Raw genomic sequence first — 60,948 nt, 5'->3', positions numbered from 1 at the left:
ACAACCCTCAAATAGTGGAGAAGTCAGCTCTTGTAACTATAGAAGCTTATTACTCACCCTTCAAGTAAAACTTTTAAATTATACTTGTCCTGAATAATCAAGCACAAGAAAATAATTATGTATGTTGATCACATAACAGCACTAACTGTATTAGTGACAAACAAGTGTTGCAGCACTGCATATCAGTAAACATCCCCCTCTTTCCCTATGCTAGCACAGACAGCATATTTTACCTACTTGCAATCTCCCTTAACTCAAGATTAGTCTGTTGGAGACAAGAGATAAGATTGTCCTTGAAGGCTGATAAAAAACCTAGACAGAAACTGTTGCGTTTTTTTTTTTTATCCTCAGCAGTTAATGAATCAGTAAGGGAAGTTGTTATTTAAATAATCTCAGACTCAAAGCCATTGGTCAGAAGATGCTTACTGGTAGAGAAGTAGAAAAAGGAAGTCAGTTATGAGTTTGGCAAGTCTTGGACTACAGAAAATTTATTGCTAATTTTAGAAAGCTCTTTTAATTGCCACACAGCCATAGCAAAATGATACTGTGCTTAAGATGAGGATCAATAATGTGATAGCTTGGGGAGAACTACATAAACAGTTTTGTTTGGTTCGGTTTCTGTTCAGTAAAATACATTTTGCATTGGAATTATAGTTTTTGTGAAGTCTGCATGAGGACAAGATTGAGCATCAGTAGTTGAGGTATTTAGTAGCCATTCACTTCCTCTTGCATTTTTGTGTAGATGGAATTTTCTCCTAAGAATGAAATTAGCTAGCTAAGGGTCTCAGGAACTGGGGTGCTGGGTGGAAAAGAGCAGATATCAGACTTTGCCTGTTGCAGAACATTCTTGACTCTACTAGAAATAGATTTCTGTTTGCCCTCAAATCCCAGCACTAAAAAGAGGAGAGCAGGCTTTGCAAAATTCTGGCAGCTTCTCGGCTGTCCCTCACTAGACCTTGAGCTTTATGCTCTAGAGAGATAACAAGATCATTTTGAAAATCCGTCGTCACACAAATATCTGGATTTAAACCGCTGCTGGAATTTTTACAAGGTGCCATGGTTGCCGAGAAGCTCAGACAAGTCCAGGCAATTATCCACTGCTTGTTTGGACAAGTTAGTTGTCATGGAAAAGTAGCATTACACTCCCTCTGCTCTAGCCTATCTATAAACACTGTCTGCACCACTCATGTTATCTGAAAAAAGCTTTTCATTATTCAAAAATAATTTCAAAACGTCATGGGCAAAGAAAAAACCTGAGAATTAGAAAAGGCAGACTAAAAACTAACCAGTTCGAGTTGAAGTGTAACAACTAATAAGTACCTGTGAAAGTAACATACTTCCAAACGCCTTACATTTGAAAGATTCAGAAAACTGTAGAATGGGAGATGACAAGAGCATAGGACGACAACGTCCAACTATCTCTGGATGCAGAGTTTTCTCTTAGTTTCATTTCTTAACTACCTCTGGAAATGAAACCAACTTAGAAGGCATGGGCGGCGGCTGAAGCGGAGCTGGTGCCCAGAGACGCTGCTGGGCCTGAGGCGGCCGGCCCGGGCTGTGTCGCTGCCGGCGCGCGGCGGGCGGGGGCCGCCTTTCCCTGCCCGGGGCCGCTTCCCCGGCCGGCGGGCGCAGGGGGCGCTGCGGGCACCAACATGGCGGCGGGCGGCGTGCGCGGCGCGCCGGGGCCGCGCTAGAGGGTCCGGCCGGGGCCCGGCGCTCCCGGCGCTCCACCCGCCGCGGGCCGGGCAGCGGAGCGGGCGTGGCTGGCGGTGCGTGGGGATCGATCGCGGCACGCTCGGGGGCCGAGGGGGCGCCGGGGGTCTCGCCGGTGGCTCGTGCGGCCCTCGGTGCTGGGGGGAGGGGCTCCCGCCGGAGGAACGGGGCCAGGCCAGGCCAGGCCAGGCCAGGCCGCGCCGGGCGGGCGGGTGGGTGCGGGGCGCGGGATCGCCGCTGTTCCTCTACGGCGCCGTCTCCCCACGCCGGTGAGTCAGCGCGGGCCGGTGGCGCCCGCCCGCCCCCCTCGGTGAGTCGGCGGCGGCGCTGCGGGTCATGCTCAGGCATGTCGGGCCGGGCCGGGCCGCGGCGGAGCTAAGCCCTGACTTGCCTCCTCTGGGCAGCGCTATATAAGGCCCGGCCCGGCCCGGCCCGGCCCAGACACCGCCGCCGGAGCCCAGCGTGCGGGCTGGAGCAGGCACCGGGGTGAGTGGGCCCCGCCGGCCTGGCGGCTGCCGCCCGCCGCCCGCCCGGGCTGTGTCGCTGCGTGCCGCGATCTGAGCTTGTTCTCCCTTCACTGCAGGCAAATGTGCAATACCAAGATGTCCTCCCTTACGGATCCCTCTGCCGCCGCTTCGGAGCAAGAGGCGCTGGTCAGTAGCTGCTGGGCGCGTGGTTGTTTTGCGTGCTTTTTGCAGAGGTTTTTAGCGTCTAATTCAGAAGAATCCTGTGCTTACCGAGCGATGGCTGGAGAAAAGCCAGGAAGTCCAGCCAGAGAAGGTGGTTCTCTTTGTTTCTGTAGGAAGCAAATCTTCAGCGTAATTGGGAGTACAGAGTGATGGTATAGGTCTAGAATGTTTCCTGGAGACGTTTGATGTTTATTGCTTTCTTTTAATAGAAAGGATCCTATGATCAGATTTGATAGTTGTAAGTATTTCGGGTGGTAATTGTTAAAGATCCTATAGCTGAAGAGCTTTAGAAAATCTCCATCGTACAAAACATACTCTTGGTGAAATAATGGGAAGATTTTCCACTTGTGTTATGGCTTTGCATTTCTAGGTTTTCCATAATACAGTGATAGTTCTGCTGTTTTGTCCTTAGTTTTCCTGAGGATTGAAGCCTTTTACACCTGAAATGCATATGTACAATGATGGTTGAACTGAATTATCTTGTGTAGAAGGGTTAAGCTTAAAAGTGTGGATTTGACAGTAGAACTTCAAAAAAGTGAAATTGCAGAACAGTCCTGTTCAAAATTGATTTTTTTAATTTGTGTCTTCCTTTTTTTTGTATCATCATATTGTGATAGTACTGTCTGCTGTCAGACCTGCAAGGCTGCAGAACTTGGAGGAGACAGGAGGAGAGGGCTGGGGATTAAAAGTGGGCTTAGGTGTGGATTCAGTTTTGAAACTGTGCCTTGCTATGCTTAACTGTCAGTAGTGCTTGAATAAGTTTTTGTTTGCTTCTTTTATGAAACTAGTATATGTGACACAGGTTCTAAATAATTCAGTTCTTAGGAGGGGGTGAATGGACAGCTAATGTTGCCCAGGAGCTTAGGGTTTTTTTCGTAATGTGTAATTCTTGCAGCTAATATCTTGTTAACTCACTGAGACTTATGTTGGTTTTAGTCGATCTTTGGAATGGAATGAAGGGTAGTTCCCCTCCTCCACCCTTCCTCAAATATTAATTCCTTCTCCCATGATATTTTATTCACACTTCCCTATTTTGGTTGTTTTTTTTTTTTTTTTTTTTTTTTTTTTTTTTTTTTTTTTTACTTTCTGTGTGTTTATTTTTTATATTTTATTTTATGTAATATATCAGGATAGCTAAATATTAGCCCGGTTTTAGACTGGTTACACTATTGTTAAAGAGGTGACTGGAATATACTGCTGTGGGAGCATCAGTGGCTCCACAGACTTTGCTGCAGCTTGTTCTCATCTGCTGCACTGGTGCTGGCTCAGCTGTGTGGGACGGTGCAGTTTGTGTGAATGTATGTATGTGTGTATGGGAGAAGTGATTTTTCTTGTTGAACTTTTCCTTCCTCTGCCTTGGAAATTGTCATAGAGTGACTGCAGATTAAACTGCTGGCACGGTGACTGGGTGGGAGGACATTGGGTGGGAGGTGGGTGTGAGTGAGGTATGACAGAAGGGACAGGGTGTGCTGGTCCCAGCTAAGAGAGGTAAAGCAGCCCAGCTGGCAAATGCAAAACCAAAACCTCAGAAACTGTCACAGAAAGAGACTAAGAAAGAGATGGACCAGTGTTTTGTGACTTGCACTGTGGACCCAGCTGTCACAGAGGTCTGTTTCCATCCTCCCTCCCCTTTGGGAGTTGTGGTAATGGTTAAAGGAGTGAAGCTGAGTTCCCCAGGACCTAGCCCTGGACTTGGAACTAATAAACAAATTCTGTAGCTCCAGTTAAAGAATTTGTATTTACCAGTGTGTTGAGGTTTAACCCCCTGGCCAACTCCCATGTTCATAGCACTAGGCCTGGCATTCTGTGGTGTGGAATATCCCCTTGGCTAGTTCAGGTCAGCTGTGCTGGCCATGTTCCCTCAGGGCTTGTGCATGTCCTCACTGGCAGAGCATGGGACACTGAAAAGTCCTTGATTTAGTGTAGCTACTTAGCAACAACAAAAACTTCAGTGTGCTGGGAACATTATTGTCCCTCTAAATCAAAAACACAGCCCTGTAGCAGCTACTAGGAAGAAAATTAACTACCCCAGCTGAAACCAGGGGACAGTGCAAAACTGGGGTTTGAGCTAAGATGAACAGTGTATGAGAAGTTTAGTATGATTTGGTTCATATTATTTGCTTTTAAGTTTGAACTTTGCAAGGTGAAAAACTTGAATGAAGATAGGTTTTAATGCAGTTGTATGCTTGCATATCAGATTAATACAGAAGGAGGAAGACAGCTGGTATAAATAAATGGGTTTTTTTGGTGACTAATTAGTGTATTTTTTCTCCTTTCATACACAGGTTAAGCCAAAGCCACTGTTGTTAAAATTGTTAAAGTTAGCTGGTGCTGAAAAGGACACTTTTACTATGAAGGAGGTGAGAACTTTTAACCACTAAAGGTAGACTACAGTGAGTATAGATAGATTGTTTTGGGTTGGGTAAATGAGGGGGCAGTGTTTTTCATAGCTTGTCTAGAAATTGAGATAAGACAGTGTTTATTCTCCTGCTGACTTGTAGTTGGGTATTTAGCAAGTTTCTCAAAAATCTGAACAAAAGTTTCTGGTGGTCAGTAGAATAGTAGTGTTCTTCTGGAATGATGGATGAAAATCTGTCAGCTCAAAGAGAGTTTTAGGCAGAGTTTGAAGAGTAAATTGCAATGTATTTAATATGCTTTGTCTCTTACACTTTAAGAAACAACCTGGATATTTAACATCTGTGTTTAATTTATTTCACAGGTAATATTCTATATTGGACAATATATTATGTCTAAGCAATTATATGATGAAAAACAGCAGCATATTGTACACTGTGCAAATGATCTCCTGGGGGAGTTATTTGGAGTAACAAGCTTTTCAGTAAAAGAACACAGGTAAAAAATGGGATTCTTTTCTGAGAGTCTGGTTGGGAAATAATGAAGACCATCATGCATATATCCCTTTTTTAACTCTCCGCATCTTCAAAGATGGTAAGCTCTCTTTTATGGTTACGTGTAGCTAACTTGTATCATCTCTTTCTTTATCCCTATTTAAGGAGGCTATATTCAATGATTTCCAGAAATCTGATAGCAATCAATCAACAAGGTAAGCTAGCTTAGGAGGGTGATTTGTTTGGGAAGCAGCAGTAGGGAAAATAGAATTTTCATGATGAATCTTGCAGACAGTGATCTGACCACAGTGAGCTCTCCATTATTAGCTGTTTGGCTTTGCTCACTATAGTCCAGAGCAATCACAAATGGTGAACCAAAGCAAACACTTGTTTCCTCAGTAGAACAAAAAAAATGGGTAATTTTATTGGACTAGAATCAGAAAAAACACAGAGCTGAACAAAAAGGCTACTAAATTACAAACTTAAGTAATTTGCTTGTATTTGTTATTGATAAAACCCTCAACAACGTACAAGGTTTTAATATGAAAAATAAACTTCTTAAACTTATGCCAGCAATGAAATTAGGGCAAAGGCTTTTTTTCTTGTGGTAAAGTTCTGTTTTAATTTTCACAACTGAATGTGAAGTACATTTGGAACTGGTCATTCTGAGCTGTACTCAGCCCTGTTTTAAATGGGCTGTATACTTTTAAAAAGTATCTTTGTGGTGATGTTGCGGATAGCCACTCCTTGAATGCTGAGTTGTTACACACAGTCCTGCAGTATAAAAATGCTCAGTATAGCTGTAATTTTTGCCTAATATGGGATCTGAAACAGAAGTTAAACAATGGAAACCATTTTGTAAATTGGCCTCTAAATCTCTATAAAGACACCCTTTGTTTCTGATTTTTCCTAAAGGCAAGTGTTCAGCTGCTGAAGATGGGAAACTTGCTCTCTTTGTCATCCCCATTGTTAAGCTTGCAAACTTAAATTTATCTTCCAGTTATTTTTTCAGGAAAGACTCTTTATTAATTCAGGATCTGTTAGTTACTAAGCATTTATCTTTAACAACAGCTAATTTTTCTTCTATTGTATGTCTTTCTAACTCAGGGTTCCCATAAGTAGTAAAAAGCACTTTGGAGAGGAGCAAGTAGTTACATTTCCTGCTTATATTCTTTCATATCTGCAGAATCACAGTTTATGCACAGACTTCATTTGAAGCCATTTGTAACAGAATTCTGAGCTGCTTTCAGTTGACATTTCTTCTTTCTCCCCACATTTCCACTTCAGTAATGTTGCAGGGAAGGTGCTGCACACATCTGGAAAACAAAGGAGCAGTGTGTTTTTTCCATTGTTGCAAAATGTCTGGATTTTAAGTTTTACTTAGAATTTACTTTTTCAGCCTGAAATTGAGTTTTTCTGCTATATTGTATTATAAGTATTATTTCGGTTTGGTTTCAGACTCTACTCTTGGCGACACACCTGAGGATGATGCCACATCTCAGCTTGAAGAAGAAAATGTTGTTAAGGTGCCATTTTTATTTTATTTGAATAAATTATTCTGAGTTGTACATTCTATTCAGTTTTGCATGATCGTATCAATGGTTTAATTTAGTAAGTTGATTCTTGAATTTTACCTCATATTTATGCTCAGGCTTACTCAGTATTTCTGTTTTCAGGAATCTAGGCAAGAGTTAGAAGAGAACCAGACTTCATCAAGCCTGACTTCCCAACCAACTACATCTTCTAGGAGGAGGACACACAGTGAATCTGGTATCTGCAGATTTATGGTGCAGAGCTTTCCAGTAGCATGGCCACTTAGAGGGAAAAGCTACATTCTCTTGCCTTGCTGACTTGGAAGATGCTGCAAATACTACTCATGTTTCTCTGCTTACCTAAACCAAAATTTCAGTCTGAAAGAAAAACACAATTTCTTGCATTGCTCCAATGTCATGTTACAGTTTGGATGTCTAGAATTGTTAGTAAGATGATGGAGTAACTTACTCCACGGCTCTGTTAAACTTTCACATCAGCAGAACTTTTATCAGTTGTGTTATCTTCATTATGAGAACACTTTTGTTTGTAATCTACTGATACCATCAAATTAATTTCAATTCCCTCTGTAGACAGCCACAAAATTTGAAATTTTGTTTGTTCACTAATGCCAGTTTTCTTTGGATTTCAACTGGTGGGAGGCATCAAAGGTGTGGTAGTAACACAGGATGATTTTGGATATATTCAGGTACCTCCCCATTCATTAAGCACTTGTTAAAACATCTGGTGACCTAAGCCTCCCGTTTGTCTTTACTGTGGTTATTCAATAATCACTGGCAAATACATTTTCAAAACACAGAATGTTTCTTATAAGTAGCAATAACAATCTGGTCATTGTAAACCTGGTTTAGTTTCTCAATGGAAGTGTTCTCTACAGTTCTATGTAAATATTCTTCAGTGGAATTTCTTACATTAGTTTGTTCCATCACTTACTGTCTTGCCTCATGACTAGGTGATTTCACTTACCTGGGCAGTGATAACCTTCTGTCACTGCATAGAACTTCCTTTTCTTCACTTGCTCAGGAGCATTTTTCTGTTCCTCAGCTTTCAAGTAGTATTTTTTGTGTCCCTCGTAGGCCACTGTTACGTTAAGTCAGTCCCAAACCAGTGCTGCGTTGCTGAGCGGTTTGCACTAAATTAAAAGAACATTTTAATGTTGTAACTAAAACTGATGAAAGGATGGAAAGTCTTGGTTAAACATCACAACCTGTAATATTTAGGCATGGCACAGAGCACATAAGGTCCTGGGTTGTGCTTACTTATTATAGGTTTGATTATTAACTCTTGCCTTGCATCCATTTATTAGTTTGTTACAACCTTAAGAGTTCTTTTAATATAGTGTTTTTATATACACTTTTTTTCTAATTTATAGGAAATCTTCCTTTTAAACCACTATTCTTGTTAAATTGGGATAGTAGTGGCTCTTTTGGAGCCCCTTAAATAGAGTATAGAGACCTTGTGGTGATACAGTATCAGTACGGCATGGAGCCATGACAACTAAATGAGGACAACGATGGACAGGAGCAACCTTTGGGCCTTGGGGCACCAAGTTTGGTGGGGCTCTCTCAGGGCGGAAAAAAGAAAAGAAAAGAAAGGGGCTGAGCCAAGAAGCACCAAGGGAGAGTAAGAGAAGTCTCAAAGTATGTACAAGTGTTTTGTTCTCCTTTTTTTTTCCTTTTTGTTTTTTTAATAATGAAAGATTCAAGACTTGAAGACTTTTGGATTGTCACAGTGTGATTTGCAAGGCGAGGGAGAAGGTGGGCAACAGAGGGTGGGTGCAAAAGGCACCTGCAGGGGAGCCAGCAGGCTCGTACCAAGGCCTGTTGAACCAAAAGTTGTTGACATCTTGGGAGGTTTTCACTCCCCTGCGCTGACATGCTGAATTTGCCACACATTTTTATATAAAATTGTTTTTTACCAAATGCTCTAGAAGTCAATGGAGCTGAATTATGACTTGCCTACCCCTAAAATGGTGTGCCCTTAGTCCTCATGCTGCTGTAGGTGATTGTTCCAAAACACGATGTGTTTACAAAGCATTGCCTTTTTGCCCTCAAACCAAGCATGCTTAGTAAGCAGAGTTAAAGCAATGCTTTCAGAGTTCAGCTTTTGCATAGTATGTCTTGAAGGTTTTCCTGCTGGGATGCTATGAAAGTTCTAAGAGTTTGTTACAAAAATCTTGTTGGGTAAATACAATTACATATACTGCAGCTATTCACTGATAGATATGTTGAGTTGTCTGAAACTTGAACCTGAACTTCCCTTGCTTAGCACAAGGTGTTCTGGATGCCTGTGAACTGAGAGCTAATTGCACTATCTCCCCACAAATTCTGGGGTGGACTCAAAAGCCCTCTGAAAGTGCCTTTCTGTCTGTTGCCTGTAGAGGGAGTGAGGACAAGTAATATTTTAATTGTATTTCTTAAAAATTAGGAAGGGTTTAACATGTTGTGTGTGGAGTAAAAATTCTTTCAAATTTGCTCTTGTCTTCCATGTGGAGACTGCCATTTATAAGTGTACTGATGAGACAAGTGGGGAAAGCCAGCCCCTGAAATACTGGTTTCAGAAATGTTTCACACTGTATGGATGTAAGAGTTGTTGTGTCTTTTAAAATAAGTCTTAGTGCCTTTTTGCCCCATAAAAAAATATTGTAATATTTTACTTTACTAGATTTTTTTGTAGTAAAGTGTGTTTTAAGCTTCTGTTTAGAAAATTCAAAACTGCACATTGCATAGATGTTTTTGAGTAATAAAAAAAATTCTTGACTATGCTCAGAAAAAAGTTCTTCAGATGACCTGCACAGTGACAGAAGAAAGCGACACAAGTCAGAGAACATTTCGGTGACATTTGATGAAAGTCTGTCATGGTGTGTAGTCAGTGGTCTGTGCCGTGAAAGAAGCAATAGCAGTGATTCAACAGATTCTCTTTCCATTCCTGTAAGTCAAAATAGAAAAGTAAAGTATTTTTGTGGTACAAATTTTGCAGATGCCACAAGTGCAAACATGCATCTGAAAACAGTGTTCTTAATTAAAAGCAGCAGTGCCTTCAGTGGTGTGTGAGGAAAGAAAAGAGGTTGAAAGAAAAGTAGATGTGTGGGTGGAGTGGGGTTTTTCATAGGTCTGCTGGCAAAGCTGAAGTGAAATTTTAAAAAATATTAATGTTGAATATTCTTTAAAAACCAAGATTCTTGCTATTTGGCGCAGTATGGAAAAAAGTCAGACATATTTTGTGTTTTAAAATAAATATTTCTTAGAATGCTAAGCAAAAAGAGTCATAGATATTCCATAATTCAGAGTTAGGTGTTAGTTCTGGTACAGCTTTGGTAACTACCCAGTGGAATGGGTGCTGATGGTGCATTGTATTAATTTGCCATGCCATTATTCAGAAGTTTTGTATTGTTTTTAGCCAACACCAGGGCAAATTTGTGGTTCGATTAAGTCATGAAGAGTTGAACTAACAGTATTCCTGGTCACATACTGTGTTCTCAATTGAGAGCACTAATACTGTATTTTCAATCTTCATGTTTTGTAGTTGTTAAAAAATTATTTCAGATTAAACAAAGTTTATGAGAATAGGGAATTGAATGACACGCAGTCAAAAGATACCATCTTCTTTCATCTGTTCTTTCACTTTTTAGGAGGGACTTTCTGAAATAATGACTGCAGCCTTTCAGCTGCCTGTAGGCTGAGTGCAGTTTCTTACTAGAGCCAGCAAAAGGCTTCCAGGCCTAGCTTTCTTTTTACCCCCCTATAATTTGTTTATCTCATAAAAAGTACTGTGTCTCACAGCAGCTGGTCCTTTTTCTTCCATAGCTAATTATACTGAGTAGTACAGTTTTATCCTGAGAGTTGTTTTATCAGTAGTCTTGTGTATATGGACTGGTGAGGTTGAATGTGTGCTTTCTTTTTTTGCTTTCCTCAGGATCTTGATGCTAGTTCATTAAGCGAAAACTCAGATTGGTTTGACCATGGTTCTGTATCAGATCAGTTCAGTGTGGAGTTTGAAGTTGAGTCTGTTTATTCAGAAGATTACAGCCATAATGAAGAAGGGCAGGAGCTCACTGATGAAGATGATGAGGTACTATCTGCTTTCTTTGTTTGACCCTGGCGGGGAGGGGATGAGAAGGAAAAGGAATTTCAACATGAAAAATTCCTGCAAGTTTCCAAGGAGAACTCTTCAGGTATATTTGCAAACTGCATATACTGGTGTCACAGTCTGCAGCCAGTTGTTCATTAAATCAAAATACATGTTGGTGCAATTGGGTCACCTTTTTACAACTCACCAGCCAGCTACTGAAATGGTGCTGAGGCTTTCTGCAGGCTCTGAAAGGGGCTGGATAGAAAAGTCTGGGTGTTTAACTGCTCTTACCAGCTGTTGAAGTCAGTGGCCGCATGGGTACTATAGCCTTTCTGCATTTTTAATTCTAGAAGTACATGTTGAGCTTTGACAACCCTTGACACCAAAGGAAACCTTTTTGAGTAACTCTTTCCAAAGGGATATGTCCAAGTTTTTTGCCTCTATGAATGTAAATGTTTCATAGAGATGTTGAACCAAAGTTTTAGGAATCTTTATTAGTAGGCAGAAAGACAGAAAAATTGTGATTACTGCAATTTTCAAGAGATTTCTAGAATGACGGGAATGAAGTGAGAATGTGTGTAGGGTTTTCTTCCTGGGTTAGTGTTCTGTTACTTTAAAGAGGTTAATCAGCTCATGGCAAGATTAGGTGAGTACCAGAGGCAGAATTCCCCAGGGACATACATGATTGTGGTAGCTGAGAGGCTGAATGGGACTGACTGTACTGATGTACACCAAACTGTAGTGTAGAGCAGAGCTGCACCCTGAGAGAGGATGGTATCTTGGAGGAGGAAAGCCCCTGCTCCAGGCAGTAGTTTTGGGAATTGCAGGATGACTGGTGTTCCAAGGGGCCTCTGGAGGTTGTCTTACCCACCTGCCCTGGCTCAGGCAGAGCTGATTGCCCAGGTCCATGTCCAGGTGTCTTGAATATCTCCAGGGATGGAGGCTTCATAGGTGCCAGTGCTCCTTCATCCTCACAGTGAAAGGTGATACTCAGGGGAACCTCCTGTGTTTAACTTGTGCTAGTTGCCATTGTCCTGCCACTGGACAGCACTGAAAACAGCGTGGCTCTGTGTTCTTGATGCCGTCCTTTACCTCCTGCCCTGAGCCTTCTCCAGGCTGAACATTCCCAGCTCTTTCAGCTTTCCTCACATGAGAGCTCCTCTAATCCATTAATAATCTTAATAGTCCATCCCTGGAGACTCTCCAGTAGCTTGCTATCTGAAAATATTAGCAGGTTAAAAATATTTGCATTTTTAATTAAATGCCAAAAGCCAGTTCTATATACATATATATATATTTTTTTTTATTTAAACCAGGTTTATCAGCTGACTATTTACCAGGATGAAGATAGTGATGCTGATTCATTTGATGAAGATCCAGAGATTTCTCTAGCTGTGAGTAAAAGCTTGTCTGGTGAAGCATCGTAAATTGGGTAAACTGACATAGAATAGATGAAGAAGTATAGATGAGTTCTGTTGCTACCAGTGATTTTTTTAATAATTAAATTGACTTTGTCTGTGTGAAGGTTCCAATACAATATTTTAATTACTATTTAATTACTGTCTATTAAGGAACATGTGATTATTAAGGAATCTTGGGTTTTTTTTTTTTTAATGGGTAATAAACTTCCTAATCCATTAAAAAAAACCCAATCCCCCACTAATTTACCATTTCATTGACTTAATGGAAGAAAATTATTTGGAGCCTAAATCTGACTTTCTGAACAAAATGGAAAAAAATTAAAATCTTAGTCATGTACATTTAAAAAACTCTTTATAGAAGTCAGAATACCTAGTTTTACTGTCCAGCTTGAAAGAAGGTGTCTGTAACATAGAGATGTGAAGGCAAGCCTTTTATCAGAACAGTACTGTAAAAGAGGCCTTTACTACATTCTGTGAGACCCTTCTTGAGGTGTGGGAAGAAATTGACAGTCTTGAGGCAAAATATGGAGATGTTTGTGAAAAAACACTGCATTTTAATTCTAGTGTGTCCTATCACCTTATTTATATATTTCACATTTGATACTTGAATTAAAGCTGTTTTGTGGAACTGTGAAGTGTTCCAGTCCCATGATAGTCTGTAGGACTTAGGGACTTGGTGTGTTAAAGACAGGGCTGGCCACCTTCTGAAAAGATAGTGGTGCTTATGTGTAGGAAAAGAGACCTGTACGTTACTTTTAGGATTTAAAATTTGTTTTATAAGCTTTTGATGTTACTGATTTTTTTTTTTCAGGACTTGCCTAAGTAAGTTTTGGTTTGGGTTTTTTTTTGTTTTGATTTTCTATACAGCTTGCATTGTTTCTAAGAAGGGTCTCTGTACTTAAAAGCAAAATTTATTTTTAACGAAGCAGTGGTTTGTTTTCACTGTAGTCCGTGGAGTAACCTGTGAGAGGCTGATGCATGGCTTGGTTTTTGCCCTTTTATGTTTTCCCTTTCCCCCTTCCCGGCCGTGTTTGCCCTGGCCGCTGTGTCTGTGCTGCCGCGGTGTCGGAGCGCCCTCTCCCGGCCGCGCTGTGCACCAGCACGCCGCCGGGCAAGGGTCCCGTCCTTCCGCCTGGAGTAGCTCCCGTCGCAGGAGTCCATAGCCGAAAAAAAGGGAAATTATGGCCTTTTTAACGAGGTTTTCATGAGGGCCTCTGAAGAATTTTGTGGTCTGGTTTCTGCAGTTTTGCGTAGGAAATAATGAATTGTTCTTTTCATAAACCTATTGCAAAACAAAGGAAAGCCAGAGTCCTTTTAAAATAAGAACCATTTTAATATAGAATTGTAAAATGGGGCCAAAACCACTCAATGGAATTTTAAAATTCTAAACAAGTTGATAGCTCAACATAATTATTTTGGCAGTAATAAGTTGTTTATAATGTCTGAATACTTCAGTTGTAAGTGTTCCAAGTAGCTTAAGCTGTTCCAACCTTTGATTCTCTAAAGGATTATTGGAAGTGTCCCGAATGCAATGAAATGAATCCTCCGCTTCCACGACATTGCCACAGATGCTGGGCCCTTCGTGAGGATTGGCTTCCAGATCAAAAGAGTGAGAAATTGGAAAAGAGCAAATTAGAAACCTCCTTTCCTGCAGAGTCTGGAGAAGGTTTTGATGTTCCTGATTGCAAGAAAACAAAAATGACTGAAGATAAAGAACCGGCTGTGGATGAGAATGAGGATAAATCAGTACAGCTTTCTGAGTCCCAGGAAAGTGAAGGTTATTCCCAGCCATCAACATCAAGCAGCATGTTCTGTAGCAGTCAGGAGGACTTCAAGGAACCTGAGAAGAGAGAAATGCAAGACAAAGAGGAAAGCATGGAATCCAGTCTGCCTGTTACCAGCATAGAGCCATGTGTCATATGTCAGAGCAGACCTAAAAATGGCTGCATAGTACATGGCAAAACGGGACACCTCATGTCATGTTTTACCTGTGCAAAAAAGCTCAAGAAGAGGAACAAACCCTGCCCAGTGTGCAGGCAGCCCATACAAATGATTGTGCTAACTTATTTTAGTTAGACATGTGTTGACTGGAAAGCAGCAAAAGAAACTTCAGAAACTGGTTAAGAGAGTAAGAAATTATTTTTGTATGCTTATTGGAAAATTAATATTTTGTGTCTCTTCGCGTTCTGTGTGAAAAATAATTGCTGACGTAACTGCAGTTATTAAGAGGTTTGCCTAATGCTCAGAAGTCAACTTGGAGATTTTAAATCCCTCTCAGTAGAAGTAACCAGATCCTCTAAACCACCTCCTCTCCAAGTGTTTTAATATTCCGTGCAAGTTAGTGACATTTGTTTTATTGAATTAAATACGTGCATTAAAACCCCAAATTCAATAATTGTTGGAGGAGAGACATGTTGAAGTGTGTATTTCTGCAGATTCCTCATTTAAGAAAATATATGATTATCCAGGTTCCAGTTTTTGTTGCTTGGTGAAAACATAAGGCTCAGTCAGACTCCTCTGCCTATGTGCAGCTTGAAACAAGTCTCAACAGACAAGATAAATGAAGGATATGCTATGAGCTCTCATGTCAGGTAGTAGTAGGGGACAGTTGTTTTCTGTTTCTGCACTTGTTTCTGACTTAGCAGAATACATTCAGCTGCCTTGCTACATTCACTGTAATAAAAATAGAAAAGAAATTCCCCTTCACCTGTAGAAACACTTAAGCTGTGCAGTTCCAGTTCACATTCTTAAAGTGCAGTAGTCTTTCCAACTCACTGTTCTTATCTGTATCTTGAGAATTCTGGAAATATTTTGCAAGGTGCTTGGCCATTCAAAGTTGGTCTTGTTAGACCTGTCCTTTACTGCTTTTAGCTCTTGCCTCCTCACTATACTTTGTCAAAAACTTGGTGAAACTTGCCAGTTCTGTGCCCAGGGAGTTTGCTGCCTGCCTCAGTTCTGGGGGCCTTAAGGCAAGGTAGAGTGGGAGCCAGGATGCAGTAAAGATCACTCAGCTGCCTTTCACATGGAGTTTCTGTACCCTGCGAGTGATTCTTACTCCTTTGGAAAGCTATGTTACAAGAGTACTTGTATATTTTTAGTACCTTTTATTTTTACATGTGGTTGCTGATTGTGTGACCAATAGGGAATGGCAGATAAACAGGGGAGTGGAGATGTAGTCCAAGTGCAGGAATTGTGCAGTGTTACCATCTTACAGGCTAAGGCTCAACTGCTTCCCTAACACCAGCACTATAAAATTGCTGTTGCCTGTGAGCTGGCACAGAGACTCCTGCCTTCCTTAACTGCAGGGCTGCAAATGCCTGGAAGTACTCAGGAAAAGGACATCAGGGGATACAGGAAAGACTTAGTAAATCTTTGATTGTGACTTGGTTGAAAGGTAGTAACTTTATAGGTAAAGACTGAATTATTGGGATCATTCACATTTTGTTCATACTTTTTTTTTTGAGTTATTTTGTTGCTAGTGAAAGAAAGTGGTGTACCAAAGTTCTAACATAGTTCATTTTAAGCAAACAAAATATAAACTCCAGTTGTATTCATTCACGTTCTTACTTGCAAGTTTCTTGCCTCCTGCAATTTGTAAAGGGACATCAGGTAGCTTGAATTTTTGGAAGTTTTTTGATCGGCAGAAACCTTTCATGGGTTTTATAGGATTTGATAATCTTTCAGCCTCAGATAGCTAGTTTTTTTGGCAGATAGCTAGTTTTTTCAAAGAGAGATACTATTACAGAGCTACTTGCCTTACTTTGCACTTCCTGGTAAATTTTTTTTTTAATTTTTGATTTGATAAACTTAGGTGCTGTGAGGCTTGCAGAGGCTCTTCATTGCACCTACAGGTGAGAGATAATTATAGATGTGTATATGCAGAAGCATCAATAACATGGGAATTGTGCCTAAAAAGTTTCATCTTGTTCTTAGGAAGCTTTGTCCCCTGCATGGTCTCCCGTGTCTTCCCCTGTCTCAGCACGATGCCTTCTCTGCAGTGGCTGCCCTGGCTGTGTAACTGCATGCTGGGGGAGCAGCTGTCCTTATCTTCTTCCTGTTGGGACAAATTGTGCCATCTCTCTCGGCAATCCTTTCCAGTCACATGCCTTCTGTTGCAGAGAATAGCCCTGGAAATACCTTCCACTCCCTACAATGGGGAGGAAATGGGCCATTTTCATTTCTGCATCTGCAAATCACTGTGTCGAGTATTTTGGTTTGAGTTACATTCTATGGCCTAATGTTATTCTTAATGACTTCTAGTGCAACTTTGAATTGTTTGGTGTGGGTGCATGCCTTCCAAGTGGAAGTGATGGGAATTGATGCCTGTTCCTGCAGAGGACACTGACAGGCCAGTGCAGTGCAGGGCTGGTGCCCGGGGCTGTGGCACAGTGGCTCCTGTGGGGTCTCCTTTGGCTCTGCCTCCACCCTGTCTCCTGTGTGGGCAGGAGCAGTGGGCACCCTGCTTGTTCTGGCCCTTAAACACTGGTACTAAACGTCAGAGATCCTTATGTAATATCGTACACGTTTTAATCAATAATTTATTGCTGTTTGTAAATATACTTGTGCTCACAGTTGATGTTTTGAGCTCTAATTTATTGAATTAGTCTACTGCTACATGTGTAGTTATATAAATATGCTTATTTAGTAAATCACAGGCCCAAGAGGACTATTTTAAGAAATGTAGCATTAAAATTCAGAGAAATACTTGTATTATATTGAGAAGGGAGATTTATGGCTATGGTGTTTATTTCCTTCCCGTAAAACAACTTCTGTATTGAACCTGAACAAGATTTATTGAATAGAGAAGGTGCTGGTCCAACCTCAGCTTAGTGAAAATATTTTGGTGGTGTTTTGCTTTCCTTTGGAATGCTTTTGCATCCCTCAGTACAGGCAAGGAGCTGACTGACTGCTTCTGGGTGCTGGTAACGTTGGGGTGATGGTCCAGGAGATGCAGGATGATGATGAGAGGCTTTCAGGTTAATTTGCAAAGGTGCAAATGGCTTTTGCCTTTGGACACATGACCGTGAAGGTTGCAGGAGAGGCCAGATGCCCACAGGATGCGTCTGTATGTGATTTTCAGTAATTTTCTTAGTCTCTTCCTTCTTGCACATCAGGTAGACAATAGTTATCTACAAATGGTGCAAGAACTTGCAATTATTTTTTTTAGAAAGTACAATAAACATACTTTTTGCTTAAATACAAGTCTTTAACTGTTTACCTATTTGTTAGTATTGCCATTATATTAGTATTGAAATCAACCTCACACCAGCAGGATCGTGGGCTGTGCCGTCCTGTGCCTCTCCCCTTAGCAGATGATTTAGAAAGGGTAAAGGTGCTTCAAAATGCTCACTGATGAAAAGCTTACATTCCTTTTAAGAGTGTGGTACGATTTTATCAGAGTTCTGTTTGCTGTACATTTGTTCAAATGTTGCTGTCTCTGAAGCATCTGTGGGTATGAAGATTTTTTTCAGATTTTTTTTCTCTTATGACTAATATGAGGAAGAGAAAAATTCCTCGTTCTTACAGAGAGTGTCAACAAGAAGAATTGTTTCAGAAAAATGTATCTTACAAAAGAGAGATTAGAAAATTATTAAGATCCTAATGAAACTGAATAAATAGGATGGAAGTAGGGGTGAAGATTTTTTTCTTCTCCATCTTAATCTAAAGCTGCTGTTGTGTTGGGGTGTAACGTTAGGTAGAGTTTATAATTTTAAAGCAGATAATTTATTCAGCACATTAACTTACCACACACATGCTGGGGCAGGAGTTATCCCTTATCCCAGGAAGGTACAGCATTTTGTTGTGCAACATTTGGCCTGAAAAGGGGCATTTGCTGTTGTGAGGTTTCCCTGTGGGGAGGATTATATTGGACAGTTGATGGGACTTGAGGAGAGGCAGCGTTGTCACGGAGGGGCTGTAGGGCAGCCTTGGTCCTTGCTGGAGCATCAGCCCTCTCCTTTCCAGGGGATTACCTGCCCTGCCCTGCCTTTCCAGCTCCTCCACACCGGAGTCCAAGGCACATCTTGTGCTTTAAAGGTTGCACAAGCAAAGCACAAAACCCAGCTTGAGGTTTTAATAGTGGATTGCACTTACAGAACATGAAAAATTGTTGCTTTTAACTACAGTGTGGGGGTTTACTTAGGGTGTTTTGTTTTTTTTTAAGCATAGATGCACTGAAAGCTTCAAGTGAATGGTTCTTTGGTGTATCTAGAGCTATATTATACATGTGAAATTTGTCAGTGATACTTAAAAAGGTGGTGGCTCCCCTTTTGAGTAGATGTTTTAGCTTAACAGCCTGCTTTTAAAGGATGGTTCTTGGTCTTGAGCCACAGTAGTGGCTGTCAGGATGATGATTAATTTATACCTAAAATACCAATAGCTTTTCTAAAACCAGAGTCTTTGTTGTCTGACTACACATAGCTGGGATGACTGTTGAATAGAGTAGCTCATAGTGAATTTAAATAACTATGCAACATGCTTTCAAGAGCTTGACCTGGTGTATTACTTTCCAGCTACCCAGTGCACGTATGACCACAGTCAGTAACCATTACAATGCAAGTATCCACTCCAGTTGCACACAGTATAGACCTATTTGCGAGGAGTTCCACGTGTCTTGCGTTTATCTTTCAGTTTTCAGTTTTTCCTTTTCTGATGAAAATTGAATACTGTGTTCCATTTAAAAGCTTTAAATAAAGATTTGTTTATATACTCCACGGTGCTCTTTTTTTTTTCATGTCAATTACTTGATTGTTAGAAGTTCTGTTACTTTGTTTTCACACAGATTCTTACTTTTGTGAGCCAGCACACAGGCTCTTTCTGCCCCCACTCAGCTGCTGGACTGCTGACTTCTGTCAAATTTCTTTGGTTTGGGAGATTTTAACTCAAGGAATCTCGTTCTTCCTGCTACAAGTGGAAGGAGCAGTGATGGGATTTAGTGGATAACTACTTCTCTGTGTGGTAAACAACCCACAGCGGATCAGAGGGTGAGGAAAGGTAGAAAATGCAAATGGATATGAGGGAAATACTCAAACACCAGTCTCTTGCACAGAGCCCTCATTGCTATTGGCATTGCTGTTTCAAGTTCTGAAGTGGATTTGCACACTGAATGTGGCTGTCTGGCAGACAAGTGGCTGAGGCCCAAGTGCCACAGCCCAGCTGGGAGGCTTGGTGTGACAGGCAGCAATGCCTCAGGAGAGATTTTAAAAGGCATTAAAGGATTAACTGAATTCCTGCATTTTTTATTTACTGTATACAGGAAAAGATTGATGTTTCCAAAGATAATCTTTGCTGCTTTGCTTTTGAAATTGCTCAAGAAAATTACTGGCAGATAAAGCTTTAAAATAAACACAGGAGATGGTACTAACTGGCTTTTCTTGAAAAATTTTCTGTTAATTGGGCAGCTTCAAAGGGCTCTGAAAATGACTCACAACTGGCCAGGCAAAAGGAATCTGCTAATCCTGCCTGCAGTACAGCCTAGCCAGGGGGGCGCTGAAAGCATCCTCTGTGACTGGAGCTGGCTGGTGCCTCGCTGCTGTGCCTGCCAGCTCCTGGCAAGGCTGTTAAACAGTCCCAGCAGTGCAGCAGCAGGGCTGTGAGGCTGCTGAAGCAGTATAAAGCCATTGCTAAAACTATTCAAAGAACTCTGAATTGTATGTGGTTCTCTGCCACAACAAATTCAGTTAAAAAGGGACACAGTATAAAGCTGTCAGTGACTCTTTCCACATTGCTTTCAGCAGCTCTGCCATAGGAGAACATGGTTTTCAGAGCCACAAATTCCTCCCTTTTCCCTGTTGGTGTGGATTATTATCCAGCTTCCACAGTACAGCCCTTTGGTAGATACTCACATTTCATTTTCATCTTCTTGTCTTAAAACATGTCTGTGTCACTGGCCTTTACCTCATTTGAGCCCTGAGCCATCTCATCTGCCCAGGTAAGAAAGAGCATATATAGAAATGCCATTCTTCATTTATAGCAGTGGCTTTATTATGAGAAATTAGTGTTGAGCTGATGACTTACAGTCGTGTGGTACCTGAGCTTGCATGAAACATTGCAGTACAATTCACAATGTTTTGGAATTTGGGAAAAATCTTCAAAATGTATTTGTATTTTCTGCATCAAAATTCTACAGTTATCAGCATAGAGTGTAGGAAATTTCTTCAGAGTAAAATATTTACATAGAAAAATATGACAGTCTGTTACAATTAAAAATATGTCTACTATAAGTAAAGTAAAACATTCAATTGTCAAACCAGTATTTTACAAAATACAGTAAACACGATTGTGAATCTGAGAATCTGGTTTATAAAAACATACTTTCTTTTGCATATACAATTCCTTCTCTGAAAAGCCACATTTGTGCAGGAAGATTTTGCCTTTGCCTTTGTCATTCCTGACTTTATTTGAAAATTGCAAGCACAACGGTCATTAAAACCAAGAGATGTACAGTTGGTTTTACTGCAGCCGAAGCCCGTGAGAGCTCTTGGTAGAGGGGAGTTTTGGGACATGAAGTAACTTTTGAGCTGATCTTATCTGAGACCTCTGGGAAAGAGAAATCCTGTTTCACAGCACTGAAGTTTGCAGTGTTGTCAGGTATTTCCACTGTCTTCAGCATGGATTTAAATCCTGGTACAGTAGCCTAGGAGCAAACACAAGAGTTCTTCCTTGGTTTGAAACATTGAATTCAAGTGTGAAACAATTAATATTTACACTTTAAATGTACAGGGCAAAATATTCTAAAGATACATTGAGAATGTGGACTGGGAAAAGTAAAGTGTTCATGTTACAGCAGTAAGACTATTGCTGTACAAGAGCCAGAATCCTGCAGCGATGCTTAAGCATTAAGCCTTTGGCAGCAGGCAGAGCCTACAGGGCATGGATGTTTGGACTTCCACAGAGAAACCATTTTGGCACAAGGAAGTGACAGTCACCCATGGTGGTGTCAGCCCCTGCTGCAGATCCCAGGCTCCGCCCTCTCACCCTGCAAGAGCTCCTGGTTTGTTTCAAACACCTCAAGCTCCTGTTGCCATGCTCCAGACTCATCCCAGCTGGCTCCACCACCAAGGTCCAAGGAGTGCTTAGCTCTGGACACTGAGGACTGTATCAAACAACTCCCCTTCTGCTGACTAATATTTAAATACATTTTTTTTTTAAGTCTGCTAAAGAGTCTTTACACCTCCTATCTATGACTTGAGCAGCTCAGCTCACCCACCTCTAAGGCTGCAATCTCACTGTGCTCAGGACCTCAATGCAATTGGAAACAATACTTCAGTAAGGCTGCATAGTCACATTGATCACATATGTACTCACATTGATCACATATGTCCCAGGCAAAAGGAGAAGGAAGTACTCCCCGTGTTGATTTGTTCTGTAGGGGCAGACATGTTGCCTTCCTTTGGCTTCCACGATGGCGTTGGGAATAGGATTCCCATTCTTACCAGTAACTTGGCCTTTGACACCTATGAAAAAGGGAGAGGAGGGAAAGATCATGAAGTGTAACTGGTGAGCCTCCTTCTCTGAGAAAGGCAGACTGTTCTGTTGCTGGATGCCCTCAAAGGCTATTTCACCACTTTTCAGCACATCTAGTATTAGCACCTAGTCACTTCGGCCTTGCTCAAGGGAATTAAACCAGAAAATCTTTGGCTGTTGTTAATAGTTTACCCCCATGTTAAGTTAGAAAGCAGCATTGTAATCTTCTAATATTCCAAATCTCATTTGCTGAAGGTATTATACACACTTACTGTATGTCCTTTACTGAAGGGCTTCAATCTTTGCTACAGGTTTGGCAATTTTTGCGCGCGCACACACACACACACACATACACTCTCCACCCCCCACACACACACCCATCCCCCCTTCTTTTCTGTGATTTAAAATAAGTCAGCCTCTTGTCTAGTATTTCCCAAAGGCAGAATACCAACAATGTCTGCTTATGAAGCAGTTTCCCTTAATTCCCACACACCATCTTCAAGGCAACACAGGGAGAGATAAAACAGCAGTCAGATATTTAGGGTAACAAAATGCAAGATAAGCAACAGGTTTGTGCAAACCCTTCAACTCATTGTAAAGCACCACAGCTTCACTAAGCAGTTCTCTTCCAAATGTGAAGTTGGATCACACCTAGAGAAGCCTTTCAAGTTTACAAAATCCAAACAGCAAAGACCCATGGCACGAGTGCTGAGGCACACATACACTTAGAGACCTCTGAAATTATTATTGTCCCAAGGCTGCTCAGGAATAGAGGGGAGGAGGGGAGTGCATGGTCAGACAGCTCCCAGGGCCAGCCCCTTGCTCCTGCCCCAGCACATTTTAACCCCTTGCACACTGTAGTATCCCCTCACCTGACACACTTGTAAGTTCTCCTGCCTCACCCACCCTGGCTTTGTAGCAGTTCCTGTTCAGAAGCTCCCAAGTTACCACCAGATCTGTCCCCTGTGAGCTGTGACACTGCCCCAGCTGCTGAGGAGCTCCCTCTAAGCTGGCCCCAGTTTTCTCTCTGCCCCCACTCCCATACCCACCTAGGTGTACTTGTTTGATATATTCGATCAGAGCAACTTTGTTGTCTCTCCAGAACTTTCCCAGCTGGTCTTCTGGAGGATATTTACAGCATGACAGCTCCAGTGTAATTTCAAAACACTGTCCCCAGACATAGTTGTAATCTTGCATTCCACCTTAAAAGTGAAATAAAAGTGTTTTCAGCTGCAAAGAAACACTAAGGTCAAATTAAAAGACAAATAGGAGAGTTAAAATGTTGGTACTTGCATCATACCTGTAAGAAAAGTAATTCACATAAATTATGCCTCAATGCCACACTTGTATTTACTGCCTCCTGTGAAAAACCAGGAAACTAGAGAAACTCTAGTTACTCATAGAGTGTTGTTTTCTAAAACATATTTCATTTTGGAAATGATGATGATTGTGGCTGAGAAAGGATGGGTCTTTGACCTCATTCAAGCTTTTCCATCTAAAAAGGGACAGATAGGCTGGCATAGGATTTGTCACTGCCAAAGCCATTCCAAGACCTTTTTAAGTCTTTTAATACAATGAAAACAACATACACAGTGCACAAGCCCCATATTCTATCTGGCTACACATAAACAATAAAGAAAACTTTTATTTCCGTAATTAAACATTTAAAAATGTACGACATATGAATAGAAGATTGGTTTTCTTTCTGAAAGATCTTGATGCCAAGCAGAGTGTGCACATGTATGTAATGTATACAGCTACTGCGGGCCTTAAACAAGGGCACAGAAGCAGGCAAACAGCAGTGCCTGCCTCATTCACTTGTGGAATTGCTGGCTGGAGGAGTCTGAAAACATCCAGGTCCGGCTCACAGAATCTGCATGAATGAGTTGACTTGCTTCCCTCATCAGCCCTCTGCTCTGACTAACATCACTGCCCTTTCATCATCAGAGATGGCAGGAGAAAGTGAGAAAACACCTTACCAGGAGCAGCTGAATGAAATATCAGTGCCATTCTTACCTTCCAGCTGGTACCAGGAGTACCCGTTGGTAATGCCTTCTGGGAAGGTTTGCCTGCTGTCACAGCCCGTCCCTTTGTACATGCTGGCATGGTTGGAAGAATAGGTTTTTGCCAGGTGAATGAAGACATCATCATCTGGAGATCTGCTATAGCCTTTCAAAGAGCCAGTAACTGCAGAGTGAAGATAACCATTGTGCAACTCTCATTACTGGTTAAACACACAGTGTTGGCTTACATGCAGGGTAAACATCTCCCAAAAGGCCATATTAGGCAGTGAATTTTGATAGGGTTTATAAAATTCTGCCCATCCCAGCTCAAAAGCTAGAGGAACTTTGCAGGAATCCTTATAAATTTCACTTTGGTACAGCCAATGTTCCTAAACCCAGTCAGTTGTGGGAGAACAGAGTTTGCCAGCAGCTTACCTGGGTTACCATTATCAAAGGTGTAACTGGCAACCAGGGCACCCCCATGCAGGTTAGCTGAGAGAACAAACGTTTCATTTTTGATCCAGTCCATTACTGCTTGAGTTTCTGGCTGAATGCTGGCCCTGTTGTCCTCAAAGGCATCGGGAAAATTTCTGTTCAGATCTTCTCTATTCCCATTGTACCTTAGAAAGAGAGAAGACATTCCCATTTCTGTTTTGCCTGTGGATGCTCCCACATCACCAGCCTCCCACTTCTCCAGGTCTGTGGTGTGCTAGTATTTTCAGGGAGCAGGGAAGATGACCATTTTTTATTTCTCAAGCGTTACAGTGGTGGAGTCCAGTTTGCTTTCTGGCAGCACTGGAATTTTCATAGGCCACAATAAAACATTTCTAAATGGAAACAGAGAATATTTAACTTGCACACAGAATGCACACCTACTCATAACTGAATCAGAAACACCAGAGCCAGATCAGAAGGATTTTGTCCTCTTCCTGTATGTGTTTTTCCTGCTTGTATAGAGGCCCAAGGTAACTATTGAATGGCCGTATCCCTTGGGCTGTTCTCACTCTCAACAGACAGAAAAAATGGAGTCAAACACAGGATGCATTTATTCTCCCTGACCCTTAATGCCCAGCCTGTTCAAATACTCTCTTGCTTTTTCTCTCAGTTAGGTCAGCACAGGAATGAAGAGGGTATTCACTGTTGACTGTGATAATTTTTGGGCTCAGTCTGTTAAACTCTGTCTATTTGACAGCGAGGGGATAAAAAATACCCGCCTCTATACAAGTCCCATCTATTTGCCGGGGAATACATTTTTTCTTAATAAAAAGGAGGGCCTACACTGGTCACCAAAAGAAGAACTAAACTACCTAAACTTTCTTTTCACTTGTGTCTGGTGTTGCCAAGGCCAGTGATCCAAGAGAACTTCCAGCTCATGGGTTTGCTTTTTCTGCACATTCCAAATCAGTCCTTTGGGCTTTTATTCCCATTCTCTCACTGTCTCTTTCCCTCTTCTAGCTTGTTAAGCTTTTCATCCCCTTTTTGGTCTCTGCAATAGTCACAATAAAGAATGCAAAAGCAGCACAGGATGCAATGTCAAGTTATATTTTCCTCTGTGTAGGTTTTCTTCCCTACCATCACTATTAGCAAAGAACCTATTTATAGCCAGCTCTGCTTGTGTAACTTCTCCTTCTTACTAAATCCACATCCAACATTATTTTTAAACACATGGCTAAAGTCCATTCAACAAGCTTAGACACACCTTTTCACATTAAGAAGGGTTACAGAATTCTCCAATTGAAACAGATCCCTGTGGGTGGAATTTTCCTTCTTTTCTTGTAGCACTCTAAAGGTGCTACAGAATGGGGAATTGTGCTTGTATTCGCAATCTGGGTCTCCTGCCTAAAAGGTGAGGTCATTGCACCAATTCTGACCAATCTTTTTCTGGCTCCACCACATATAAACACCAGTCTGACTCAATCTTCCAGAAACTCTATGCCATAACAACGTGTCTTCAGAAGGCAAAAATTAGCCCTAGCACATCCTGTAGACTCTGCTCTCCACCAAGTGTGATTCAGTCTTCTGGCTAGCTGCAATTATTACTCCCCACCCATTTATTTTACCTCTCCCACCCTCCTAAGCCACCCTTACCTTCCTGGTGTGTAATAACAATCAGGCACTTTTGTAGCTTCAAATCCATCAGGATTCATGGTTGGCATGATATGGATCCGGGTATTATTGAGCAAGCGAGTAATAACTGGGTCACGTCCATAGCTGGTCACCAGGAAATCTATCAAATGGAGCAGGATTTCTCTCCCAACTGTCTGTGTAAAGAAGCACAAAATTTACTTTAAGTCTGATATGGAAGAAGAAAATAAATAAATAAATAAATAAATATCCACTGCCTTGAACTTCCAGGTTTTCCTTATGGACTGCACAGACATACAAGGCATATGAGAGCACACTGATCCACATTACTTTGTTTTATGCTCTCCCCTAAATATATTTAAAGCAACTGAGTAGATTAAAGGAATCACTGGAGGGTTTTCACGAGGGTTTTAAACCCAGATCAACCAGACCTTTTTGTATAATGGGAAGCTGACTGTGTCAGATGCACTGCTTAAATCTTGCATGGATAAGGAACAGCTATAACAAAAACTGAAGCTGCCTGATAAACATCATGTGGGCTTGGGAACACTCCTCTGCATTTTCTCAGTCCCACTGCAGGGTCCCAGCTCTGCGCTGTGACCCCACACACCAGTGCCAGCACTGTGTGGCACCACCTGGCAGTGGAGCTTCAGAAGGAAGGGAGGACAAGTCTGCCACGTCTTCCAGAATGCCACAGAGCAGGATTTTTTCTTGTTGATCCTCTTTTATGGAAGTCAATATTAATACAAGATCAAAGAGGCCACATAGATACTTCTGTTACATTGCTTTATTTTAATGTCCATGAGCATGTGCATTGGGGAAATCAAAAAAATCCTTAGAAAAGGACATGGAAAGACATTTGGATACAGACTTTGGATCAAGGAGAGGTAGTTGCAGAGAAAAAGCTAAACATTTTTGTTCATGTAAGCTTGTGTAAGTCATGAAACCTGACATCTCCCTTTAGTCTATTAGATTTTAGGCAAAATAGTGTCAAGAGTTAAGGACAATTCTATTGTACCCCAGAAACCAGTGCCAGTGTTCATTGAGCCTTGCTTTCCAGGGGCACTTTCCACAGCACTGTGACCCATTCCTCAAGGATGCTTTAGGGTTCCTAAACCCTGTCTGGAAAGGGAACAAACCAAGACTTGCAAGCAGATGAGTTCTAGAGATAACTTATCTCTACTTTATCTCAGAGAACAAAGCCTGGCATATCACAACAGGATCTAAACCAGCACCTGAGTATGTGAAAACAGACTGCTCTGCAGGTTTGATAAATACACTCTGTGAAATCCAAGAAGGGATGCAACAGAACCTGTCTAGTACAGGCAGCTCTTGAAAAGGGTGATAGACATCTTGGGAACTTTATAAGGGTGGGGGGAAGAAAGGAGTGGAGAGGACAGGAGAGGAGAGAAATCAGCCAACTCATGGCCCTGGGCATGAGAGATGAAGTTACCAGACTCAGAATCAGCAAGAACAGCTCTACCACAGAGACAAGACTGGACTGCTGCCTGGGAACCTGGCAGAGTGCTCTTCTCCTGCTGTACTGCTCTTCAGTGCCTGACCAAAATAAGTCCCAAAAAGAAAGGGTAGAGAAGCAGGAGCAGAAAGGGGAGAAAAGAAAAGGAACAAAAGAATGTGGTGGAAAAGAACAATATTTACAAAGAATGAAAGATGACCAGATTTTCACAGATTATATTATTTGTAATTAAAAGTTAATCCCAGATTTAGTTACATGTACAGTGTTTTACAAACTATTTTATAGGATTCCTGGTATAGCTGTAGTTGTACTCAGGACATTAGGCAGTTCAGATTATCATAAAAGTGCTGGCACTTGGGTGCTTACACTGTGAGAGAAGAATATACTTACTACCACTGTTTTGGTGTGGTAACAGAGGGGTGGTTTTGTTTTGGTCCAGAGCACCCTGCATTGCTTGGGAAAGCACATCTGGAAGTATCTGAGGGGAAATTTTTGTTTCTGGGAAAGTTCAAGGTCAAGTTTTGATCAGCCCTTGGAAAGCATCTGCTGCTCAGTCCAGCTTTATCCTGTTGCTACAGAGGTCAGGAGTGTCTCTGGATAAGAGTTATGAGTCATTTTTATTTTAGAGCTTCAAATAAAGGATCTAGAAACACTGAAGGTAGGCTGCTGACAGTAACCTTACTGGACAGACACCTTTACCAGCCTCAGGTTTAATACGAAGAAAGAGAGAAGAGCAGGGGACAGCATGAATGTGTTCTGGGCTTTGAGAGGACGTGGACATTCAGCTTTGATTGCAGTATCCCAGGGGAGATGAGAAGCCAAAGAAGATTGTGCTACTGTGTTTCACAGGAAGGGCGACAGAAAAGCAAAGGAAATCCCTTTCTCCCACCTCAGGGATACAATTAGACATTGAGTTTCTCTGTGCACTTTCAGCTGTCAGCTTCCTCCTGTGCCCCAAAGGGAGAAAGTCAGCAGGAAAGGCTTCCAGTGATCCTCAGGGAAGCCTCGAATGAAGAAGCGTGCGTGTGTCAGGACATGGATCAATGCTGCAGAAAAGGGTGCAACTGCTGCTTCTGTACACAAATCCTTTATCCTGACTCTGCCTGCTGGCAGGGCTGTGTCAGCACCCTGCTCAGTGCCACAGGATTACTCAAGAGGCCTGAGCAGCAGCCAGTCAGCAGATTAAGGTGAGGAGCAATTGCACCTGTGCTGTAACACTTTACTGCAGCAGCCCCGGGTTTAGAGCAGTGCTCTTACCACATGACAGAGACCTAATACCAGGGGACTATGGGTGGATGGACTCTGCCCATTTTTATTATTAAAATTCTTTCCTTAAACATGGCCTGGTTTTTAAGCTGAACGATGTTGAAAGAAAGATGCAAGCAGTCAGGAAGGACCTGTTCCAGGGCAGCACAGCCTTGCCTGGCTCCCTGCTCCAGCCCTGGCTGCTCCACAGGCCAGGCTCAGCACACCAGGCACAACAACCCCACCTAAGGAAGCTCAGCGTCAGCAGCAGGCCAGCCTGGCTTCCCACTGAAACGCTACACTTGCAGGATGTTATTTATTTTTAACACTTGTACTGCTCTAATTATCATGCACTGCTGGGACACACCCCACTGGGGCTGCCCTTCTTGGCTAAAACACACCATTGGCTTGTGCCAAGTTTGGCACACATCCCTTCATTGCTGCAGCAGCAATCTCTATGGCCATCTGAGAAACACCACATGTGTGACAGGAACTGCAGCTCTCTGGTTTATCACTGAAGGAAATGCTTCTGAACCAGTAGCTGGCACAAATTGTTACCACCTGGACAAACTCCACCAGCTTCAGAATTTACCTGGGTGAGACATGGGCAGCTTTTTCTTTTCCCACTCAGAAGAGTGCGAAGAAAGATAAGGAAAAAGTGACTGCAGCAAGGCAGTGTTAAAATGTGCTGAAATAGACCTCAGCAACATCCAGCTTTTTTCAAAGTCTGTTGTTAGCATTGAGATTTTATTGATTTGAATTTTTAAATTTCTAGTTCTTCTGACCTTTTTTCACATCACATCAGCTAATACTGAAGCTAGGTGGAAAACAGTTTACTATACAATAAATGTTTTTATAAACAGTGGGGGTTTTCCTAGAGCAAATGCTGTTTCCCTGCATATCACTTCAATAACATATCACACAGGACTGGGACATGGGAATATGGACTTGGGATTCCTCATAGCAATATATGCAAGTATTCTGTAAGTTGTGCAGTACATGCAGTATTCTTTTTGTGCAATGATTTTTTCTTATCAGATGATAAAAAACAGCCTTTTTTTCAACAGTGGTATTTTGATAGTGTAAATGCAGCTTCCATTAATTTTTTAGAAATAAGTGTAAGAAATTCTGCACAAGCCTCATTAGCTTATTGTTTGATGATTTTTTAAGACTCCATTATATTTTATATTAATCACAAATAAATCTACTCCAGCCCTTAATCACTTAAGCTCTAATATTTCAGGAAACCCTACTGTGGATATGACTGTGCCTATGATGACATGGAAAATAGGGTAGAGTTGCTTTAACTTATTTCACAAGATAAGGCAGCAGATAAACATATCCTTTCACATAGGCTAGTCCAGACCTATCAGTATAGGCTCAGTTTCACACAGTGAAAAAGGAAAAACACTACAATTTTTAATAATATTTTATACTACAATATTATTATATTATTTATATTAGTGTTTTATTTATATTATTATAAATAAACTATTGTTTGTTATAAATAAGTGATGATATTATTTAATATTATTTGCACTGTTGCTATTTCATATACTGAGAAAATAAAGTGATGAGAAGTGGACACTTTAAAAGAAAAGGACTGATATCAGCACTGCCATCCTGAGAAAGAGTTTATCTTGTGATGACACAGTTACACTACAGCTGCAGAAAGCTAAAGCCATATATCAGCACATGAAAGGGGGAGAGCAGAAGCACACAGGAAGCTTACAGCTTGTTCAGATGTGCCTTTCCTTAAGGGGTTTCCCTGCAGCGACATCCATGGCTCAGGAAGAGCCTTCCAGCCAGATCCTGTTTGTATGGAAAGCTCTCCAGTCACTGGCACAGAGGGCCCAAATGGTTTTGCTCCATTTGTGACTTAGGAGCATCTGGGGGTTTGGCTGTGGTTGGCGTTGAGCAGAAGGAGTTCCTCCCCAGGGAGGGGTGTGTGACTTGGAAAGAGAAGGCCTTTCAAGTAAGAGCACAAGACTGGGACAAGAGAGGCTCCTGTCTAATTCAGAATGGGAGCTGCCCCAGAAGATCAGGCAACCTCTCCCTCACCTTCCCCCTGCAGACTTCAACAACATTTCACAGGCTTATGCATTTTGTGCAGTCAGTTACCACCATCTTGATTAAAGTTAGCTTAAATCAGTTTTCATTTGGCTCAGGTCAAACAAAAAGTACTGCTAAAAATGGTGTCCAGCTTCATGCAGGCAACATAAAGAATGGGAGAAGTTTTTTGTTGCCTCTCAGTGGATCTGGGGCAAAAGTTCACTCTATCTGGCAACAGTGAACACAAAACTACAATCTTTTAGATCTTGGCTGGTTATGTCTTACAGTATCAAGAAAAATAAACTTGCTTAAAAAAATAAATCTTTTCAGTTCTGAAAAAATACTCCTTTCATGGTACTGCATACTCGGATTACTTTATTAGAACTTCCCTATTGGGCAGCTTTCCAAATAACCTAGATTTTCTTCCAGCAGCACGTGTGAACAGCCCACACACATGTAATTCAGGTTCCACCCCAACTTTTATGTGTTTGGAGCAGTGGGCCAGCTGAGTCAAAGTTAAGTGTCATATGCATGATCATAACAGGCTGGAAGGGCAGCTTCACCAAACAACACTTGAGAACAGAACTTGTAATTTTTTATCTTTTGTGGAAAACGTCACTGAAGCACAAAAGGCCTGACTGGATCAATGAAGCCACAATCCCACAATTTCAATTTATGAAAGACTCTGGCACACAAATTGAAGCTTGTTGTATAATTAGTGCAAAGCTTATCTGCCTAATATATTGTAGGGGTAGTTGAATCTATCTCCAGAGACTAGTCCAGCAGAATCTTAGATTATGGGGAAAAAATATTCAAGTTTTCCAATGCTTCTCTATATGAGGAATTCATTTCCTGCCATCTGAAACACATTTATGATGAGATTTAAAAAAGCCCCAAACACCAACTGTGTTTGTATGTTTATTTGTTTCACCTGTATGTACCCAAAAACCACATATAGCAAAAATCATGATGAGGGTCTGAAAAGGAGGAATAGCTCTATTTCTGGAATGTTCCCTAGGTGTGAGCTTGGTCAGACAAACAACTGGAATGTTGGACACCTTAGCCAGGCAGCTCAAGGATCAACCCTGCTCACACCATCTGGCACTGTGTCTGACTTTAAAAGAAAATCTAGCCTAATTTCCTCATGAAGTCAATAAAAAACTCAGACCCTAGGCAGTGATCTGAGTTGCCAGTCCCCAGCAATTCCCAGTCCTGTGGATGTGCAAACAATGTGTGTTCCTATGGCCAAAGCTCCTCATGCACATCCAGCTGGGCAGTGATAATGACAGGGGTGCTTCCTTGTGGAGACTTCAGTACGTGTAGCCTTTTGCAGTCCAGCAATATTGGATTTGCAAGCCAGCCCATCCTGGATGAGATCATATCCTGCCCTCCACCTCCTCCCCACCAAAGCTGGCTGACTACAGTCAGAGGTTTGCCATGCCCTCCAGCAGCCTGCAGGGACCGTGGGATGGAGCCTCGGCCTCTGGATACCGTGGTGACCACACCAGGTGCGCTCCGGGAGCTGCAAACCCTACCTGGGCACCCAGTGACACACGTACCCACCTGACACCACGAACCAGCCTCCTCCCACAGAGTTAAATTCCCAAGCAGTCAAACTCCCAGCAGCACTTTGAGCGAGGCCAGCGTTGAACAAGGTGAAACTAGTCTAACTTGGGGAAAATTCTTGGCACATAATGTCACAAGTGCCCGTAGGCGTGCAAGTGCTCACACACAGCAATAACTCCTGACACGTTGCCCTTTGCACAGGATACCCCTTCTACTACATCCATCTTTCTTAATTTGGCACTTCACAGTCTAGCACATATATACCTTGCTACTCCTGTTAAATTATTTAACCTTCACATGAAAGGCTGCATAAAAACATATTGTGCAGTTTTAACTTATCCTGACTAATACAATCAGGTAAAGGCAAAAAATAAAAGAAATATAAAGCAAAAAAGTACTATAGAGAACAGCAAAGCTTTGATTCTTTCTGATTGAGATTCAGGTAGTGCACCAGGTAGGCTCATAATCACAATTCCTCCTTGATCATTAATAAGTGGACATTCTTCCCAGAGCAAGTCTATTGTTCTGGCATTGCTTTTTCTTTTGTACTCTGTGTTATCTCAGGTGAATCTAGCTGTTCCTAGCTTAAGGTTTCCAAGATAAATTTTCTTCTTACAATAAATAATTTGATGCTTCACAGCAATTATTGTTTAATCTTAGGATGTATTTAAAGAGTTCTATCAGTCATATTTCATGCCTAGGCAATAACAATGTACAAGCAAACTACTGCATCTGATGCATTGCTGGGAAACGTAAAGCCCCTGGGTTTGCTCAGGTGGAGAAGACAAAGCTCTCTCCTTAAGAGAGGTCTTGAGTGTAGGATTGTTGGACTCTGCACCATGATGTAAGGTCTCCTAAGGCCCTTCCACCAAAACAAGGGAACTTTATTTATCTGAAAATTCCTCAATAAATACACACATGTTTTGTCTTCCTTGAGTTATGAAATATCTCAATAATAAAAAGAACATGCCTGAGAGAAGCTCACTCTGAACCTCTGGTACAGTGTATTTGGTATAAATGACATTGCAAAAATTGAAACGTACCTCATCCCCATGCATATTAGCAACATACTTGAACTCTGGAATGCCAATCTTATGATGGGTTGGAAACCTTCCCAGAACAAGAACCCACAGGTCTCTACCTTTAGGAGGGGAAGGGGAAAAGACATTTTTCAAAACATGTGTAAAATTATACAAGCCTTAGAAGAATAAAAAGAGTTGGACATTAAGACCATTGTACAAATCCTCGTATTTCATTGGTGCCCACTCAGTCCTATATATAACATATCAAAGTAGACTGGGGGGTTCTTTTATTCTATGAATATTTGCAATATTAGTTATAGGAATAAATATGTTTTGCCTTCTGCCCAAGTACATAATAAACTCTGCAATTTCTAAAGCATTTAACCAGGACTAGAAAAGAAGACTCTTCTTTTTTTTGTAAAAAACAATTTTCAAATTAAATTTAGCAAATAACACCACTCTTCCCCCCCCCCCCAAATTTTAACTCATAAGGCTTTTTGAAATATATACAGAAATTTTCATTATCACAAAGAAAGAACATCTGGTTTTGTACTAAAGACAACACAAAAAAGTTAAACATATTCATGCATTACTACTCAGAAAACAGGAGGTACCAGAAAGAGCAGTATCAGAGACATATTTCAAATACATCAGCAGGGAAAGAATTAAAAGCTACAGAAAGAGTATTAGTTAGGACCACTAAAGCTGCACAAGAAGCTGAACTTTAAGCACCAAAATAAACATACATACATTTTGGAAGTCCACATTTAAGCAGGGGGAAAGGGTGAGGAGAGGAAATTTTTTGTTATTATTTTTAGTGATACTGTGGCATTTCAGACCTCATCTGCAAATCTGTGCTTCCCACTAGTCTGCTCAGTGAGGTGGAAAACTCAAGTTTCAGCAGATGGCAGCAATGAAACTGGACCAGTGACTTGATAAAAACAGTGACAGGCTAAAGATTGCCAATGCCCAGGCCCTGCAGGGTGGCAGCTGCCCCCAGCTCCACACAGGTCCTGTTGGGACCCACAGCCTGCCTGAGAGGAGCCCAGCCACCACCGCTGCTGGCAGGACAGACAGAACACAGGAACTGCTACATGCAGTGCTATAAAAAGCCCTATTTCCTAAGGCTTTGTGGGTCATCAAATCTGCACTGAAAACAAACTCTGGAGCGTACCAGCTTCCCATTCCCAAAGGCACGACCACTGTAGTCATGCACATGCCACAGCATTTTTGTTTTCTTTTCCAGCTGTGCAACTGGCTGACAGCAGCTCTACCACAAGGGTCATGACTTTGGGAATGGGAGAAAAACTTGGAGTGGACAAAGCAACACTGGATGATGCACTGAAACATGTAAGAGGGGCGAAACTGAAGACAGTGGTTGCCAAACTAACTTCTCAGTTAACAGAATCAGAGTCTTGGGACCAAGAAGCAGCAAGACAGTGCTGGGAGATTCAACCAAGAGCGATCTCAGTATTCCCTGGTTTCGCAGCTGCTCTTGAAGACATTGTTGTTCAACCCCTGTAACCACGCCATGCACGAAGCTGTGAGATGATGCTACTGACTCTTTCATTAAAGGACAATGTGAGCAAGCAATCCATACTTTTAAAAATAATTTTGTGGCAACTGATTTGGTAAGAAAGAAAGCTAGTTATTTGGCCTTGCTGTATGTAGAACCACTGTCTCATAAAAAAAGAAGAAGTTTGATTTCTGTAAGCCTTGACAAGTTGCAGAGTGGAGAACCCAAAGACACTAACTTTTAATCACATTATTCTTCAAAAAGGAAAGAAAGAGAACACACAAATCCTCTCACCCTAGCCCTTCTCCCTTCCAAAACCTCCAGAGCCCCTCTAATCTCAACCATCCTGCAGCTCTGCGAAAACAGATGACAAATCTTGCTGCAGTAGCATATGTTTGGAACTGAAAACAATCCTGGTAGTGAAAAAACTGTTATTCATAATCAAGTGTGGACAACAACCTCAATTTTCCAATTCTGCAATGTGTCATTCTCTCCATAGCTGTATCCTGGGGCAACTTGCAATGAATTACCAAGGAGTCCTTCCAGAATGCTCCTATGATTCTTTGCCCTTATGCCCTCTAAGGCCTGCTTCCCAGCTCCCATTCCCTCTTTTGGAGGGCAAGTTCAGACATCCCTCCTTGGTGCCAGCTGCCACGTGGGCTTCTGCACCAGGAGGAGCACACCTGCTCACAGCAGTGACTGCAGCCTTTCTGCCACAGCCCAGCCCAAAGGCGGCTGCTGCAAACCTACAACATGCAGCTCATCACACACACTCAAGCAAAGAGTCCACACAGAGATAAAGTGCTCTAGATGTTTCCATCATTTAAGATTTTCTACAAATAATAGCGTATTCTGATATCAAACTAAAAAATAATACTTCCAGTGTCTTGCCATCAGCAGTACGAGTTCCTGCTGCTCTCACTGTGGATTGCACTCATGGGAAACACAAGGAAGAGCTAAGTATAGACTAACATTAAGTACTGATGTAAATTGGTTGTTCCTGCATTAGTGTTCAGACTGTTTAGTTTGTGTGAGGGCCATCCACACGATAAACACTCCCATGAACTGAGATACCAATTATTTCCTGGCATTTCCAGCTTGTAAGAAGTACTAAACCTTCCATTAACAATTAAAATACATTCCTGGGTCTGCTCAGCCTGCAGTACTGGATAGTGTATCTGGGAGGGATGATGTAAGATTTCTTTCCATACGGCTGTAATTAACTGCATGTAAAAAGATTCAGCATATGGATGGTTTCCTTTAATCAGCAAAGCCTAGATAACTCTGGTTTGGTACCTGAAAGGAACAGCTAAGCTTCCTCTCGTGCTTTGAAAAGCCATTTCTCACTGCCAAATTGCCAAAGCAAAGCTGACGTCAACTAATTAGTGAACTATATTTCAAGTGATGAAGACAAACGTGTGTTTCTAACTCTGTATCTCAGGACAAGTAACAAGACTTGTATTGGAGCAGAGCCAGACCACACAGCTTCTAGTAGACTGAGAAGCCTTTTTAATTTTTTAAAAAGTTTTCTAGCATTGCCACTAGTTCACAACGTAGTGTCATATCCTACAGATGTACAAAACCTGGTAATTAAAATGAAGAATTGAAACTGATCTCCAGATCTACTGGGAAAGAAATCAAATCAACATGTAGACGTTAGAATCTGGATTGTGCTTCCTGTTTTTGTTCTGAATTTTATTTCTGCTTTTCTTCACTTTGTTCTTTACAGTTTCATTTATGAAAAACTCCTAATTTCAAAGAAAGTTATGGCTAGGAAATGAAGTGAAATGACTGGGGAATGGCTCAGACCCGCTGTCAGTAGCAGTCAGGCTAGAGTACTGATTCAAGAGTTTGCAGGGAGGACCACTTTGACCAAGAAAAAGCAATAGACTGACTACAGTCCTGCTGGGTTGCCACATTGGCTTCATGGGCAGGAATTGCTGTAATGTTGCTCTGTGTTGAGGCAGCCCCCTCCTAGAAAGGTGCAGGACAGAGAGGAGGGGAAGAAAGATTAACTCTCATTAGAATGCAAGGTCCCAGAGCAATTAAATCATAGAGCAAATCTCAGAATCATTGAACAGCCCAGGTTAGAAGGACAAGATCATCTGGGCCAACCCTACATGGGAAAGGAAACCTAGATAAGATTATTTAGCACTTTGTTCAATTGCATCTTTAAAACCTCCAGTGGGGAGGACTCTACCTTATTTCTGGGGAAGTCATTCTCACTGTATAAAATTTTCTTCTATTGAGATGAAACCTCTCATAGTGCAACTTGTACCCATTGCCCTTTGCTTCTTTGCACATGGCTTCTTGAGAAGATAGAGGATCCATCCTCTTTATAGCCACCCTTCAAGTGCTAGAATTCTGTGACAAGATTCCACCCTAAGCATTCTCTTCTCCAGGCAGATGAGCCTCCTCAGGGCAACATTGTCTTCCAGCAAAACACTGCCACAGCTAATGAAGGACTTCAGGAGTAATTCCTTTTGCTAAACTACCATCAGCAGCACCCTTGCCCTCAGGCACTCTGATTTGTCATTACCAATTCAAGCTGGAAAATCTAATGCCATCTGGGAACTTTTCTTCTGCAAGGGGACTGCCCAAAACCACACATGGCTTGATTTAGATTCTAAGAGAATTTGAAGTACCAGTACATTACTTGTATAACCAGAAATGGTTAATCAGAATGACTGATGTAGCAGTATTGCCTTAAAAATATGAACAAATATGTGATTTTAATCTAGCCAGACCAAGTAAAACACTGCCAAAATAAGCTACATACCTGAAGCTAAAATCAGATAAACATCTGTAAGAACAACTGAACATCAAATTCTTTTGTGAGCATTTTTCTTTACTTTCAGGTATACTGAGACAGAATGGATTACCTAAAGACTTGGCCTGTAGTAGCACTGGCATTAGTAATGAACAAAGTTAATATGCCAAGAAGAGCTAGAACACTACAAATATAAGAAAGTCTTCAAGTTATTTTAAAGAATAAGGAGATACAGATCAATCACATACATCAACCTGGTATGTCTGGCAATATTCAGCATGGTGCTTAGTAAGCAGAAAAAAAGCCAAAAGCACCCAAGGTAACATTTGGCTACAGGTTTATTATTTGTCACTGTCTACAGCCACTGACAGCAATTGAATCACTATGTGGGGGCCACTGCTAAACTTAACACTTCTGGCTCTTCCACAGACCCCTTGTTACAGACTTACGGCGCTCTCTCTTGGCAAAAAGGAAACAGAAATATCAATTTCCCACTGTTTAATCAGCTCCTATCTACTCCAAGAGATAACACCAGTCACTCTAAATTAGAGTCAGCACCATATAAACAGCACTGAAGGAATAAACATGACAAGGAATAAAAATTACTCTAAAAAACACTAGATACTGTTTATTTGTATCCAAAGCACTTGAGACAAGAAGGGAGTCAAAACAATTCATACAAAAATGAAAAATTGCCAATGCAGAACATAGTCTCTACAATAGTAGCTTACAGGTTATTTGAAAAAAAAATCAATAAATAAAAATAAATTTGTAAAAGACAAAGAAAACGCAGAGGGAATACTGGTTTTAAATTAAGATATACTAACCTTACTCTGTATTGCTCACTAAGAAGATGAGAAGTCTGAGCAGGCTATTTTTTACTATTAACACTAACTAGGTTCGTATTTACACCCAGAAACCAAATAGATTATTTTTCCCTTTTCACCAACTGTTGTTTCTATCACCACAGGGATTTTAAACCTAGTTCTAAAAAGGTGTATGTTATATTCTGAGAAAGCTATGAAACTGGTATGCATCTAGTAATTTTCAGAAAAGCTATTGTATATTTGAAAGTAATAAATATTACCAATAGTACCATTGGATCATCATGAATAAAGTGATTTTTGTAACACAAGCTGGTCATAAGGGACAGGGGGTTGTTTCTTTTAAAGTGCAATTTATCCAGATTCAATAGTTTTGTTTAGCCTACACTTTGACCACCAGAGACAGAGGATGTAGAACTATTTCTGCCACTTGAAGGTAACAGAAGGAGCACTCTACAGGCTGTGGCTTATACGTGGCTGAGAAGTTACTGGCGCACTTTGAGGATTTGAGTTCACTGAAGTACGTCACCAAGAGACTTGCTACACCCCTAAAGATCCTTGTCAGATCTCAGACATTGTGTTTGCCTCAAGAACAGGAAGCTCTAAACAATACACATCTCAACACTGACAAGCAGACTCCTACAAATCCAGACACTGAGTAGCTCCCCCCACCCTTTTAACTCAATAAAGGCGGAAAAATGGAGACTAGATAAATTTTTAAAAACTAATCCAGTCTGTGCCATGATCATCTGTTTCTGGTTTAGTTAACAAGCTACATTAGTCCGACCAGCATTTCCAGATTCTCTCCTAAACCAGGTAACAAATGTCTCTAGAAACACTAGCAAGTGGCTTTCAGGAAAGGAAACAAAGACACAAGGCAGCAACCAAGGATCAGGCTGCGTTACCCCCCACAAGTAAAGTAATTTGGTCCTTAGCCTCTTGAACAAACACATTATGATGGTCTTTGTTTATTCTTGGGATTTTGAGATCAGCCTAATGCAACTGTGTATCAAAGCAAGCTCTGTACTCTCGGCACACCACGATCAGGAAAAATGCTTCATCAGAATCATCCTGGCTGCACACTGCTGAAGTGCAGAGCAGGGAAGGCATCTGTGCCACCCTTATTCCCCTAATTTTCTCTAGCTGCTCTTTGGAAAACGGAATAATGGACACAGTAGGAGTACATTTCTTATTGAGAATGAAATTTGCTTTTATTTTAGATTTAGGATAAATGTTACTTTTTCAGATGTGCTCAAGCTCTGTTTAAACGCCCCAGGTAACTGCAAGGCCATGGATGCAGAACACACTGGCCAGGCACAAACAGGAAATGTAACTCAACTGTCCTAGATCCACTGTGAGCTCAGCACATTACGTAGCAGCTACAGTAATTTAATTAAGTGCCTCTGACTGCCATGGTCTGACCTTTCCCATAACAACAAGTAAGTCCTAGATATCAAACTGCAGAATCATCTGTTTAGAAACATCCTCTACCCTCTTTCTCACATTTGAGCCACTGCACAGCTTATAAGAGTGAACAGTTTTACAAGGAGAGTGTTCTCTCAGCTGTGAGGGGAAGAGATCTACAGCCAGTCCAATGCATTATGTTTTTCCATGTCCATTTCTTAAAATTAATCTTCTAATTAATAAAAAGATCCAAAAGCAGAACTTCCAGGAAGTTTAGAAATCACATGCACATTCAGATTTCATTTAAAAAAAAATCCCAGCCCTAAAAACTATCTAGATCTCTCTTCTACACAAAAACATGTGCAGAATGACTGTCTAATGAACTAAATGTTTCACTGTAAGAAGTCTTGCAAACAATTAATTAATGTATCATAAGTAGGTCTCCATGTACTTATGTGAACACAATATGCCATAGCTACACACAGCAAACCTTTAATTAGGTAGACCTGAAAATAAGCAAGACTGGTTCCTTCAAGGATCCACAGGCAGAGGTCCAAGGCAGAAAGGCTGGGCAGAAGGGATGCAGGGCACACTGCTCTTCTTCTTTTGTGGGAAGTGAATGGAAAGGCACCAGAAACACTTTGCCACTAAAAAGTGTCATTGTCTGAAGTGGGGTAGGAGGGATGTGTTACTAAGTTCTTCTCAAGCTAAAAGGAGAATGCAGACAAATTGACCATCTGGGTAAAACTCAGACACAAGATGAGAGTTTTGTTTTTTAAGTAAGCTTGTGATTAGGATCATATGTCATTTACAGGGCTAAAAATGTATGCACAATGCTCCAGAATGCAGAATTCTATAACAAGTGAGGGGGAAAAACCATTAATTTATGTCCATTGTGCACCATTGCTAATACCTTGAGTTCTATATTTTACTTAAGTTTTAAAACAAACAAAACCCTCAAACATGAAAAATATCTTACATATTTACTTCCTCAACACCAGAAAGGGATATGGATACTGCATCCACCAGCTGCAATTCCTGATTTTGTGTTACACAAGCTCCAGAGCATTGCTAACTTCACTGGTGTGAGTTACAATATCCAGTAGTCAATTCTGCCTGTCTCTAAACAAACAGAGAAAGCTGCAAAGTCTTGCTGATGGGAAACAGGATGGCTGCAGCCCTAAGACTTTTACTGCTCTGAAAAAAAGGCTGACACATATATGCTGCAACCAGACAACTGCAAAGCAAAAGGTAGAGAGGAAGCAGGAAAACAGAGATTTTTCTCAAAAGGCTGAATCTAAATAAATGCTACTCATGTGAACAATGTACTTTTTCTAAACAGATCAGATCTTTCCATTTTGAAGTTACAACATTAAAACTTCAGTACTAGATAACAGTTTATATATGAGAAATGTTTGATCTATGTTGCTAGGATAGATTCCCCTCACACTTTATTTATTTATTTAAGCTGGGACAGAAATCTCTGATGCAGCATGTTCCACAGGAAAAAAACAAATGAACAAACTTTCCTCCAAAATTTTCTGAAAGAAGTGTATTTAAGTAGGAGAGATCATAGAAGGCAGGACAAAAATGATTGACCAATTCACAGCAAGTGTAAAGAAGAGAAAACTTAAGCAAATAATTTTACTTTCACTGCAAGAGAATAGGAATGCAGAGTCAGTGACTGCATCTCCAAGAGGAATGTCTGAGCTTATCAATCTTTTAAACATCTGATGCTGACCAAACTATACGCTTTTTATAAATGACCCATATAAAAAGCATAGTTGTACTGACAGGAAAGAAAAGTTAGGTCTTGTTATCATCAGATAAAATCTTAGTCCTTGGCTGTTGGAGGACTGATTGCACACAAACTACTTGAGTCTCACCACAGCAGTCAAACTGCTAGAGGATGCAGTCAGATAATGTATATGAATCTATATTTCAGCATTTAAAGAATTTTTAGCTTCAGTTAGGACAAATAAAATCTAAAGCTAATATAGTAATGGTGACTTCTATTTAAACACATGATTTAGAGCAAAGCTCAGTTTGGAGCTGAAGACTTAAGAATACAAGTTAATATTTCTTGTTTTTAAAGTCATGATTTAGTTTTCACTAGATAAACCACGAAGGAGCCAGTACTTCTCTGTTTTATTTCCTCTTCCCATCACAGTGAGGGACATTATGTGCTGCAAATAAAGATTACAAGGCTATTAATATCAAGCTCATCTGTGAACCCAAACACCTTTGCAATACTAAAATGAACATGTAAACCTACTTAAAATCTTATTAACATGCGTTTATATGGCACACATACTGTCAAAGACAAGAACAAGATGGTTATGAGGAGAGACATGAAAGAACACGTGACCCATAACAGGCAAAAAAATTCAGAAGTGAGCAAGCATGGATAAGAATTTAACTATCACAGTAAGTTTTAGAATGCCCATTTTTACATGGAATTCTGGACTGAAGCTAAGCAACTTTAGTATTATTTGCATCATGGGGCCCCCTGAGTGGAAAATGCCTCATTCATTCTTGTTTCCAAAAACAAACTTTGAAAAGCCTCGATGTTTATATCATCTGTACACACCATGCTTGCATGACAAGCCTGTAAGGAAATTTGTGGGGTGGGGATAAGGAGGAGGGAAAGGAAGAAGAGACATTATCAAGGACTGGAGACAGGAGGAAAGTCATCTGCAGCAGTCAAATGGAACAAACCTAAGGTAACAATCCTCTACACAAATATACCTCGCATCATGTAACCACAGAAAAAATAACTACAATATATAGTCTTTAAAGACAACACACTTGCTATGGATTTTTCATCTAGGTAATTTGTTTATTTTTAAGACAAAAAGAATTCTCTCTGTTACCTTTCATTTTTCTTCCTACTTTTAAAAACACTGGCACTAGCATTTAATAATGGGTAACACCAAGAAATTCACCTCGAAGTACAGTGGGCTGTATAAAACCTTCCCATTCTATTTTTATGCACTGCCAGAACCCTTGAGCCAAACAAAAAATAATTCCCAATGAAACAATAAAACAAACATTTTATGGGTAACATATTTCAGCTTTGTTTTCCCCAGCAGTAAAACTTGTTTTCTAGTACTTTAAAAAAAGTAAAAACCTCCAGAACATAAAAGTCTGTAATGTAAATTCAATAGAATTTACAATGCACTTTACTATTGATGGCAGTAACTCAGGCTTCTTCCATACTGCATCACAATAAATAACTTGAGTTCCCAGCTACATACACACACTATTTATGTGTAGATGAGACAAATATAACACCTGGCCTTTTATTATTAAATATTTTCACTGAAGTGTAGTGAACCCTAAATCAGCACTCCCCTGTTCACCATAAATGCCTAAAGGTATCAGGCACCCATAAATGCCTGAGGGTATCAACAGCACAGAGTCAGAGGGGTCAGGAGGTCTGAGCTGACCTCTGGCACACCTTGGGCACACATTCCACTGATGCTGGTGAGCAATGATGGACAGGTTAAGTGCCCAGGTTTTCTACTGACTCTATTATCAGGCACATGTTGCATACAGCGCTACCTGAGTCCCAATCCCTAGCACGCCCTACTGCCAAAGCCACAGCTGCTTATCAGATGGAAACCTGGGCATGCTCATTCCCTCCTGTTTCCCAAGGAGAAAAACAAATGAATGCAGGCAGGAAGGGGACAAAGTGCTCCAACAGGCACCTTATCACTGGGAAACCTGGCCTGCTGAGCACACCTTGCCTGCAGCCCACAGCACCACCCATGCGCGCAGCCACGGGCCAGTGCTGCACTCCTGAGCTACAAACCCCACAGCAAACACACACACACACCCTGCACATTTCAGCCTCTCCTGTTCACACAGCAGGGACAGCAAAATGCTAATAAGCAAGACTCACTACTTAAAAACAAAACCAAAAAATTCCCCCCAAAGTTAGCCAAGTGTTTAAGATTAATGGACAGAATGTGTCTGTCCAAGGGCAACAGAGAGAGCAACTGAGTATTGGTGTTCACTAAGCATCAGATTTGGATGACTAAGCCACAGAGCTCTCAACCAAAGAAGCTTTCAGGACAGCTCTTTTGCAAGGTATTTCTGAGAATTTCTAGTGGAACCAGAACAAAATCTGGTCAGTTTCTTTTAGTTTTTGTCTCTCCAGTGATGAAATCTGCCAAAGGGATACTAATATATAAAGTCAACTTTGAAACTTCATTAAGTAAAGACAGGGGCACTTTAACCATACACAACCTTTCATTCAGTGAGCAGAATCTGGCCTGAGGATGTTTACAACTGTCCCAAAGTTGACTGGAATTCTAAAAATGCAGACTGGCCTCCAGAAAACCTAGATCTAAACCAAGCTGTAATTAGCATGCTATCACTTTATCTCAATCCAGAGTGTATCTGAAAAGGCTTTTTAGAATGTGGATCTACTACAGAAGTTCCTCCATTCTTCCAATACCTGGCTGTTTTTGTCCTCCTAAGGAGGTCATCAGTTCAGTTAGAATCCTTAAGTCAGCTTCCCACCACCCTCATTTTCTTTTCAAAGAATAACAACAGCACTGTATCTTGCACAATGAAAAGCCACAGATCCTACATGTACATTGACTATTTTCCTTTTGGTAATGCACTCTAAGATTTGCTTGCTAAGAGTCAGCCTGCTTCTCACTGGGGTGGCATTAGGCAGGATGGGTTAATATGATTACACCAGGTCCCATTCTCCCATCCCAGACTGATGCAGCCCTGCAGGTTCCTCTATTATTATAGAGTGCACACTCTGTTCTGACGTTGGATATTGGATATATCAGAAAACTGAACTCCTGACAAAAAGCTTTTATAACTTTATTCAACAACACACCTGAAACAATGTAAAAGAATTAAGGTGTTTTCTGGGCCATCACACATCTCTGCCTACCTGCTGCTAAGACTCTATCAGTTTCTCACAGACCAAATTACCTACAAATCTTGAGGGATGTGATGATACCTACTAAATTAGACCAAAAGGTAACACTCAGTTTTGTCAGCCAATAAGCTGCATCTTTTAAGCTCCTTTCACCCCTCATTTAAGGATAACAGCTTAGCAGATGAGATACATAACTAAATATCATAGCTTCCAAATCAGATCTGGAGACTGAACAGGCCTGTGCCAATCTAAAACACACTGTTTTCAGTAACTTGGCAGAGGTGCTCCTAGTAATCTGGCCGGGGGGATTTTCTCTATGGTGATGTAAACCGCTACAAAACAAATTTGGCATCTTTCCATTTGTTTTCCATTGAGGATCTTGGTACAGATTCTGCTGTGCACACCACTATTACAGTCTACATGCATCAAATAAACACATTATGTAAATCTCGCCTCAGATTTATCCCTAACAAATCACACTTGACTGTTTAGGTTTTATGCAGAAATGACTGACTTAGTGAAAGGGAGCAAAGCACCCTATTCATTTAGTCTTGACCTTAGCAAGGCTTTCAACAGAATCACAGATTCAGGAATTGTATGGGACCTCTGGAGGTCACCTGGTCCCACTCCTCTCCTTAAGCAGGGCCACCTACAGCCAGCTGCGCAGGACTGAGTTCAGACAGATGTTGAATATCTCTAAGGATGCTCCCTGAGCAGCCTGTTCCATTGTCCAGTCACCCTCATGGTGTCTTTGTAAACAAGCTGGGATTATGGATCTGGGATTATGGGATTATTGATTAGACTACAGTAAAGTAGGCTAGAAGCTGACTGGACTGAACAACTGTTGGTTCAAGAGGCAGCAGATTATTAGCAGCATTCCTCAAGGGCCAGCACTGGGGCTGATGCTGTTTAATATCTTCATCAGGGCCAGGGCTGCCATTCAGAGGGCCCCTGGTAAACTGAAGGAATTTCTTGACAGCAAACTCACGGAATTTGACCAAGATAAATGCAAAATCCTACACCTGGAACAAAAGAACCCCATGTATGGATTGTCAACTCAAGAAAACAATCCCAGGCAGGTACAGACTGCAGACTGGCTGGGTTGCAGCTGTGCAGCTGAAGGGCTGCAAGGTGGCTCAGGTACCTAGAGACTCTGTGGAACCTCCACCCTTGCAGATATTCAGAAGTAGAGTGGAGAGGGCCCTGAGCACCATAATTAACTTTCAAGTGAGCCTGGCTTTGAACAGGAGCTCAGACTAGATAGCCTCTAGACCTAAATTACTTTATGATCTGCCTCAAGCAGGTGAGGCTTCTGACATGAAGAGTGTTTAGATACTTCTCCTAAAGAACTACACACGATCACTTTCTGAAGTGGTAATACACAGGTCCCTATCAACCTCCACAACTTCTAAGAGCTGGATTTTTACATCCTTGCAGAGCTCTGAATCTACACACACCGACCAAAAGTCAAGCCTTTACTTCACATTCTTCATAATCCAAGTCTAGATGGCAGTATAAAATACTAGATTATTAGATAAAATTGAACATAGATTAACAAATAACATGGCAACAATAGCCACTCATGCTAATAGTAAAATAATGTCTGTTGACTTTATAGGTGTTACTTTGATCCATGGGATATTGTATTCATCACCAAGAATTTTCATATCAGGACTACCAACTTACTACATCACACTGATCTCAGTTTTATAGTACTTAAATTAATTTTTGTTTCTCACCATCAAGAAGTACATTTAGCTACCATGGTTTAGCTAACTGGCAGGAGGACAACACTAATAAACCCACACAGGCGTGTGCACGCACAGACAGCCTTGCTTGCAGCAGCTTAACTGAGAATAGAGGAACAGAACTTCAACCCATGGACCAAAACTGAAACTTCATTTTCACCAGAATTCTATAACCACTGTTATCATGAAACTTTCTTTTAGCATGAGCAAAAAACCCCCCCAAATTAGACCCTAATTCAGTACTGTCCCCTGCCATATTGCAGATGACTCTGAAGGCTCATTTCTCAACAAAGGTAGAAATCTCTTAACTTTTAGAAAAAACTGAAAGATTAGAGGAGCACTACACATTTTTCACTGCCATTCTGCTTTACGTGGCACTGAGAATAACAAGGAGGAGAGCCCACACAATTCTCAGAGTTTGGCAAAGCAGAAGGCAATATATCAAAATCTGAATGATGTTTCAGTGCATTGCTCAATCACAACCAAGAGATGATGATTTTCCAGTTTTCATGCTGGTGGAACTCAGACAAGTTGAACACCTCATGTTATCAGCTTTCAGGCATCTAGATATGTAAAAGTCAAAGTTCCAATCTCTCAGGTTAGATGAAAGGTTTCTGCCTACCTGCACAAAGATAAGCCAGTTGAGTTTCTGGCAGAAAAGTCATAATCTATTCCTATCATCAGAATGTTAGCTAAGTTCTCTAAAGGTATGAAAATAAGGATGTGGATAATTGCTAGTTTGCACTGGAGGGAACTGTACTTACAGGAATTAACCTCTTGCATGGATGAATAACATAATCCAATCTAATTCTGCCTTTGATGAAACCAAAACCAACACAGTTGAAATAACTAAGATTCCTCTTCTACTTTGAGATACATGGTAAAACAAGTGAGAAGGCATGACAATGTGTTCATGATCACCTAGCAAGAAGAATACAGATTTTTATTTTTTAATCACAAGCATGGATTTGATAATAGATGCTACAAATGTCTCCTTCCAGTGGTACAAAATGGGATTAGAGGAACAGATGATGTTTCTAAAGAATGGATTTTTTATCTAGTTTTATAGCTCTTCTCAGAGTGATTTAGTTTCTTGAACTGAAATCCAGTAAAGCAGTTTAGGGGTTCTTTGTTTGTTTGTTTTCTTAGAATTAAAAAAAATGTACATTAATGTTTATTTGCATATGGATTTTAATATTTTAAATCTCTTTTGAAAAATTAGCCACTTCTCCCCAAATTTATGGTAAGAAATCACAGGGGCATAAATTAAAATATCAATATAAGGTCAGAAAAGTAATTACTGATTTCAGTACATTTTGCTGTAACATTTGAGACTGAAATCCTATTCTTCATCTTCACCACAGGAGCTTGTATCAAGAGGTATTTTTAACACAACCACAAGTCAGGAAACACACTTCTTTAATTATAGTCCTTCCCAGAACGGGCACTTGGCAAAGGGGTCCCACACGTTCTACGCTCCATAAAGACGGCCCTCTTTCTGAAATTGCCACTCAGGACGTTTCCAATTCTCAGAAACATAAGCGTTGGCAGAACTTTTACCCTGATGACACGTACGATGCTTCAGCCAGAGTGTGTTATTCACGCTTAAGCAAGAGGAACACGAAACTTCTCATAGGTTGGTTAGAGCAGCCCCGCCGCCAGCAAGCAGCCACGAAACGCCACCTTCACCCACACCTGCCCCGAATTAGTTAGAACAAAAAGCGTCTCTCCTCTCGTCCCAGCGCGCTTACCTTGCACCGAGCGGCCGATGCTGTGCAGGTGGGTGAGCGAGGGGTGCGCGGCGTGCACCCCCCTCAGGAACTCCTCCAGCTCCTCGGTGTGGTGGTACTTGAAGTCCAGCGCGGCCGCCGCCGAAGCCAGGCAGAGGATGAGGATGCCCACCGCGTCCTAGGGACAGACAGATGAAGCTTTATCCGCGGGCACCGCCGGGGCAGCGGCCAGCCCGCGGAGAGCCAGCGAGCGAGCCAGCCTTCCCTCCCTCCGTGTCCCCGTCCCCGTCTGTGCCCCGCCGGAGCAGGTGTGCCCGCCGGAGCAGGTGTGCCCGCCGTACCGCGGCCGCCGCCCGCATGCTGCCGCCGCTGCCGCCGGGGCTGTGCCGCGCCGCGCCGGGCGGGCGGGGGCCGCCATCCCCGCTGGCCCTGCCCCGAGTGACGCGCCCTCCACCCACTCAGCTGCCCCGGCCCGCCCAGGGGTCGGGGCCCGGCCCGGGCCCTACAGACATCCCTCCCTTCCTCCCTCCCTCCCGCCCCTTGTCGCTCGTCCCCTCCCTCGCTCCCACCTGCGCGGGGCTCGGCTCCCGCCAGGCGCTGCCCTCCCCGCATCAGCCCCCGCTGCTTTTCCCTCGTTTATCACCGGGGGGGGTGAGCGGTGTCTGTAGGGATTAAAAAACCTCAAACAACGACCCGGGGAGGGGTGCGAACGGTCACGTTCTGACTTTTGGTGTTGTTCCGATTCACAATAAAATCCAAGCTCCTCCTCAGCACCCGTGTGGTCGTGGCGTGTGATCAGAACGGCAGCGCCTGGGGGACCCAGAGACAAAGCCTGCTGCATAAGCCGTGAGAGAATTTACCTACAAATCCAACTAAATTTCCACCTTGCGCTATTTTTGCTTTGGCTTTTTTTGTTTAAAGATGGGTTTTTAATAGGCTTGTATTTGCTTACTAAAAGGACTGGATTCTATCTACAGAATTAAGTGCTTTTCTTGGTTCTGCACTAACCACATTGCCTTGGGGATATCTTGGTCTTGGAATTCACCACAAAGGCTCTTTCAGCACCTTTTGTTGTCTTGAAGATTGAAAAGAACTAAGAGAAAGAAAGTTAAGCTGGCTTCCAGCAACAAAAATTAGGATAGTGTCTGCATTTATTTTAAAATATGAATGTGATATAGCTGACTATTAGAATGCAGCTACCTGTAAATTCTGTACAATTTTACTGAGAAAAAAAAGTTATAACACCAGTGGGATTTCATCTGCTTTCTTCTGAAATTTTCTATGCCGGTTAATGTCAGAAAAGGATAATAAAGGAAATGAACCTATGAGCCAACCTCAAATAACAAGTCCTGTATTCCAAATAGAAGACACTATATTTAACGGAAGTCCTTGTTAAACAAAATGTTACTGTTAAATTTATAAGTACCTTTTTTCTTTTACCATGAAGTTTTAAGAAATAAAGCTTGAAATTATATTTTAATGCAACTATCTGTAGTATCCCAATGTACCAGAGGAACATATATCTGAAGGTGCAAGATGTCCACATCCAGACCTCACTTAGTTCATGGGAAGGACTTCCAAATCATATATGACATACAACAAGGGATGTATGCAAATTATAAGGCTACTTGATTAAAAGAGATGTGTAATATTATATTTCTGCTGGATTGGGTTCCTTCTAGTATGGTATTCTGAGGGAGGGGACAGACCCAGGGCCTTTCTCCCATACACTGACTCCACCTCATTTTAACTTTTTTAACTTGACAAGACCCTCTCTCTCTTATTCACAAAACAAAATTCTTGTGAGACTTAAATATGGATGTCTTTTACATTCTGTAAAAAATATAAAGTTGATTTTGGTTATAGTTACCTACTATGTGAAATGGGAGAGAAACTGTGGGGTTACACTGCAAACATGTCTCCAGAGAAGCAGGAGGAAGAAGTCAAGTATGTGAGCTTCATATTTTATTTGGCTACAATATACATATTTATAGGCTCCTTCAGTGATGATCTGGTCACACCACTTGAGTAAGCAGGGAAGAAAATACACTCGGGTGGTAATCCCACATAAACCTACCTGGAAACCTTCCCAAGATAATCACATGAAATCAGAGAACTTTGAGACAGAGTAGGGTGTTGGCAAGGCAGTAAAATTCACAAGGGGTGTAAAAACCTCAGTGAAATAACTGAAGTCACCTTTGATGCTGGGTAATCACGCAGCGTTATCTCATTTGGAAATTACACCACCCTCACACGTAGCCAGCACAGTCATGGTTAAATGAGAGCATTACTGCATATAGGAGTGTTCAAAATGATAGATTGTTTCTGTGCCAGGTGCTTGCGAGTTAAGACAAGCCAGGCTCTTTGGCAATATTTGAGTTACATGTGACAGAATCTAAAACTTTCTTTTTCCCCCAGCCTGCACAAAATTCAAAGATAAACTTGAATCGCTTTTCACAAGGTCAGTTTTAGCCAGCCTGGGCTAGTAATGTTCTGGTAGACACAGTTGTGTGTAAAAGTCAGTACCAAAGATCAAATCCTGCTTTTAGTGAAACTGAACCAGCAGTAAATCTCCCGTAGCACCAGTGGCTCAAAGTCAGGCACTACGTGTCCGAATGTGACGGCAGCTGCTGTCTGCTGCGGGCAGTGACCCTCCTGAGGAGGTGACACACACAGAAGCCAACTCCTCCTGCTTTAGGAAGCGCCATTCTCCTCTCAGCGTCATTCCAGACCGTCCATCCAGAAGTATTCAACCTGTATTATTTAGGTTAGCGCCTGAGCGTGGGATTTGCGGAGAAAAACCCGCAAATCTTTTTTATGTGCGGTGTCCGCAGGGCCGGGGCTCCCGGCGCGGTGCTGGGAGCGGCTGCGTTGCCCTCTAGTGACAGGCACAGAAATTCCTGCCCCAGCAGCAGGTACCAGCAGCTCCTCTCGCACAGGGCTGGGCACCACCCAGCACCGACGCTTCATCGGCGCGGATGAGAGGGGTAACGGCAGAAAAAGAATCTTCTGGAAAAATATGCGGCTTCGGAGAGCCATTCGCACAGGAGGCCTTGGAATTTGAAATCTTAATCAGTGTTTTGACATCTTTCATGCGGGATTCCTGCACTTTCCAAAGATCAGTAAGAACAAATAGGTGCATCGCATTATAACTGAGTGTCAAAATATTTTTGGCTAGAAATTCAAAAAGACGTCACTAATAAAGATTAAGTTTTTAAGAATCACCACTGCTGTTGAAACTCTCATCTGAAATCATGTCCTAGGAATACAGACTACAGCCACATGTTCTCTACATTGATGTAACATTAAGGACCTGACAATCAGATTTCTCTGGGGGAAAATCACAATTCTCAAGTGAGTTCAGCCAAGTGATGACACAGACATATCATCTTGATAAGACAGCACAGCCCTGGATTAGCATAAACCCAGATACAAATCACCTGAATAAACATCAATGAAACCATTCTGATGTATAATATCTGCACTGGTGAATTAACAGGCTGATATTATTAATATGACGAAAGATAGATTCCCTGTAAGAAAGAGCACTAAAATATCAGAAATCTCTCAAATATTCACCAACTAATTAGTTGTCTCTACCACGTTGACAGTTCTCAGCATATTTGGTTCAAAAATCTCCTCCCCCTCCATCCCAGCATAAGAATTACCCCTGGAGAAGAAAGGGATGCCCTGCTGTGTCTCGTAATCTGCAATTAGAAAATGATCCCAAGGGGAACTATTAGCAGCTGGTACTGTTTAGAGCTGTCCAGACAAGCCCTGGAGAATCTGGAACCACAACCAGATGCCTGGCAGTCCTCTCACTCATCCCATCTTGCAAACAGCAGGATCTGCACACAGCAGAGATTTTGAGCTACTGTATGACAACGTGCTGTCATGTGCCATGGTAGAACAGGTCCGTTCTGCTCCACAGGGGCTTGAAAGTGGAAACATGATCTCATTCAAGACAAAGGTCTTGAGTGCTGTGTCTTGGGTATTATAATGCAATTGTAGCATTTTTCAGCTTTATCTTCCTCCTCTTAAATTGGTTTATACTTGTCCTTTCAACAGTCCACACAGAATTAGATGTAATTTGATAATAAATTATCCTTGGAACAGCAGAACACCTGAGGAATCACATGTCCCTCGGTAGGCAAGGGCATGGTACTAAGAATAGGAAAGCCAGAAGGGTTGAGTGGCACAGATGCATGTCAGGGAAGTAAAAAGAAGGAAGATGAGGAATGTCCATAGAGGTGAGAGTGGCCTGGAAGTGGAAGAATTGCAGATAGTGTGGTTGAGAAAAAGCAATTGAGAAGATTTTGCAGGTGAGTTCATAAGGAAAAGGGCTGAGAGTAGTCTTTCTGCTCACTAACATCTTGCTAATCTGACCTCAGGGTTACAAAATTTGAGGGATTTAAGATGTTGACATAGCATCTTGTCAGGTCTGCTAATTTGTATATGAAATGCATTGCAGTTAATACCATGGAATTTACAGAGATTCTTCATAGCTGATTTCTTGTTGATATTAAGCAATACTTCTGAGCAATCTGAAAATTATCCCAAGAACTGGACTCATTTGAGCCTTAGCTATTTGGAAAATTTGTCAAGCTTTGAAATAGCGTTTTGCCATTTTTGCTAATTACCTTCAAATTAAAACATGTTTTAATTGCCATTGTCATGAACAATGCAACACTCTTACTTATAACAATGGCAAGTCTGTCTCCTAAAATCAAAATTCCTCCAGGCTATTTAGCATATGTGTTTCAAGTAAACAATGGTGCCATTTCTTGAACAGGAAATTAGGATCCTTTTTAGAAAATTTCATTGTGTAATAAACCAATCCTTTATTTCTCTGCACTGATTTATGCATAATGGGCCTCTACACAGACAACTGAGTAAACAGTGCACACTGAAATCTCAGTGAAAAGTGCATGTTATGATGTTTGGCACTAACCTTTTTCTTTTGGGAAAGAAATGAAAGGGGGACTTTCCAGATATACAATAGCTATAGACTTGCTGATTGGCTGTTTAAAAATGAATGTTTAGTGGTGCAATAAACAAACATGCCACTTGTTGGACCGCAGCGAAAGCAGATGGCAAGAATTCTTGGGTTAATCTGTACTGGCTGTGCACTGGTTAGACTGTCATTTATTGAGCCATATGGCTCTGTGTAGGCTCCATTTCTCTGAAGATATGGGTGTGGTTTTGTAACCAGCTTAAAGTAACCTAAAACGGAGCTGTGTCTGAGAGAGGCTGCCCTGCTGCCTCTCTTTTGCCAGTGTGAGCCCTGGAGCAGCTGTGTGGTCAGTGGGATTGGGGAATTGGTGCATCTGGAAGCTAACCCAAACACACAGACCACTGAAAGAATCCCTGTTTTCACCTGGCTCAGCTGCCCAATCCATGCAGGCGCTGGCCTTTGCTGGGGGAGCATGAGAGCCAGATGGCTCCTGGAGAGGGAGAGTGGGCTGAGGCTGCACTGCTGGCTCAGGGGGGGCACATGTGGGATGCCACAGGTCGAAAGAGGGTCTCTCTGGAAGAACAAGCTGAGCTTATGAGAGAGAGAGACTGCTGTGCTCTGCCTGTCTCCTGGCAATGGCTTGTTCCCTAGAGACACATGAAGTGCTGTCACTCTCCTCCCCCACTAATGGCATGGCAATATTAATGCTGAATGTAACTATAGAATAATTAGTGCTTGTCAAGCAGTCTTGTAATGCCAATTAAACTGAAATTTGAGAAAAAGAACCCTCTAACAGATATGGAAGCCTCTGCTATGCATAGTCTTATACCCTGGCCTGTTTGGTCTAGAAAATGATGATAATATAAGAATAGTTCCTCCAGCCACATGAGCCTTCCCAGATGACTGTCAAGACATAAACCTTATTAATGTTGTCTTGATCCAGACAGTATTTACAGACACAACAGCCTGCATAAAAGAGCACTGGAAATAATAACTTTCATTCACAAATCCTTGTAAGTGAAAGAAAAGCTGCTCCCATGGTGGCTAGGGAAGCTTGCTAAAGAGCAGCCCTTATCAAGACACAACCTGTACAGCAAGGATCTTCCAATACTCAGTATTAGAAGGTAGTTTATTTGAGGTCTTGAATAACTTCCTCAGAAAATCCAAAATCAGGATGAAGAAAGTTGTCTTGCGGACAGCAGAGAATTTTTTCCCTGCTAGTTCATCTTTTACAAAATTATTAGAAAACTATAAAAGTAGACGAGGTTATATGAAGCAAGAAAGACCAGGTAAGCCTTAATTTTGTCTTGGTTCACTGAATTTGTATATAATTGAACTTCCAATGTTATTTATTTGCAAATAACCCCTCAGCAATCTCTCCTGCCAAATCCACACACAGAGAAGATATATAGGATAAGGGACACTTTAGTGTTCTTGGCACATCTTTGGTATGGATGTTTCAAAACAACGTACATTACAGTAGGCTTGAGCAGAGTCATCAGGCACCAAACAGACATCTGAGCAATTCCCAGGCTGGAGCAATTTCCTGTACCAGATACAGAAGGAGACAAATCTTCAATGGGGTTCAATATCTCAATTTTTATTTTGCTAGTATATGGCTCTGTAAATATAATATAAAATTCTGTAATGGGAACGAGGATTTCAAGTGTTTAAGAAAAAGTAGTTTCATGTAATTTGCATTAGTAATCCTTGTTGGCAGTCTCACACACAGGAAGCCTGAAAATACACAAGAAAAACATTAATTCCCCAGAGACCCTGAAGGAGATCTCTAAATTAAGATAACTTGAAAGATATCCTCATTTCAAGGCATGTATTCAAATCCCCATAACAGATAGCAAGGCTGAATATTGCATGAACTGCATAGACTGACAAAACCTTTTTGGTAGTTGATTGTTGTTCATATAATTTTAATTATTGTTCATCCTACAGGGTTTTTAATCCTTATCTATGGAGCCTTGATCTGCTCTTTTCATTATACAGAGAGTAGCTTTTTTGAGTCTCTCCTTTGGACTGCTCCCATGCAATCCTAAATTCTCGGGAGTCTGATATGATTGAACTGTTGAGAGAAGTATTTGATATTTTAAACTATCTTGTTACTGGCTGATACTTCAAATCCACTGTATACTACAAACGTTTCCATGGATATAGACATTTGGTCATTAAAAAATTTACATTTCCCATATTTGCCATCTTTGAACATTAATTATTTCACCTTGTCCTAATATTTGTAGGTCTGTTGTGCTTCAGGATTTGGCATTATTGCAAAGTAACTATCACAATTACAAATGTACTACAGTATAAGCTTAATGTGATTGCTGGTTTACAGAGTCATGGTACAGATCTTAGAGTCAAGGCGACAGACAGATGTTTTATAGGACTGGAATGTTAGCCAGTTCTCATGTGAACTGAAGAGAGTTCTTCTTTTAACTATAATTTAAAGACTAGACTAAATGTAAAGGAGAATCTGAGTCAACAGAACTTGCATCATCTCCTGATCCTATGATGTATGTTATATTAACTTAAACTCAGTTTTAAATTTTTTCTTGGTTCCCTTAGATTCATAATTTTTGAGATTGGACCTTTAAATTTGGTCTTGTAGACTAAATGTAACCAAAATATGTGACCACTTTATCCAACTTCTGTCTTTGTCTTTAAACAAAGAATTATTTCTTTTCACTGCATGTGGAAACACAAAATATATTATCTCTTGAGTAAATTTATATCTAGGACGTGATTCCTTATAAAGAACCAAAATTTATTTCTTCCTCTCCAACCAGCATTGTCCTAATTACTCTTGGTAATTCTGGTGCTTTTGTCTAGATCTAGAATTACAAAAAAGATCTCTATCTTTATGTGTTGTCCAGCCTTTACCCAGCTGTAAATAGAGAATCTGAGCCAGTAAATCACACAACCATATGTTCAACAACTTTAAACTTATACCAAGGTTGTCTTGATTTCAGTCACAGTTAAGATGATGTCTACTGTCTCATAGGAGATGGAATAGGCTTGGGAGCTTTCATATTGGGGCATCTACTGTTCTGGAAATGTCTGCCTTCTGTAGAGTTTGCATAGCTTTGTATTAAAATAGACATGATCCATGAGAATTTGAGAATTAAAGAACTGGAAATGATTTTTCTTTTGCTCCATCCAAGATTCTAGACTCAGTTTTGCATTGTCCTAGGTTGTCATTTATGTATATAGAGTAATTGAAGAGTGTGCAAAAGTAATAAATCAGCATTTTTCATACATTTGGCAGTGATCTATTGGTTGGGATGCAGATAATATGTCCACTGTCATTTGGCATTCTGCAAAGACCATGCCCAAGTAGTAGCTGGTACAGTGCTGTGGTTTGGATTTAGTATGAGAATATTGTTGATTCCACAATGATGTTCTAGTAGTTTCTGAATGCCTGCCTTGAGTCAAGGACTTTCCAGCTTCCCATGCTCTGCCAGAGAAGAGGTGCACGAGGAGCCAGAGGGAGCATGGCCAGGACAGCTGACCTGAACTGCTCAAAGGGGTATTCCACACCACAGAGTGTCTTGTTCAGTATATAGGGTGGGGAGAATTTGGACAAGCAGGGCTGATCACTGCTGGGGAACTGGCTGGGCACTGCTCAGTGGGTGCTGAGAAATTGCACTCTGCATCACTTGTCTTTCTTGGGATTTATTCCTCTCTCACTTCTTATCTTCCTTTCCATCACTATCATCATCATCATCACCATCTTTTACCTCATTGCAATTACTAAACTGCTCCCTCAATGCACAAGTCTTACCTTTTTACCTATTCTCCTCTTCTTCCCACTGTGAGGGACATACTCCATGGGGGAGACCTCCTCTCACCTCCCTTCTCCTCCAGGCTAGTTACTACAGCTCTTGCAAATGTCAAATATCCTTGGGATGTTCAAACCAGCACAGTTTCATTGCTGTGTCTTCTGACTGTGCTCCAGGTCTTGTTGAACACCTACTTAAGAAAACCACCCAGAGATCTGCCCTGAGATTGGACAGCTCTGAGTGGATGGGCTGTGGGATAGCGTGGGCAGCGGCTGTGCCTAGGACACTGGGTACCTCCAGCATTTTGGAACGTCCCCCTGAACAAGCGCAGGATCCAGAAAAACTAGGAAAACACTTGGAAGAGGATGCCACCAGCCTGGCAGTTCCAGAGAGACACAAATCACTGCAGTGTGCTGGACCCTGGCCCATGAGCCCAGTTCAACACTAATTCAGGGTCCCCAAGGGAAAAGAATCTGCCTGGATTTGATGGCAGTGACAGGCACTGCAGCTGCTCCAACCCTGGCCCCAGGCCCTGCAGCTGCCCCGGAGCACCAGCCCTGCTGGTATCAGTCACCCCTTCCCACCAGGAGAAATGGACACAAGAGAGTTTGTTTAGCAAAGGAGAACAGAGCAGGGCCCTCACAAGAGCAGGAGGAAGAGGTGGAACAAGAGGGAACCACTCAGTCCCTGTCCCTGAGAGAGCTGTGGGATATGCAAAGAGATTTCAGCCGTCACCCAGGGGATCACCTGACTGCTGGGATGCTGGGGAACAGGGCTGGTAGCTTGGAATCATGGTAGGGAAATCAGGCAGCTGGGATCACCTTGTAAGGAAGGGGCATTGACAAGGTGGTTGGCAAAGGGCCTCAGCCTTCGGGAGGTGACTCCTGTGGAGTGTGAAGGAAAAACCAGGAAAAAGCTGCAGGGACACTTTAGATTTCTATGATACTTTTTTCGTGAAGGGGCTTTTAATCTCTAGTTTTCCACATGAAAAAATCCAAAACAAGGAACAAGTGTTCTGTCTTGTGAAGTGTCACCCTCTAATGTCATGGTTCATGACTAATGACCCAAGCTCCTTGTTGTTACTTACTCCTTATTTGCAAAGAAAGCAGTTGGTCAAATTCAAGTTTCCATAAATGAAAGCAAGAGCCCTCAAGTTCCTGAGACATAGAAACACTTATGTAAGGCCTGAAGTAAATTGAAACAGATTGAGAATAGGTTTCATAAAGAAGGAGATACTCAGAGTAAAAAGTATTTATATTAAATAGTAGAATATAAAGAATGGCTGGATGTATGTGGAGAAATGACAATATCAGAACACTAAAGTAAAAATACTTAATTATTAATGAAGGAAAAATATTAGAATATTAAAACCCAAAGCAAATATACCAAATTTTTTTGTAAGTCATGGAATTCAGACCCTGAGACTAAATGCATTCTTGGAACTGGCTATCTTGACTCATTCTTTTCTCTGTAAAAAGGACAAACTCAATAAATCCTACTTAGACTAAAAAAATGGAACCTTAGATTCATCTCTATTTAATACACTGAGGCTGTGCATGATGTAAATTGACCGATGTTACAAAAAGTAAAGGCAGAACAAAAGAGCCTTTCATTAAAATTTCCTATGACAAACTCTCCTATCACAGAATGATAGTGTCACTTCATTACAGTTAGAAAAGACTTTAAATTGAATCATCAAATAAACTGCTTATCCTGCTAGTGTAAGGCTGCTCCAGGGCACAGAACAGAGTTTGAATCAGCCTTGTTTCACCTTTGGGTCTTTCAGCCTGTAGATTTAAGCAAACATCAAAATTCCTCTGTTCACTTAAAACACGTTTTATGAACATTTCAAAATTACCTTCCCAACGCTTCAGGAAAATGAGACACTAAATTCTAATACACAAGAAGCATATAGAGACTCTGTGGTTACATCCTGCAAACAAACACAGAAAAAGAGAGTATGTTTACTACAGCCCTGCGTGGGGTGCTGAAAATTCTGCTTTTTGTCCAAACTGCTGTGTAGTCAATTTGGTCTTTTCTTACAGGTACTCTGAACTTAATTCTGTAATAAATGCTGTAGCTCTGCTGATGTTACTGTAGCTGCACAAATGGCATGGTAAGGCAAAGAAAGAAAAATGCAGACAGGGAATTTAAAATGTGTGAGCATATTATTCAGGAGGATTTATTAGTTTTAAAATATTGTTGCAATTGCCAAATAGTGTTGTTACAATTGAGAAGAATAATTTGCCAGTAGTACAGGATAAGGTCCTGACACAAAAGGTTAAGGTGGCCCTTCAAATTTCCTGTGAAACATCGTTGAATCCACTCTTATGTCATGCTGAGACTGCTGAAGATAACTTGGGAACACCAGGCTCTTGCAAACTATGGTGCAAATGAGTCTGAATAATGAACACATTGAGTGAAGAGTCACACGACAGCTGTCCCTCATCAAAAAATACTCATCTCTGTCTAGTGGCTTGTGGGCTGCCTCAAGCTGATCCTAGGTACTGCACCTCTTTGTAATGACAAGGACTCTCTAGACAGCCTTTTGAACAAATTTCCTGAGAAGACTGACACATCAGGCCCCCTTACCCTTCACTTTCCAAAATCACTCTGTTTTACAGGGGTATTTATCTATGTTCTGAACAATTTAATATTGCCTGTAAGCCACTAACACGGCACCATTGCCTTCTGGTACGAGCTGTTACTGTGTTAGTGCTCTGTGCTCACAGAAATTAGCTACAGTAGGGCTTTTGTCCTGTCTTTCTGGGATGCACATCACTCCAAGCCAGTCTTGTCCTTTCACTGATGCTATCTGGACTGCTCTGAGGTCTGGGACACTGCAGTTTTGTTTCCATTTCTCTGACTATATGCTTTGTGATGCTGTTTCCCACCATCACTGCCTTTCCATTCTGGTACACATGAATTTGGCCTTAGAATCTTTTTTTTTCTTTGACAGGAAATTTCTACAAGATCTGTCCTTGTAGAATCTGTTGCATCACAAACGTGCTGCTGTGAAAAACAAGGATGATCAGGGAAGTCTGTGACTCCAAGAGAAACCAGTGCAAGGAGACACCTGGCTCCCCATCCCCTGTCTGACAGCAGGCAGTATTTCTGACATTACACACAGTATTAGTGAGGGCAACCAAAGCTTCCCCTTCAGAAAGGACATTGCAATCATCATTTTAGATAAAAGCTTCTGATGAGGGCTGAGCCGAGGATCTCCTGGGAGTTTCCTGCTGTTTGCTGCCCGGTGCTGCAGTGACAGCTGCTGACCTGCGGATGGCCCGTCACCCCGAGCTAAGGTGTACCAAAATCAACTGCTCCTCTTGCCAAGCATTTCATTTTTATCGTCAAAGCAACTTGCACAGTTAACAAAGTCATTGTCACAATTAAAATAAAAGAAAAAGCTCAATTTGAAAATGCCTGCAGACGTGGGGAGCCACCTTTAGGAGAGATTCCAGGGATTCCCACAATGGCTGCAATATGACTAATTTGTAATTTCTGGAAAGTTACCTAGCTGATGACTCCAGTAAAGGCAGGATGTTTTAGCATGTACCTCAGTAGCTGAGCAGGTACCTAAAGGCATTAGTTTAAAGTTAACACACAACTGCCTTTAGCTGATGGAGTTTGGTGGTCATTTCCATGATTATTGTAATTGTAATCATGGTCCATCATGGAGATTATACTACAAATAAAGACATTTTAGTCACTTTTTGCATTGCAAGGTTGGCCTACACTACTCATCCATTTCTAAACAATCTATAAAGCCACATATGATTGAATTAAAATACAAGCAATCATCTGGTAGCTGTAGGTGTGGAACTTGACAGATATTCTACACTGATTTGCAATTTAGGACAGCAATATCTGGATAGTAAAACCATCCAGAAAGTTTTCTCTCACTCTCATTTATCTTGACAGATAAACAACAAATTTAAAACAGTACATATTTTGGGTTACCACACCCTGAGTGAGCAAGTCAGTTCTCAGTTGTATGACCCCAATGGCAACACACTTTTCTTCTACTATTGTTGTATGTTTCTAATAACCATTAGGCTCTTTTAGCCAAAAAATAAAAGGGAGAAACAAAACAAGA

The 60,948-nt window shown here is 41.4% G+C and overlaps 2 protein-coding genes across 5 annotated transcripts; one reads left to right on the top strand and one right to left on the bottom strand.

Annotated features, from left to right (window-relative positions):
- Positions 1-1,712: 1,712 nt before the first annotated feature.
- Positions 1,713-19,007, top strand: MDM2 (MDM2 proto-oncogene). Of its 3 annotated transcripts, none has more exons than XM_063155086.1 (11): positions 1,713-1,769; positions 2,297-2,366; positions 4,688-4,762; positions 5,122-5,255; positions 5,417-5,466; positions 6,710-6,777; positions 6,928-7,021; positions 9,572-9,732; positions 10,718-10,873; positions 12,190-12,267; positions 13,801-19,007. In XM_063155086.1, exons 2-11 carry the CDS (start codon positions 2,301-2,303, stop codon positions 14,368-14,370), a joined length of 1,452 nt encoding a protein of 483 aa, XP_063011156.1. In that variant the 5' UTR covers positions 1,713-1,769; positions 2,297-2,300; the 3' UTR covers positions 14,371-19,007. The 3 variants fall into 3 exon arrangements, with proteins under 3 accessions (XP_063011156.1, XP_063011157.1, XP_063011158.1); XM_063155087.1 differs by lacking the exon at positions 1,713-1,769 and adding an exon at positions 2,159-2,199; XM_063155088.1 differs by lacking the exons at positions 1,713-1,769; positions 5,122-5,255 and having other exon boundaries at positions 2,332-2,366.
- Positions 19,008-20,252: 1,245 nt separating this feature from the next.
- Positions 20,253-48,282, bottom strand: CPM (carboxypeptidase M). Of its 2 annotated transcripts, XM_063155090.1 has the most exons (8): positions 48,126-48,282; positions 33,231-33,328; positions 25,851-26,023; positions 24,198-24,382; positions 23,776-23,946; positions 22,809-22,961; positions 21,601-21,749; positions 20,253-20,929 (listed from the first exon to the last, which is right to left on the bottom strand). In XM_063155090.1, the coding sequence occupies exons 2-8, from the start codon at positions 33,243-33,245 to the stop codon at positions 20,690-20,692; spliced, it is 1,086 nt and encodes a 361-aa protein (XP_063011160.1). In that variant the 5' UTR covers positions 33,246-33,328; positions 48,126-48,282; the 3' UTR covers positions 20,253-20,689. The 2 variants fall into 2 exon arrangements, with proteins under 2 accessions (XP_063011160.1, XP_063011161.1); XM_063155091.1 differs by lacking the exon at positions 33,231-33,328 and having other exon boundaries at positions 48,126-48,262.
- Positions 48,283-60,948: the final 12,666 nt, after the last annotated feature.

The sequence above is a fragment of the Melospiza melodia genome, chromosome 4 (genome assembly GCF_035770615.1).
Source record: "Melospiza melodia melodia isolate bMelMel2 chromosome 4, bMelMel2.pri, whole genome shotgun sequence".
Classification (NCBI taxonomy): domain Eukaryota; kingdom Metazoa; phylum Chordata; class Aves; order Passeriformes; family Passerellidae; genus Melospiza; species Melospiza melodia.
The sequence above is the reverse complement of the archived record's forward strand: the minus strand, read 5'-3'. Positions and strand labels throughout refer to the sequence as shown.

What these genes read in the sequence shown, in the direction of transcription:
- MDM2 (XM_063155086.1), top strand. Translation starts at nt 2,301, where the DNA reads ATGTGCAATACCAAGATGTCCTCCCTTACGGATCCCTCTGCCGCCGCT. An exon ending in ACACTTTTACTATGAAGGAG is followed by an intron (nt 4,763 to 5,121) that starts GTGAGAACTTTT and finishes TTTATTTCACAG; the next exon opens with GTAATATTCTATATTGGACA. An exon ending in TTTTCAGTAAAAGAACACAG is followed by an intron (nt 5,256 to 5,416) that starts GTAAAAAATGGG and finishes TCCCTATTTAAG; the next exon opens with GAGGCTATATTCAATGATTT.
- CPM (XM_063155090.1), bottom strand. An exon ending in TGTTATTACACACCAGGAAG is followed by an intron (nt 24,383 to 25,850) that starts GTAAGGGTGGCT and finishes TCTCTTTCTAAG; the next exon opens with GTACAATGGGAATAGAGAAG. An exon ending in CTGGGACATATGTGATCAAT is followed by an intron (nt 20,930 to 21,600) that starts GTGAGTACATAT and finishes GTTTGCTCCTAG; the next exon opens with GCTACTGTACCAGGATTTAA.